The sequence below is a fragment of the Myotis myotis genome, unplaced genomic scaffold, assembly GCF_014108235.1.
Source record: "Myotis myotis isolate mMyoMyo1 unplaced genomic scaffold, mMyoMyo1.p scaffold_m19_p_18, whole genome shotgun sequence".
In the NCBI taxonomy this organism is placed as follows: Eukaryota; Metazoa; Chordata; class Mammalia; order Chiroptera; family Vespertilionidae; genus Myotis; species Myotis myotis.
The window spans coordinates 1385594-1457395 of NW_023416322.1; positions in this window are offsets into that span (position 1 = coordinate 1385594).

Genomic DNA, 71802 nt, shown 5'->3' on the forward strand with positions numbered 1-71802 from the left:
ACCCTCTCTAATCTGGGACCCCTCGGGAGATGTCCAACTGTCGGTCCCACATGGGATCGGGCCTAAACCGTCAGTTGGACATCCCTCTCTCACAATCCGGGACCACTGGCTCCTAACCACTCACCTGCCTGCCTGCCTGATCGCCCCCAACTGCTCTCCCCTGCTGGCCTGATCGCCCCCTAACTGCTTGCTCTCCTGTTGGCCTGATCACCCCCTAATTGCTTGCTTCCCTGCCTGCCTGATCACCCCTAACCACCTCTGCCTTGGCCCCCGCCACTGTGGCTTTATCCAGAAGGAATTCGGACGTCCAGAAGATGGTCTAACTAGCATATTACCCTTTTATTAGTATAGATGTCACCCCAATAAATTTAATAAAAAAGGGCATAAAGTAGTGCATTGTGTCTCTCACTCTTCCATCATTTAACATTCCATTACTTCTTAGCACTTATGACCTTCTGACAAACTGTGTGTGTGTGTGGGAGAGAGAGAGAGGGAGAGAGAGGGACATTGATGTTACTCCACTTATTTATGCATTGATTGATTGATTGCTGTATGTGCCCAGATGGGAGATTGATCCACAACCTTGGTGTATTGGACAGTACTCTAATCCACTGAGCCACTTGGCCAGGGTGAGTTCACGCTTCTGCAAGGTTTAAGAGTGAGATTAGGGATTACCAACTGGTGACCTACAAACCAAATCGGGCTTACAGTGTTTTACTTTTTTTTCCAGGTTTCTGGATATATTATTGTAAGTTTAAGGTCTAAAGTGTGATGATTTGATACATGTAGTTATTGTGAAATAATTAACACAATAGGGTTCATTAACACTACCATCAGCTCACATAAATACCTCCTGTTTTGGTGATGAGAACATTTTAGATCAACTCTCTTAGCAAAGCTCAAGTACACACACAATGCAGCACCATTAACTAGGTCACCGAGCAGAGCGTGACATCACCTCACAGCTGAGAGCGTGCCCTTTGACCACCTTCGCTCACCCCTGCCCACAACCACCATTCTATGCTGTTTCTATGAAGAATCCACACATACATGAGATCACGTGGTGTCAGTCTTTCTCTGACTTCATATGATTCATTTCCCTTAAACATAGTGCCCTCCAGGCCCAGCCATGTGTCATAGGTAGGGTCTTCTTCTTTATCGTGGCTGAATAGCCTTCCATTATGAAGAAACGCACACACATCTTCCTCCATTCATTCACAGATGAACACTTCGGTTGCTTCCATACCTTGGCGACTATGAATAATGCTGCAATGAACATGGGGTGCGGATACCGCTTTAAGATCCTTTGGGTAAATGCCCAGAAGCAGGATTGCTGGACCCTATAGTGATTCTAGTTTTAAAAACAGGGAATGGGGGCTGGAGGCTTCCTCGCTCTCCATCACGCTCGGGGGTGGGAACCGGGGGTGTCTTCCCACCGTCCCCTGGCCCCGCTGCGATCCTGTCCCCCGCCCCCCGCAGCTCCACCGAGCACAACCTCAGCCAGGCCTCTGCCAAGCTAAAGCCCTTCCCGGCCACCCCGGCCTCGGCTTGGCCGACGGCCATTCACTCTAAGCGTCAACGCCCTTGCTCAGAGCAGCTCAGAACCTGGTGGGGAGTGAGAACAGCAGACAGTCTGGCCGGGGCCGCAGGAGAGATTAGCGTCCCTTCCTGCGCAGCCCGCTTCCCGCCTCCACGCCGGCACCCACCCGCCCCCCAGATAAATATGGTCCGAGAATCTACGACAAGAGATTTGAAACTAAATCAAACCCTGGACAGAGGGTCAACGGGAAAGGGTGAAGCTGCCACTTATGTGTGTCTGAGGCAGCCTTTAACGTTATTTACAGTCTCCATAGAGGCAGCCTCGCAGACAAGGCCTGCTCATGCGCGGTGGGCGGGAGGCAGGAGAGGGCAGCGCCCTCTCTCTTCTCTCTCTCTCTCTCTCTCTCTCTCTCTCTCTCTCTCCATTGCATCCAGGTGGCGGGACGTGTGAACAGATGAAGGGCTGAAATCACCGAGGAAATCGCTCCGTCTGCGCCGGATCACGACGCCTCCCCAGGACCCAGCGACCCCGGGGCTATCTGTCACCTTGTCCTCCTGGCAACTTTTCACCCCGTGCTCCCTGCGCTGGGGCTGCTCCAGGAAAAACAGTGGAAAAGTCCCGGGTTGGGAGGAGGGGAGCCAGGCGGCCGGTGAAATGCTGCTTTCGCCAGGGACAGCAGGCGGGGCGCTGGGGCCGCCCAGAGCCTGCAGACTTCCCTCTGCTGCCTCTCTGCCTGGAAATGTCCCAGAGTCCCAGGACCAGGTCCCCAACAAAAACCAGGCCTCAGGGTCCACTGAGGCGGAGAGTCCCCCGTTCCAGCTCTTCCCTGAGAGCTGCGGGGCCTTTGCTGAGGCGCTTGCTGGGCTTGATCGAGGGGCAGACCCCGGGCCCAGGCCTGGCCACAGCGAGGCTGCTGGTGTCGGGGTGGGTGGGCCGCCAGCTGAGAGAGGGTCTCACAGACACTGTGCAGATGCTGTCACAGCCTCGGCCCTGGGATGAGGAGCGTGGGCGGGGCAGAGCAAGGCGGCTTCAGGGGGTGCTTTTGGTGGTGACAAAAGGATCGGCCGCCCGTTCCCCAAATGCACGAGGTTAAACCTGTGAAGCTACATCCTGCTCTTTCAGGTCAAAACACACAAATATGGGCAAGTCCATATGGTTCAAACTAATGAAAACCCTAACTCGCACAGGACCGTAATAAGTCTGAGAAACAGCAAATATCCTCTCTCCCTCCCACCCCCGAGAAATGGGTCTGTGTCCTGCTCGTGCCCGGTCTGGGACTCGTCTGCCTTTGGGTAGCTCTGCTCTGGGGCCCATTTCTACATTAAAATGCTAAAACAAATTGAAGCCACTTAGCACGTTTTGTTTTTAACGGAACTCCAATTTTTTCCTGAAAGGCTTTGACATGTTATATTTCAAAAATAAGTTGTCATTGATGAAAGTTCAGGACTTTGCTGGAATTTCAGAGGCGGAGGAGTCTGCACAGAAGTGACTCGGGCTCCAGACTTGGATCTGTTCTGACGCAGGGCCTGCCCCGACCCCCTAGGTCATGGTCACCGCGTCTCCGTGCACTGCTCTGGATGCAACACTGTCTCAGACTGTTCTTGTTTCTGACGACCGTGGCAGTTTTGAGGAGTATGGATCAGATATTCTGTAGAATTGACATACTATTTTGTATATTTTTAAATTTATTTAATGTAAGAAGCATTTATTGAAGTCAGCATCTGTTTTTTTTTCCAGACACATTAGTTTTAATGCCTGCATAATATTCCACCTATAATTGTGACATTCAGTGCTTTTTCTAAAGGCAATAAAATGATCACCATGGGAAGGACAGCATTCCGGCGGCAGTGATGCTCAGGTGATCGCTGTGACACTGGCTGGCGTCTCTCCCAGGGCAGTGTGTGAGGGCAAGTATGTACATACAAAAAGGCACCATCTGGACGTATTGCCCTTGACCCAGGCCCTAGATCTCTGTCCACCCTCGGGCTCCGTCCCTGCCTGCTGACAGCACCCTGGGGCTCCGAGCAGTGCAGGGCTGTTAGAGCGAATGGCATGGCTGGAGGAGCCTTCCGGGGGGACACAGTCCTCTGCTCTGCGGGAAATGCTGCTCACTGGTCTGTTTTGTAGAATTGGTGCCTTGGGACTTGAGGTCACTCCGAGGTGTGGGTCATGTTGCTGTTAAAGGTCTGTGGAAACTGCTTTAGAACAGTCCCCCTACTGGGCTGCTCCTGTCCATTCGCCCAGTCTCCTCACGTGGCAGTGACCAGTGAGGGTTCTCGCTCTCGTCCTTTGCGTGATCAGATTCGTCAAGTTCACCCTGTCACCTCTGCTGCATCTGTTCTCGCCAGCACTCTCTCTTACCTTCACTATTGCATTTCTCACTGTTCTTCCTCCTCCCTGGGTCCAGGAGTTCTTTCTCAAGTCCACACCTTATTCATTTATGTGTATGTATGTATGTATGTATGTATGGATGTATTGTTAACGTAAAAAAATCATTGAAACCTGTAAAGAATTTTTGTGAGTTTATTTGAGCCAAACTGTCGACATATGCCGGGAAGCAGAACCTCAATGAATTGAGATAGTGCTCCGGAGAATGGCAGGGTTACATTCGTATTTATACATGAAATTCATTGGTGACAGATTTAAGGAGGTGGGATTAAGCAAAGCGGGGAAACCTCTGTGATAGGATAAAAGGTAAAATGATGGACACTTACTTAGGTGGGTGCAGGATCAATTAACATGATAATGAAGGAATTTGTAGTATCTGCCCTGGCGCCAGGAACATTTGGTTATGCCCCAGGGGCTCCAGAAAAAGGGAAGTTACAAGTTACCCAGACTCTTCAAAGGAATGTTATCTTAGAGGCAAAAAGGCAAATGGGCTCAGTAAGGATCAAAGTTGATCTTGTCAGTGAAGATACCAGCCTAGGACATAACTGCCTACCATAACTGCTTTTAGTCAAAGTTTAATTTCAGACCATCCTTTGTGGTTATTTTAGGTCTCTGAGTCTGCTAGGCTGCCACGCAGGCCTTCCCTGAGCTTGTCAGGTCAGCGTGTGGCCCCTTTCGTCCACAGTATGTATGTATGTATGTATGTATGTATGTATGTATGTATCTATCTATCTATCTATCTATCTATCTATCTATCATCTATCTATCTACCTATCCTATCTACTGAGCCCAGTAGAATTTATGCCAGAAATGCAACACAGATTAACACTAGGAAGTCCGTTCATATATGTCACCATATCATTAGATCAATGTAGAAAATCTTATGTTCATTTTCACACACGTTGAAAAGTGTGTGTACAATTTAACTCATACTCTCAATATAAACACATAATGAAAGTTGTCAATGGATATTTTCTCAAAATGATAAAATACGAATGGCTCACCCAAAAGGGGGCCTCAATTCCATGGGAAAACATACCCTCTTCTCTCTGGTGTCTGGGCCTGCACCCGACAGCACCCATTACCATCCGCAGTGGAACCAGAGCCTTCGGGTCACAGGCTGATAAAAATACAAAACCTGAGGCAAAGGAATTGGAAAGGATGAGCTAAAATTACCTCTACTTACAGATGATACAATACAACTGTGTGTCTTGAAGACCCATGGCAATTCATAGAAATATAATACAAAAATTTCAGCTTTAGTAAAGTTGCACAATATTAAACGAAAACAACAGCAACAAGCAAGTCTTCATCCAGCACATTATCTGAATGAAGGACAAAAAGGATTATTTCAATTGCTTCAGAAAAGGGGACACAATCAGTTGTGTTCAATTGATTCAACACTTTTTCATGATTTAAAAAAAGGCAGGAATAGAAGCCACTACCTCAACCTAATAAAGGCTGAACATGCAAAGGCCCAGTTAACCGCTTCCTCCGTGAGGACGAGCGCTTCTCCTCCACGGTCAGGATCAAGACAAGGATGCCCACTCTCACCACTTCCACTTGACATAGAGCATTCCAGCCTGACAATTCAGGGAGAACAATAAATAAAAGGCATTCAAGGTGAAAAAGATCTCTGCAGGTAATACAATCTTATATGGAGAAAACCCTGAAGATTCCACAAAAAACCTCAAAACTGTTAGAACTGATGAACACACTCAGCAAAATCACCACACAAAAATCAGGTGTGTTCTTGTACACAAGGAATACACAATCAGGAAAGGAAACTAAGAAGACAGTTCCATTTACAAGAACAATAAAAGGAATAAAATATGTAGAAATAAACTTAACCAAAGAGGTGAAAGATTCATACACTGAAAACTATAAAATATCGCTGAAAGAAATTAAAGAAGACACAAATAAATAGAAAGACAATATTGTTAAGATGTGAATATTATTCTGAGAGATCTACATATTTAGTACAATCCCTACCAAAATTCTAATAGTATTTTTACAGAAATAGAAAAAAAATCATCCTAAAATTCATATGAAATTTCAAAGGACCCCAAATAGTCAAAATGGTCTTGAAATAGAAGAACAAAGTTAGAATATTCAAGCTTCCTGATTTCAAAACATATTACAAAGAGGTGGTAATGGAAAGGATGTGGTGCTGTCATGAAGACACACAGGCCAGTGGAATAGAATAGAGTCTAGAAATAAACCTTCTTCAACTAGGATGCCAAAACACTTCTTTGGGAAAGGGCGGTCTCTTCCACAAACGATGCTGGGAAACTGCATATCCACATGCAAAAGAATGATCCTGCGCCCTTACATTACACATACACAAAACGAACTCGAGATGCGGGGAGATTAAACATAAGCCTCGGAACTATAAAACTCCTAAGACAAAAGAGGAGAAAAGCTTAATGACATTTGATTTGGCAAATCTTTTTTATATGACATGAAAAGTAGCGGCAACTAAAGCAAAAATAGATGAGACTACATCAACCTAAAACACTTGCTTCTTAAAAGAACACACTCAACAGAGTAAAAAGGCAACCTATGGGATGGGAGAAAATACTTGCAAATCATATATTTGATAGGGTTCATATCCAGATTGTACAGGGAACTCATAACCCAACAAGATAAACCAAATATTAAAACATAGGCAAAGGTCTTGAATAGATACTTCTCCAGTGATAACATATAAATGGCCAGGAGGCAGATGAAAAGATCAGCATTAGTGATCTTCAGAGAAATGCAAATTAAAGCCACAATGAGGTGTCACTCAGCCACATTAGGATGGCTATTCTAAACAAAACGAAACAAAAACAAGCAGAGGACATAACAAGTGCGGGCAGGGGTGTGAAGAAGTTGGAACCTTGGGCACTGTCGGTGGAATATTAAAATGGTGCAACTGCTGTGGAAAACAGAATGGCGGCTCCTCAAAAAATTAAAACCAGACTTGATATGACCTAACAATCCCACTCTGAGTCTATATCCCCCTCAAAGGTGAAAGCAGTGTCTTGAAAAGACATTTGCAGACATGTGCTCATAGGAGAACTACTTTCTCTAGAAGGTGGAGGCAGCACAGACGTCTACTGATGGATGGCAGACAAACCCAAGGTGATGCACACACAGTGGAACCCATGCCATCCTCAGAAGGAAGGAAATCTCATCACAACCACAACAAGGGTGCGCTCTGAGGACACTGTGAGGGAAATAAGCCAGTCGCAGAAAGACACGTGAGTCCGCTAGATGAGGTCTCTAACGCGGTCAGCTCCACGGAGAAGGGGGACGCTGCCCAGGGACGGGACGAGGGGCCGGGGCTGTTGTGTGTCCCGTATGGAGCTTCAGTTCTGCAAGATGCAGAGGCTCTGGACAGAGGTTTTACAACAGTGTAAACACACTAACGAAGGGGTGGAGATGGTAAGGCTTGTGCTTGCCATACTAAAAAGATCAATAGTCTTCACAGAGACATAATAACATAAGATTTAACAGAACAAGAAAAGCCCCATAAAATACCAAGAGTGAACTTAACAAGGAATGTTCCAAATCCGCACGAGGGGCATTAAAGCTGCCAGGGGACCGGAGCGGTGCGGAGCAGTGCGGACCGGAGTGGTGCTGAGTGGTGCGGGGCGGAGCGGACTGGAGCGGACTGGAGCGGACCAGAGCGGTGTGGAGAGGTGTGGAGCAGTGCGGAGCGGACTGGAGCGGACCGGAGCGGACTGGAGTGGTGCGGGGCGGAGCGGACTGGAGCGGACTGGAGCGGACCAGAGCGGTGTGGAGAGGTGTGGAGCAGTGCGGAGCGGACTGGAGTGGTGCAGAGCGGAGCGGACTGGAGCGGACTGGAGCGGACTGGAGCGGACCAGAGCGGTGTGGAGAGGTGTGGAGCAGTGCGGAGCGGACTGGAGTGGTGCAGAGCGGAGCGGACTGGAGCGGACTGGAGCGGACTGGAGCGGAGTGGACTGGAGCAGACTGGAACTGGAGCGGTGCAGACTGGAGCGGACCGGAGCAGTGCGGAGCGGTGCGGAGACCCGAGTCCCGCAGAGCGATTCACTCCCCAGAGCGGTGCCTTCTCCCCAGTTACAGAGGAAGCTGAGCCCAACAAAAACAACTACACTTTTTTTAAGCAAGACAAGTTGAATCTACATTTGATATGGAAAAATAAATAAGCAATAATAGCCAAGAATACCATACGAAGGATGACCAATGACCAAAGGCCAGCCCCAGCAGATAAAACCCCGAGCCCCAGAGAGAGACAGCGGGGCGCGTAACTGGTAGACGGAGCAAGGGAGCAATAGAGAAAGTGCAGACGCAGAGCCCCGGTGTGTGGATGTGAAGGTCGTGTGCCAGTGGCTGGGACAGTGGCGGCTGACCAACAACCTGAGACAACCAGGAGCCAGTTAGTGGAAGGTACAGCTGGCAAACCGCACACTGCTCTCAGCTAAGCTCCACATGGAGCAGAGGTCTGACTTGGAAAAGATCTAAGGGTGAGGAAATATGGCAAATTCCTTCACAAACTGGGACTCGAGGCAGCTCCTGAATGTGACTGAAATTCCAGCGACACTTCACAGCCACGACGCATGTGGGGCCAAATATCAGTGTCTGGACATGATACCCCTGGATCCCAGACCCCTGCAGAAATGGTCAATTCTAGGCCCGGGCCAAGTCCCAAATCACAGAAATCACCGGAAGCCTTCGCCCACCTTCTCCCCGCCGGGGCCAAATCCGGTGACATCTAAACATAAAGAATAAGGACTGGAATCGCCGGGAATGATTGAATCCTGGGGGCCCCCTGCTCGGCCAGCACCCCCTCTCTCCACACACAAGCCAGAAAGATTGATTTAAAGGTCTGTGCCACTCTTTTCCCTGACACTCAGTGATTTATTTCCTTTTGCTCTTGACGTAGAAACCCTTCCAGTGACCTCTGAACCTGCGTGGCCGGTCTCCTTTGCCCACCCTTCCCCTCAGAGCACCGAGCCCCTGCGGCCTGTGGGCTCCCGTCTCACCTGCGATATTTATAACTATCTTTCTCCCATAGCTCGTTTCCTGTCACCTGTCTCTCCCAGGAGAATATCAACTGAAAAAGGGCAGGAAGGTCTGCCTTTCTCACCATTGCATTCCAGTCCCCAGTTTAGGGCCTGGCCGGTGACCAGCTCCAGGTGACTGTTTCTGAATGAATGAATGGTGCATGCGGGAATGGGGCACGCGGGAATGGGGCATGCGGGAATGGGGCATGCGGGGATGGGGCATGCGGGGATGGGGCATGCGGGGATGGGGCATGCGGGGATGGGACATGCGGGAATGGGGCATGCGGGGATGGGGCATGCGGGCATGGGGCATGCGGGAATGGGGCATGCGGGAATGGGGCATGCGGGAATGGGGCATGCGGGGATGGGGCATGCGGGATGGGGCATGCGGGGATGGGGCATGCGGGGATGGGGCATGCGGGAATGGGGCATGTGGGGATGGGGCATTCGGGGATGGGGCATGCGGGGATGGGGCATGCGGGAATGGGGCATGAGGGAAGGAAGTCTTTCCATGGGGGTTTCTATGTCTCTTCCCTCGGCTTGGTTGGTCTCTACCTGCCATAAGTGCTCGTCTGTGGGCCACACGTCACAGTCTCCCACGGCGCTGCCCACGGAGTTCCCGGCTCCTGTGACTGTTTTCCTCTGAGAAGCTGAACTCCCTTCGAACCCCATGTTTCACAGAGACGGACCGAAACCAGCCCTGCCGCACAGACGCCCAAGGGCACACAGCTCCTTGCGGCCGCGCCTGGAACCACCCGCTCGCGGCCTCTCCAGAGCCTCCCCCTTTCCTCTGTGGGTTTATGTCCTAACTCTCAGCCGCAGCGGCCAACACGGCGGGGTCAGGTGATGCGGGAGTGGAAACAAGTCCTGGTGTCTGGGACCTCAGGGCCTGGGTGGGAGTCGCTGAGCTCGCTTGCGTCCCTGTGCTCCTGGCAGCGTTCTGAGCCCCTCATGTGCCCTCCAAGCGAGAGCCCTCCCTGAGCCCCGTGTCTAGAAGCCAAGCTCTCCCCAGTGGGTGCGTGTGGAGCCTACTGCTCCCCAAGAACCACTTTGCCAACTGCAGGGATGGAAGGCGACCCCCGGAAGTCCATGCGACCGTTTCCAGTGTCCCATGTTGGCTCAAATGACAGATGCAAAGCCGTCGTCTATTCTTAGCTCTCAGAGCCTATGGGCTCAGAAGGACAGGAAAGCCCTGTCAGGCGGTTCTGGCTTATGAAGAAGTAAGGGTGGGGCTTGCCTTTCCTTCAATAGTTTAAAACTTTAACTTTTTTTCTTTCTTTCTTTGTTTTTTGTTGGTTTGTTTTTTCCCACGAGAACCGTGCGGCTAAGAGGAGTTGGATGGCCTGGCCTGCCCATCAGTGAGGCCATTGCGGAGACTGAGATCTCAACCAGGAGCGTCCCCGAGGCGAGGAGGCGCCAGTCAGGCAAAGGCTCCGCAGATTCGGCTGCCCCAGGGCCGCTCGCCTGGACAGTCACAGATACCGGGGAGTCACCGGTCTGCACCCGGCCCTCCATCGCCACCCAGCCTGGCCGTGCAGCCCACTGAAGTGCCGGGTACTCACAGGGCACAGGGCTGTTGGCTACGAAGGACAAAGGCAGGCAAAACTCTGTCCCCTAAAGACACAGCGTAATCAACGTTTAACCACCGACGATCTGTGCAGCTTGTATTCCCGACTCCGGCCTCGTGGGTGTGGGGCGCGCACTGAGTGTCCACAGGGAGCCAGCTGCTGGGACAGATTCTGGGATAAAGATGACACGTGGAGGAGGAGAAAGTGCCACCAGAGCCTGGCCAGCGTGGCTCAGTGGGTGAGTGTCGACCTATGGGCCAGGAGGTCACGGTTCGATTTGCGGTCAGGGCACATGCCTGGGTTGTAGGCTCAATGCCCAGTGTGGGGCGTGCAGGAGGCAGCCGATCCATGATTCTCTCTCATCCTTGATGTTTCACTCTGTCTCCCTCTCTCTTCCTCTCTGAAATCAATGAAAACATATTTGTTTAAAAAAAGAAAGTGCCACCAGGATGCAGTGTGAGTGAGGACTAAGCCTGTGCTGTTGGGAGCTGCTGAAAGGGGGCCTGTGTCAGCCAGGGGGCCGTCTCCAGCGTCACAGCCACCCCCATGTTTAATTGAGAAGCAGGGTGCTAGCTGCCAGCCATTCTCTGCACTATCGACATGGATCATGTGGATAACTTATGAGGGAAACGAAGTGCACGCATCTGATTTGTAGGGTTTGTGGAACCTGATGCAAGACCGGAGCCCCCCAGCACTGGCGCCAGGAGTCGCACGTAACGCCGGGAAGCAGCTGTGGGACGCCCCGTGGCCCTCGGATGGCCAACACGCCCTGCTCCAGGCTGCTGGCTGTGTGGGTCATCCTAGGGCTGTTGTTGACCTCCAGATTCTTATGGTTTTATACTGGACACATTTCACCCTGAAAAGGTTAAACTTTTTCATTCACTCGGTACAGGGGCATAATCAGAATATAACCTAAAAGGAAGGGTTGTTTTTTAAAGTGGAATCAGTCATTTTCATTCTTTCAATAACAATGGAATGAGCAGCACCTGCTTCCCTCTCCGGTGGGATTCTCGGGTTAATTATATACAAGGGATGCTCAACAGGGTTCCCGTCCGAGCTCAGCCCGCTGCTGCCGGAGGCAGCCTTTCACCCAGTCAGCGTGCTCAGACTGAATGGCGTTTGGTTTCTCGGCCCTTCGGCGAGCAGGAGAGGACACTTCCTGCCCAGGGAGAGCCCGAGACACCACAGCGCTGGCGCAGGGAGAGCGCAGCACCGTCGCGCACAGCGCCTCTGGCAGCCTTTGCACACCCACGGACTCGCAGCGTGAGCTGGTTTGGTTAAAGGAGTCTCGTGCCCCTTGGAATTTGTGGGTTTGTCTTTGGTTTTCCTCTCCCTCTTCCCCCTCCCTCCCCTGTGCTTTACCATTCACAGCCCCTGAAGGCGAGATTCACACTCATCACATGAGCGCCCGGACGATGGACAGTGACAGAGGGTCCGGCACAGCCCCGCCTCAGCTGAGCGGTTCGCTCCGGCTTTGTGACGACCACCCCAACCCTTCCTCACCCCGAGAAGTCCCAAAGCCACGCTTAGGCACCTGGAACCCATCGGCGGCTCACCCCGCGGCCCCCGGAGGCGGCAGCTTCTATTGTCCAGTGCACACACCCCGCTTGCACACGAGTCCTGAGTTTGACTCTGTAGTGAGAGAACAATGAGTCAGTGACTGAGGGATGAATGGCTGATTCGGAATGAAGTGATGACAAACAGGGCACTGCTCGGGCCTGGTGCAATCCTGAGTCGGCGATGTAGGAGCCTCGGTTTTATGTTTATGCTGTTGTTTCCAACCTTCTAATCCTCTACTCGCCTCTGTTCAATGCAAGCTGCTCTGCCCACTGAGACGCTAACCCCGTGCTGGCCGCTGCTCAGCGTCCACGCCTGCGAACGCCTGGTCCTTGGCGGGGGCGCAGGCTTGAATCTGGCCATTGCCTTCTTCCGACTGGGGGGTGGGATGACGAGGATGTAAGAAGAGGCAGTGGGGAGCTCTCCGTTCACGCACATCCCGAGAGACTCCACAGTCACAGGCCGTGCCGTGCAGACCGGACCCGTTTCAGGGAAGGGCCGAGTCCAGGTGGCGAGCGTCTCAGAGAAGCCACAGGAGCCCGGTGTCCTTGGACCTCGCGGACTTGTCTGCTTTATCATGTTCTCATTTTATAAAACAGCCTTGCCTCCCACAGACCTGTTTTCCAGGTTGTTAACTTCTGGTTGGCTTTTAAACATGCTACTGCATGCATACATGTTATTTGGTATGACAGCAGGTTTGAGGGGAGCAGCAGCGGCCCCTCCTTTGAGGAGGTACCAGCAGGTTAGAGAGTCGGCACTGCGTGGTAACGCGATGGTGGAGTCGCCATGGAAGACGGCCCGGGACTCGGAGGGTCGGCGCATCGGGGCTGGGATGGCTGCAGTGCGTTTCCGGGAGAACGCGTGCGCTGGCCCCAGTGAAAAGGCAAACAACCAGATTTTAAATGTGGGCAGACGCTCTGAATAGACACCTTGTCCAGTAGACAGATGGCAGGTAAGCAAATGAAAAGATGCTCAACATCACCCGTCACTAGGGAGCGGCAAATCAAAGCAACGACGACAGCCCATGACACCTGCTGGACTGGCCAAACAGAGCATCGACGCTGGACGCTGGCGGGACGCGCAGCCCCGGGACTCTCGCTCACGCCTGTGGGAACCGACATGGTGCAGCCACATCAGAAGGCAGTTGGGAGGTTTCTGACGAAACTAAGCCTGCGGCTGGTGTGTGGTCCGGCCTGCATGCGCCCTGGCGTCTACTGCAAGGAGGGAACGTCCGCACACCCACAGTTAGAGAGACTTCACTCATCATTGACCGGACCTGGAGGCCACCGAGATGCTTTGCAGGTGCACAGATACGCGAACTGTGCTAGGACGAGACAGTGCTCAGAGCTGCAAATTAGCGAGCTGCCAGCCGCAGGGGGGAAGCTCACACCTACGCTTATCTCTGAGGGGAAGAAGCCGCCTGACAGGGCCACGCGGTGTGGCTCCCGCCATGACGGTCTGGAAAAGGCAGCTCTGCGAGGGCGCGGAGCCCAGGGTGTGGGTGGGAGGGTGAGCAGGCGCCGGGGACACAGGCAGCGTGCGGGCCTCTGTGCCGAGTCTGGACCGCAGCATCACGCGTCTGTCAAGATCTGTGGGTCCGGATCGTACCACAGCGAGCGCTGCCATGACCTGTGGCCTCGGCGCTAATGACAGCAGTGAACACTGGCTCAGCGACTGCAACCGAGGTCCTGCAGGTGATAGGTAAAGGGGGGCGCACATTCAGGGAGGAGCGAGGGGCATGGGAGCTACCTACCTCCAGGTCAATCTTTCTCAAAGGCTAAATTTCTCTAAAAACATTGTCTATTCATGTTTGAAAATCATAAATGTTCCTAAAACGTGGCTTTGGCCCAGTCAGGATTCACAGCGGCCAGAGAGGCTGGACAGGGGCTCAGGGCCCTGTCCACGTGGGGCGGAGGGTGACGAGCCAGAGTCCAAGCACCAAAGAGCTGCACTGCCCCAGCTCTGGCTTCAGGGCTGTCTGAGCGCCAGTAGCCCGTCAGCGGGCGACCTGCGGCTTCATCAGCGGCGCAGGGGGCCCACGTGCAGGCTCCTGCGAGATGACACGCGGGAACTTCCTTCGTGGAGTCTGAGGGGCTGAGACACGGGGCTGTCATCACAGAAGAGAGACCCCCGCTGCTCGTACTGCTGTAGGTGACCCCCTTGGCGCCAGCTGCCGCGTGGTGGCAGATCTGCCTGGGAGGAATGGAGTCACCCGTCTCCACCGCGTCTCCTCCTAGGCCAGTGATGGCGAACCTGGTGACACGCGAACCATTTTTTTGGTTGATGTTTCTTTGTTAAATGGCATTTAAATATATAAAATACATATCAAAATCTTTGTTTAACTATGGTTGCAAATATCAAAAAATTTCTATATATGACACGGCACCAGAGTTAAGTTAGGGTTTTTCAAAATGCTGACATGCCGAGCTCAAAAGGTTCGCCATCACTGTGACCTAGGCCGTCCCCACAGCTGCCTGTGTGTGCTTCTCTCATGGACACGTGAGCTCTGGGTGGCGTCTGACATCCTGGAGCACTGTCCTGGACACGGGGATGGATATAGCGTCTGGAGGGCCCAGGGCCGGACGAGGGCATGAACTTGACAGTTTCTCACCTGCTCCCCAGTTCCCTCTCCGTGACTCTCCTCCCCACCCCACCCACCTCCATCCAGGCTCTGCGGCAGCTTCCGCTCAGAACCTCCACGAGGGAGAAGCTCACGTTCCAGGCAGCTGGTGGCCTGGGCGCGTGTTTCAGCTCATCTGCTCTCACGATGGAGGAGGAGACTCGGGTGGAAGAGCTCAGAGCAGCCACACTCTGTGCCCAGCTGCGGCCTGTGGAGATCTGGCGGCGACTGGCCACTCGGGGCGGGGACACGGTCACGGCTCTTCTCATCGGTGTCCACACGCCTTTGGTGAAGGGCGCTTTGTTCCCAACCACGTGTTAGTGACAACAAAACCGACCCAGGCGGTGAGTGAGTCGCTCCTTCCCTCCCAGATACCAGGCACCGCGCTGCCTTGGCTGTGACAGCCACCGAAGAAGGGAGAGCCGGCCCGTCGAGGGGGATGTGCCCATGGAGGCGGGAGTCCTTGGGGGCTTTCACTCAACGCCCTGCAAACGGGTAATGAGATACAGTGTGCACGGAACTCGGGTGGGCGCTGTCATTTTAACGATAAAACTTGCTCCCTGCTGTCGAGGCTTTCTAGCTGTGGAGAGACCAGCGTGTCTCTAAGGCCGGCGTTCCTGGCGGAGGTGTCCAGAGACCAGTGAGCAAGGACACACCTTCCGGAGGCAGTGGGTGGGAGGGAGTAAGGGAGACGTGAGAGTTGTCTGAACACGTCTCAGTAGTCTTGACTTTTAAGTGACGTCCATGTGTTACAAACTACAAGCTTACCTTGAATTAAGAAAAAAGATGACTGTGGGGCATATGGGACGAGGCGTTTCCCTGGAGTTGGAGAGATCATGAGAGACTCCACAGAGGAAGTGAACTTGGACAGGTGCTTTTGTTGTTTGCCATTTTGATTGGTTTGTGTATAAGTCAGCTTAGTCTGAAAAGGCAGGCGGGAGAATGAGTGCATCATCGATGATCATCATGAATTTTTTGTCCCCAGTCACACAGTGAGCGGTCTGCACAGCCCATCCAAGCCGGGGCTGCGCGGGAAGGTATGTGTGGGGATTGCTTTGGTGGGATTAATGGTGTGGCCACTGGCGATTTCACTTCTCTGGGCTTCCCTGATCAATGAGGAGGACTTCGTTTTCCATCCTCGTCCCACACACCCGCCCAGGCCTGCGGTCGTGCTGCGGCTGTTTTCCCGGGTGATCGTTGTGAAGAGCCACTCTCCGGCCAGCAAAGGTTACCCTGCACGATTCACACGCAAGCCTGGATGCTGGGGTTCACCGACTGTTCTTCACCCGGTGGGTGGTCACTGACCCACATGACCCACAGCCACACTTGTACCGGCCTTCCTCCCTCCTGGGAAGGGGCTGACCTTCCCCCCCTGGGCCAACAGGAGATGAGCTGGTCTAAGGAGGGGCCTCCGAGCTGTCACATCGACCTGGGCTGTCACGCGCAAAGCACTGTCGCCGCGTCCTGCTCGGAACAGCCCCTTAGCTGGCCGAGCCAAGCTGTGCTGACGCTGGTGATCGAATTTTAACGTGCGGATGACAGAGGCGTTGGAGTTAATGTGTGCGTGGAGGTGACAGTTTTGAATGTCAGCCAAAGCACAAAGGCCTGTCTGAAATTAATTTTGGGGGGTGGCAGGAAGTCACGGGAAGACGGAGAGAAGTCATGTGCTGAGAACTGAGGCTGGCTGAGTGGAATGTGCTGCCATCTGCCCTAATCACAGCCCCGTCTGGGCAGACACAGGCCCCCGAGCCGGGCGGGAGGAGCCCGGGTGTCAGCTACTCCTGTCGGCTCAATTTCTGACCAGCCTCGTGTGCCACCTGCCACCTTTACATCTCCAGGGCCATGTCCCCTCATCAAAGCAGAGTTACCAAAAGTGGACATGGACCAAAAGTGGACATGGTGTGAGCTGGGATTTCATCGTTGAAAGGGGAAATACTTGGTTTTCTGGTAATGAAAGAGCCACACTGTATTTTATGCATCTTTAACATTTTTTTCTTTATTGTTGAAAGTATTGCAGATACCCCCTTTCTCCCATTGACCCCTGCCCCCTAGCACCCGCCCTATTTATGCATCTTAATCTTCCTTTTACATTGTCACTTACTGGAAACTCTCAAAGTTTCCCCATCGCCTAGCGGACAATTCAAACCTTTCCCTGTGGCGGGCAGAACCAGTCGGGCGTGTGAGGTGCGGCAGGCCCACGGGCGTCACGGCGTGGGCGATGGGAGGGGCCACGTGCCGAGGCCTGCGGGCGCCGCTGGGGCTGAGGCTAGGACACAGCTGTTTTGCTTCCACCCCAGAGGGAGCAGGCGACACGGAGTCCTGGACTTTAGCCCCGTGTCAGACTCTGACGCCCGGGGCAGGAGTGAGGATGGTGTTTTGAGCTGTTACGTTTGTGCCATTTGTCCCAGCAGCGATCAGAAAGTCGCACACCGGTAAGGTCTTCGCGGGTTATTCTGTTTCGTCTTCCATTGCCCTAGATGAACCTGCTCTGAACTCTGACCTGTGACCCCTACACATACTCTGCACATCACAAACTTTGTTGTTCCACATCCTGGTCTAGAGTTAAGGACAGTTTCCTTGGGTCCATGGTGGCCAGGCACCCCCAGTGCCACATGGTGGGGTCCTGGGCTGGTGTGGTGAGGTCTGATGCTCAGAGTGGGTTGAAGGAGAAACAAGGAGCAGGGATCCAGGTTGGTGTCCAGGAGAAAGGGCAGAGGACAAAGAGGGGAAGCCAAGTTCAAGGCCAAGTGTGGGACGAGACCCGGCCTTGGGAGCAGGGGGCAGGAGAAGGAGCGGGAAACGGTAGGTTTGGGAGAGTCGGTGTCCTCGGTCCCGGGCCCAGCGTTCCGTCCGAAGTGGTGGGGGTGCTTCCTGTCGACGCAGAGCCTCTGCAGGCGGGAAGGTGTGTGTGGGGGCCTCTGCAGCCTCTGCCCAGCACCCAGCCTGGCTCCCCAGCCTCTGCGTGGCTTCACCTGCAGAGCCTAGCCTTAGCCTTGCCCTTCATGTGCCTCCCCTGCTGGGTAGCTGCAGTCACGGCCTCACAGTTTAAAGTAAACAGCCACTGGCTGTGCAGGTGTGAGATTCCCCTATGCAGGAAGGTGCGAAGCTGGCATCAGAACCACTCAGAACCTTGCCGCCTAAAGCCCCCCACTGGCATGCTGGGCTTTACCTTGAAGACTGAAATTCTTAGTCCTCTGCAATACTTTTCACACACACGCATATGTACACAGAAATATATTTCATAGCTATTCTCTAAAATAAAACATATTATAGGAAATGATTCATAATAGAAATTATTTTATCAAGTGTATTATACATTAAGCTAGAGGCCCTATGAGTGAAATTCATGCAAGGGGCTCGGCCCTCGCAGCCCCTCATAGCCCTGGCCAGCCCTCACAGACCTGGCTTCGTCTGGAAGGTCATCCAGACGGTTGTCTGGAAGGTTGTCTGGATGGTCGTTCTGCTATTCAGTCTAATTAGCATATTAGCTCTTTATTATATAGGACTAGAGGCCCAGTGCATGAAATTCGTGCACGGGGTGGGAGGAGGGAGTCCCTCAGCCTGGCCTGCACCCTCTCCAATCTGGGACACCTCGGGGGATGTCCAACTGCTGGTTTAGGCCCAATCCTGCAGGGATCACCTGCCTGCCTCCCTGATTGCCCCTAACCCCTCTGCCTGCCTGCTTGATCACCCCTAACCCCTCTGCCTACCTGCCTGATTGCCCCTAACCACTCTGCCTGGCTGATCACCGCTAACTGCCTCTGCCTGCCTGCTGGCCTGATTGCCCCTAACTGCCCCCTGCTGGCCCGTTTGCCCCTAAACCCCTCTGCCTCGGCCCCCAGCCTAAAGCCGCAGTCTGACCTCCCTCTGCTGGAGGGAACCTGGCTGATTAGGGGAAGGCGCCACCCCCATCACCCCACTGCTGTTGCCACTGGCGGCCATCATGGCTACCTGAGCCTCAGGTGGCCCTGGGCAGTGGCAGTAGCCATCCGTGGCTTGCCTGAGCCTCAGGCAGCTGCTGTGGCTTTGTCAGGAAGGATGTCTGGATGGTCGCCTGGAAGATGTCCGCCCTAATTAGCATATTACCCTTTTATTAGTATAGACTAGAGGCCCGGTGCACAAACATTTGTGCACTCAGGGGGAAGGGGGGGTCCCTCAGCCTGGCCTGTGCCCCCTTGCAGTCTGGGACCCCTCAGGAGATAACGCCCTGCTGGCTTAGGCCTGCTCCTGGGTGGCAGAGGGCAGGCCCAATCCCTAGGTGCAGCCCCTGGTCGGGCTCAGAGCAGGGCTGATTGGGGTGTTGGGGCACCGCCCCCTGTCATGCACAGAGCAGGGCGGATTGGGAGGTTGCAATGCCACCCTCAGTCACACTCAGGGTAGGGCAGATTGGGGGGTTGGGGCACCGGCCCCTGTCACACTCAAGGCAGGGTCGATGGGGAGGTTGCGGCGCCACCCCCTGTCACGCACAGAGCAGGGCCCATCAGGGGGTTGGGGAGCTCCCCCCGTCACACACATAGCAGGGTCAATCAGGGGGTTGAGGAGCTCCCCTCTGTCACTCACAGAGCAGGGCCAATAGGGAAGTTGGGGCACTGCCCCGTCACACACAGAGCAGGGCGGATCAGGGGGTTGGGGTGCCGCCACTGTCACACTCAGGGCAGGGCCGATGGGGAGGTTATGGCTCTACCCCATCAAACACAGAGCAGGGCCTGTGGGGGGGGGGTTGGGGTGCCACACCCTGTCACACACAGAGCCGCAGGGCAATCAGGGGGTTTGGGCACTGCCCCTGTCACACTGATCCCGGTGCCGGGAGGCCTCTCAGCTCCGCTGATTCCGGTGCTGGGAGGCATATTACCCTTTTACTATATAGGATAGAGGCCTGGTGCATGGGTGGGTTGAACCCATGGTTTCAACCCATGGTTTGCCCTGAAGGGTGTCCTGGATCAGGGTGGGGGTCCCCACTGGGGTGCCTGGCCAGTCTGGGTGAGGGGCTGAGGGCTGAAGCTCCCAACTGCTCCTTTTTTCTTTTCTTTTTTTTTTATTCTGGGCCAGCTTTAGCTCTGGCTCCAGCTCTGAGGCCTCCACTGCTGAAAGAAGGTATCTGGTTTGTTTAGGTTCTATAATCAAAACTCTGTATCAACTCCAGCTCTGAGATCCCAGCCAGCTGAAAGCTGGTTTCTGGGGTTTTGTTTAGCATCTATATTTGTTACTATGTTTCAAACTGCAGGCTCAGAGGCCGGCAAGGCAGATGGGGAACGTTGCAGTCCTCCGTCACTGAAGCAAGCAAGCCTCGTGTTCAGTTTAAGCTGCCTGGCTGCCGGCCGCCATCTTGGCTGGCAGTGAATTTGCATATCGCCCTGATTAGCCAATCGTACGCCAATTACCATGTTTCTCTTTTATTAGATAGGATTACATCTAGGCTATTTGACATTCACAATACCTGTAGAAACTTCCCACCTGTACACATCTTTTCAACAAACCAAGTTGGCACTCCTTTACGGCAGGAAATGACATTTTAGACATTGTTCTGGTCCTACTGATGCCTCACAGAGGGCATTGTACATTGTAGAGGCTAGATAAATATGTATCTAGTGATTGATTAAAAAGTTCTGACCTGGCCCTAGGTGGTTGACTCAGTGGTTAGAGCATCATCCCATGCACAGAAGGGCCTCGTGTTCAATTCCCAGTCAAGGGCATGTGCCTGGGTTGCAGGTTTGATCCCCAGCCCCGACGGGGGCATGTGCAGGAGGCAACACATTGATGTCTCTCTCAAATACTCTTGGGTGAGGATTAGAAAAAAAAGTGGTGAGCTAGAGACCCTGGAAAGACTTCCTCCTGACAGTAAGGTAGTCCCTGTGACTAATACGCTTTCAGATATAACCCAGGAGTCCTACGCCCGAGCTCCGTGCAGGGAATTCTCTAGAGCTGCATGGTGGCTGTTCTCACCATGGTCTGGCTGCTTTAAACCCACAGCTTTGTCCATTAGCATCAGAACTGCCTGTTAAAATGGGAGAGGAGACGCACAGAGATAGGGTCCTTGTTAACTCATTAATATTTCCTGTAATGAACAATGTTGCGGGAGACAGAGCCGGGTAGCACACGTCATCAATCCAGCCGGACGCCTGCCATTTGTTATCTTTACGGAGCTGCTCTGCACGCTGTGGGCGGTTCGGTGTATTTATCAAATGCCCTATTGATGGGAACGCATGCACGCTGTCTCTGGACTGCCTGTTCCTTGGGCTTCACTCATTCATTCGCTCACTCAGTCACTCGTTCTCTAGCTGTTTGTTAGCGTGGATTTCTGACATCCCTACTATGTGCCAGTCACTGTGCCAGGTGCGGGGAAGAGAAAGTTGAGCAGGACGTGGTCCGCGGATGGGACAGACAACTGGACCGTGGGTTTGCGGAGATGAGTGGGAGCAGGAGACCTCAGGGCTGCCCTCGGTGAGTTCACCTGAGCAGCAGAGAGAACACTACCAATGATGGTAGCTTTTCCCTGACTGCGTGTGTGCCCAGGAATGACGGGGTTTGGGCAGAACCAGAATCCTGAGGTCAGCTCAGCCTATAGCAAGACTGGACGTGAGGGGCAGGCCCTGTCCGCGACTCGGGGTATCGGCCAGGCAGCAAGGAAAGTTGCTGACATTCCTGCGCACAAGGCCCTCGGATGAGTTCGCTGGGGCTGCCACACGGTGGAAGCTTAGTTCCGGCAGCTGGAGACGAGAAGCCCAAGATCGAGGTCAGCAGTACTGGTTCTCCTGAGGTTTCTCAGTGACCAAAGGCGTGTCCGCCCCATGCACGAGCCCTCAGCATGATCGCTGCCAGGGCACCGCTGCTTCCAGGGGAATAGATACCCACCTGGGGAGGCCAGGCTGCTTCACAAGGCAGGTGCTCCACGCCGTGCGCACAGCGACTTCTTGCATTTGGAAAAAGGCTGCCTTTGCTCATGTGTCCGTTCCTTTTTACAACAGGAAGGACACTGGCTGCTGTTGGCTAGTGCTTCTGTGAGGACCAGCCCTGTGGGGAACCGGCCCGTGCGGGGCAGGCTTACTGGGCTTCTCCTTCCGTGGGAACCGCAACCAGCCCAGCAGCCCAGCTCTCCTCTTCAATAAAGTGTAAATGCCAGCTTCCTAACGGCAACCCCAAACACACAACTCGACACAAAATGGAAACAACAGGAAATGAAATATACACTAAGTTGTTCAGAAACAATATTCAGATGCCGGTGGCCCGAGGCTCGGGGGTAAGTGCCCAGGGCCTCGCAGTGGGTTCTGGTCAGTGTGTGCTGCACAGGGTCTGGCCCGATCACCTTTTGTGTCACCGGGTTCCTAGCATCACCTGGAGTTGTCAGTATTAGGCGGTTCATGTCCTACTTCAGAGACCCCAATACGACACATACTCGGCGTCTCTGTCAGCAGCGGCTCCGTGTCTGTCCTTGCAGACCATCTGCCCTTGACAAAGAACCCACCCCAGCATCCAGGGATCCCATCTTCCTCTCCGCGTCACCGCGGGCACACAGCCCCTCCCAGCGCTCTGGGCCGTGGAGACATGGCTGCAATGAGGAATGACTTGGAACTCCCTGGCTTCATGCGGCAAAATGAAATATTTCCGCTGAAACTGCCGGAAGACTTCCCTATTCATCAGAAGGGCTTTCCTCACGGTTTCTTTTCTCTTAGTGAAAATGACCCTCCTAAAAAACTACCTGTCTGCCCTGACCGGTGTGGCTCAGTGGATAGAGCGTCGGCCTGCGGACTGAAGGGTCTCAGGTTCGATTCCAGTCAAGGGCATGTACCTTGGTTGCGGGCACATCCCCAGTGGGAAGTGTGCAGGAGGCAGCTGATCGATGTTTCTCTCTCATCAATGTTTCTGACTCTCTATCCCTCTCCCTTCCTGTCAGTAAAAAATCAATAAAATATATTTTTTAAAAAAATTTAAAAAATAAATAAATAAAAAACTACCTGTCTGTGGAAAAGGAGAACAGGTAGAGCTGGGCTGTAGTTTTTAGCTGTTTCTGCCTCTGTGAGTAGGTTACGCATTCTCCCTTCAGTCACAGTGGTTTTTTTTATTATTTAAAAAAAATTTAAAATATATTTTTATTGATTTCAGAGAGGAAGGGAGAGGGAGAGAGAGATGAGAAACATCAATGATGAGAGAGTATTATTGATTAGCTGCCTCCTGCTCGCCCCCGACGCGGGATCAAGCCCACAACCCCGGGCATGTGCCCTTGAGCGGAATCGAACCTGGGACCTTTTGGTCCACAGGCCGAAGCTCTAACCCAGGGGTGGGCAAACTTTTTGACTCGAGGGCCACAATGGGTTCTTAAACTGGACCGGAGGGCCAGAACAAAAGCATGGATGGAGTATTTGTGTGAACTCATATAAATTCAAAGTAAACATCATTACATAAAAGGGTACGGTCTTTTTTTTCAATAGTTTTATTCATTTCAAAGGGGCCGGATCCGGCCCGCGGGCCGTAGTTTGCCCACGGTTGCTCTAACCACTGAACAAAACCAGCCAGGGCCAGTCACAGTGTGTTATGGACCTTACCCTCTTGGCCTAGGGGACTGTGCCAATGGAGATGGAGATGGAGGGGGTGGGGTCTTGGCGTGCATTCGCTGTTAGTGAATGGAAATAAAACATAGGCTTTCAGGCCTTGATCTTGCACCTGAAGCCACGCTAACTCGTGCATTACTTCTAGTAATTTTTATGTGCTCCTTGGTATTCCCTACTGCTACGTCATGCTGTGTGCAGACAGAGGTAGCTCTGCGTTGTCCTTTCCTACCTGGGTGGTTTTTATTTACTTATTTATTTGACAACGGCCCTGATTAGAACCTGTAACCCAGACAGTGCTGACTGGCAGCGAGGAGTGTGCGCCTCCCTGTCAGGGTCCTGTCCTCGGGAGAGTGGAGGTCAGTCTCTGACAGGTCAGCGTGATGCCAGCGGTTTCTATAGAATCTATAGAATATATAGTATAGATGCTCTTTATCTGGTTCAGAAAGTTCTCTTCTGCTACCAGTTTGCTGAGTGTTTTGTCTCAAATCATGAAAGGGTGTTGCATTTTGTCAAATGCTTTATTTCTGCAACTTTTGAAGTGATCATGTGGTTTAATTTTTTTATTCTATTGATATGGTATATTCATTGATTTTCAGATATTAAATTGACCTTATATTTATGGAATAAATACCGGTTGGTCATGGTATATAATCCTTTTTTAAAATGAGTTGCTGGACTCAGTTTGTTACTATATCATTGAAGATATTTTTATCTATGTTCATAAGAGATATTGATCTTTTGTTTTATCTTCTTGTGATGTTTTTGTTTGTTTTGGCATCAGGGTAATAATACTGACCACATAGAATGTTTTAGAAACTGTTATCTCCTCTTACACATTTTTTGAAAAGTATGCAAAGAATTTGTACTAATTCTTCTTTAAATGTTTGTATAATTCACCAGTTAAGTCATCTGGCTCTGCAATTTTCTTCATGAGGATTTATATTTATATTTATATTTATATTTATATTTATATTTATATTTATATTTACATTTACATTTACATTTACATTTATATTTATATTTATATTTATATTTATATTTATATTTATATTTATATTTATATTTATATTTATATTTATATTTATATTTATATTTATATTTATATTTATATTTATATTTATTTATATTAGAGGCCCAGTGCATGGATTTGTGCACCGGTGAGGTCCCTCGGCTAGGCCTGTGCCCTCTCACAGTCCAGGACCCCTCGGGGGATGTCAGAGAGCTAGTTTTGGCCTGATCCCCACAGGCGAGGCTGAGGGACCCCACCAGTGCACAAATCCATGCACCAAACCTCTAGTATGCATATAAGATCTTTGGTTAATCTCTTCCTGCCCTCCCCTCTTCCCTCTGAGATTCATCAGTCTGTCCCATGTTTCCGTGCCTGTGGTTTCCACTCCTGCATTGAGTGTCTGCCCCCTGGTGGTCAGTGTGTGCCATAGCTACTGGCCAGTCAGTGGGTCGCTTAGACTTTTATATATGTAGACTAGAGGCCCAGTGCACAAATTTTTGTGCACTCGGGGGGGATGGGGAGCCCCTCAGCCTGGCCTGTGCCCTCTCAGTCTGGGACCCCTCAGGGGATGACCACCTGCTGGCTTAGGCCCACTCCCCGGGGGATTGGGCCTAATATGGCAATCAGACATCCCTCTGGCAGCCCGGCAGCCCTCGGGGGATGTCCACTTGCCAGCGGGGAGCAGGCCTAAACTGCAGTTGGACATCCTTAGCGCTGCTGAGGAGGCAGGAGAGGCTCCCACCACCACCGCTGTACTGGCAGCCATCAGCCTGGCTTGTGGCTGAGCAGAGCTCCTCCCATGTGAGAGTGCCCTGACCACCAGAGGGCAGCTTCTGCATTGAGCGTCTGCCCCCTGGTGGTCAGTGTGTGTCATAGTGACCAGTCATTCCCAGTCCTTCTGCTGTTAGGGTCAGTTTCCACATTACCCATTTACTATATAGGATAGAGGCCTGGTGCATGGGTGGGGGCCGGCTGGTTTGCCCTGAAGGGTGTCCCGGATCAGGTTGGGGGTCCTGCTTAGGTGCCTGGCCAGCCTGGATGAGGGGATGATGGCTTTTTGCAGCTGGTCACACCCCCTTCAGGTTGGGGGTCCTGCTTGGGTGCCTAGCCAGCCTGGATGAGGGGATGCTGGCTGTTTGCAGCTGGTCACACACCCTTCAGGGTGGGGGTCCTGCTTGGGTGCCTGGCCAGCCTGGATGATGGGATGATGGCTGTTTGCAGCTGGTCACACCCCCTTCAGGGTGGGGGTCCCCACTGGGGTGCCTGGCTAATCTGGGTGAGGGGCTGAGGGCTGTTTTCAGGCTGGTGGGCGACTGAAGCTCCCAGCCTCTCCTTTTTTCTTTTTTTGTTTTTATTCTGGGATTAATTTACCTTGTATAGCTGTCACTGGAGCTGAGAGCAGGCTCCAGCTCTGAGGCCATTGCTGGCTGAAAGCAGGTACCTGGGTTTGTTTAGATTCTATAACTGAAACTCTGTTGCCATCACTGGCCGCTCTAAGCTCTGAGGCCCCGCTGGCTGAAAGCAGGTTTCTGGGGTTTGTTTAGGTTCTATAATTGCAACATTGTTTCATCCGGAGCTCAGAGCTGAGCTGTGGCAGGCGGGGAATGTTGACTTCCTCCATCACTGGAGTAAGCAAGCCTCATGTTCATGTTCACTTCAGCTGCCTGGCTGCCAGCCGCCATCTTGGCTGGCAGTTAATTTGCATATCTCGCTGATTAGCCAATGGGAAGGGTAGCGAAGTTATGGTTAATTGCCATGTTTCTCTATTATTAGATAGGATTATATTTATATTTATATTTATATTTATATTTATATTTATATTTATATTTATATTTAGTGGTATAATCACCTGAGGATATTTTTCCACTAATTTTTTTAGAGAGAGTGGGAGAGGAAAGACAAAGAGAAATATTGATTTATGAGAAACAAATTGATTGGTTGCCTCTTGCATGCATCCCGACCAGGGCCCGGGCTGGGGAGGACCCTAAAACCGAGGTACATGCCCTTGACTGGAGTGGAACCTGGGACCCTTCTGTCAGCAGGCTGATGCTCTATCCACTGAGCCAACCAGCTAGGGCTTCATGAGGATTTTTAAAAATTATGAATTTAACCTTTTTATCTGTTATATCTATATTCAGACTTCCTATTTTTTCTTGACTCAGTTTTGGTAGTTTGTGTCTTTCTAAGAATTGGTCCATTTATGTAAAGTTAACTAATTCTTGGTATACTATTGATTGTGGTAGCAATGTCTCTTATTTCATTGCTGATTTATTGGTTTGAATGTTTTCTTTGGGGGTGGTCAGTAACTAAAGATTTATCAATTTTTTGATCTTTTCAAAGACCCACTATTATTTTTTGTTGATTTTAGCTATTGTATTTATCTTCTCTACTTCACTTATTTCCACTCTGTTCTTTATTATTTCCTTCCTTCTGAAAACATTGGGTTTAGTTGGTTTTATTTTTTCTGATTTCTTAAGGTAGGAAGCTAGGTTATTAATTAGAAAGATTTCTTATTATTTAATTAGACATTGTGGCTACAAATTTCCCTCTAAGCACTGCTTTTTTGCATCTTATACATTTCAGTAAGTTTGTTTTCATTTGTCGCCAGGTATTTTCTAATTTCCTTTGTGATTTCTTTTATGATCCTTTAGTGATTTAGGACTATGCTGTTCAATTTCCATGTGTTTGAATTTCCAAAATTTCCATATGCCATTGTTTTCAAATACTTTCTGTTTTAATCCGAGGATATACTTTGTATGATTTTAATACTTTTAAGTTTATTGAGGTTGTTTGATGGCCTGATGGTATGAAGAATACTCAAAGGGATTTTAGATGAGCGTGCGCTCTGCTGCTGTTGGCTGGAGTGTTCTTCTGATGTCCACCAGGGCCAGTTGATTTGTAATATTAAGTCTTCTATTACTTTGTTTAGCTTCTGCCCATTATTCTTTCCACTGCTGAAAGTGAGTTCCTGACGTCTCCAACTACTATTGTTGAATTTACTTTTCCTTATCTTCATGTAGATTTACTTTGTCTGGAATAAATACATATTGAGAATCAGTAGGTTGCATGAAGCTTTAAAATAAGAATGAGTAGAGAGATAGGAGGCTCCTAAGTTAAGGGAAATTAGGAAATTTCTGGGCATTTTGTTCTTGTACATATAATTTTCAATGTTAGTGTTACAAACATGTAGTTTTTCTCCATGTGCTCTCTGGCCCTTGATCTTCATAATAACCCAGATTGTAAAAATATAATGCTCCATTACAGACATGGAGGCTCCGGTTACCTTCAAAGGACTCTTCCAAGATCTATTATAAAATAATGAAAAGGTCTAGTCTGGTGCCTGACACATCCCAGATGTTAAGTCATAAATAACAGAAAAGATGAACGAATGACAGGGTTAAGTGAAAACTCACTTCTTTTGCCTCACAATCTGAAGGAAATTTTTCCCTAGTAAGTCTCACACATCTATAAGACTTTTAATAGAAAATCAGTACTAGATGATCCCTAGTTTCTGTGAAGTGTCTTTTTAATCAGGTGAAAAAAATATTACTTATATTAAAAGGTATTTACACTTATACTTTTTAAAATTAGATTTTTTTTTTTCTTCTAACAGGCACCCAATTTGCCACAATTTTCAGTGGCAATGTGTGTGACTGTCAGTTACAGGGAATGCCTATTTACCGGGCCAGCTCACCAAATGGATTCTGCCGGAGGAGAGAAGCCTGTTTAATTTGTCTTTGTAGCACCAGCTTCTCGAATGTGCGTGATGCAGAGTAGATGCTCAGTGAGTGTGGTTGGCATAAGCTACAATCCATGCCCTGACCGACATGTGCTTCCTGCCCAGAGGCTCCTCCCTGGGCTGAAGGGAGGCGCACACTGACGGCAGCTTCCTGCTGGAGGGAGACCCGAGCTGGCCAGAGGAGGCACCGAGGAGGGACGTCTTGGGGGGTATTGGCTTCCTAGAACCTTCCTCAGACCCCCTTTATTTTTAAAATATGAAATAATGGTATTTTCTCCGTCTCAGATAACATGCTCCTTTACACTTCCTGTCAGCAAGTCCCTCTCCTTCCCTCTCCACCTTTAAGAGTGTCCTATAGGATAACCCACCGGCTGGACAGCATCCGTTCCTCCACTGAACAAATTACTCCGCTGCCTGCTGGGCTGCGGGGGGAACGGGGAGTGACCCGATCGTATTCCTCGGTCTTTGCTTCTTGATTCACGCGGAGGTGCGTTGGTCCCTTCCTGTCTCATAAAGGGTCTGACCTCCAACATCTGGCTGAATGGTGACCTTTTCAAATGCAGTTAATGATTGGAACACGGTTTCCCTTGTATTTTCAGCAGGATCCTGGGTCTCCCCTGCACTGCCACCTCATCCTGTTTGGGCATTTGCAGTCACTGAGCAGTGGCCTGGAGCTTCCATTTTCACTGCGGGGCTCAGCAGTGGCATCTGCGTGACAGTGTAGGTTCAGCTGGCAGGTGAGGGGACCGGATCACTGGAACACTCAATGACGTCAAACCTCCACGCAGCGTGGGGGGCAGAGGGCCCCGGAGAACGTGCGGAGCGGAGCGCTTTGCTAGTGACTAGAGACGCTGCCCGAGTGAGCGTTCTGTCCGTGACCCAGGAGAGCCCCAGACCCGACATAGATTCCCAAGGCGTCCGAGCTCAAGCTGGAGCTCGGGGCTTGGTGGGCACCGGGGCACTGATACTGGGGTCTCTCTACTCATGACTTCCCGGGTGCCGCCCCATTCCCCCCGGAGTGTGTGTGCTGGGGGACGGGAACCAGAGATCCGAGCTGTCACCACGGTGTGGAACCCTCAGCCTCAGTGGCAGGACTGTGGGTAGCCTGCTGACTGAGTGCACAGGGGAAGGGAATCTTTCTGATCTCATTTACCTTAGACCCAGGAGCCCGAGTGCTTTGCCAACTTTCCGCAAAGAATCCCACTCTGTTACGAGCCCAGCTGCATGGACTTGGTGTCCTATAATCACATCTTCGCAGGCGGCCCCGGAGCCATGATTAGCCTGCAGGGATTATTGGTGGCTCTGTCAGTCATGTCCTAACACGCGGTCTTCCTGGCCCTGCCCCGCCCGCCCGCTGCTCTGTGAGTTGCAGCTGAGAGAAGAGCTTCTCTCGCCTCCAACAGCTACTGTGCTTAGATGAGGGCAGCGCTGATTCCCATCCTTTGCTCAGAGGACAGTTACAGCACTGGGCTACAATCGGATGCAATGTGAAGGGGCTAAATGCCTACGGAAAAGGTTAAACATAAATGCAAGCTCTGGTGAAGATCTCATCACCCTGGCCGCCTGCAAGTCCTGCTTTTGCTTGTTGTGCTTTTTAAAAGTTGTCCCGGGGAGACGGACGATGAGGCCTGAGACAGGTCAGCACAGCCAGTGAGAAAGGCCGGAACCAGAGAGCTGGCTACACGGCGCTGCTGACAGTTACCTTCTATTTATCGAGCAACAGTTGGGATGAGGCAGGACTGACTGGATGGGACAGGAAACACAGATCTGTGGTCCAGAGGGAGCGTTCTGGTGATCAGGCTAAGGCAGGGAGTGTACACCAGGCACTGACTAGGAGAGGTCGATGCAGGGTGTCAGAGAAGGGCAAGAACCACAGCAGCAGTGGAGGCCACAGAGCTGAATTCTGATGCAAAGGTAATGTTGACCCTCCCCCATCCTTCCTTCCTTCCTTCCTTCCTTCCTTCCTTCCTTCCTTCCTTCCTTCCTCCCTCCCTCCCTCCCTCCCTTCCTCCCTCCCTCCCTCTCTCCCTCCCTCCCTCCCTTCCTTCCTTCCCTTCTTCCTTCCTTCCTTCCTTCCTTCCTTCCTTCCTTCCTTCCTTCCTTCCTCCCTCCCTCCCTCCCTCCCTCCCTCCTTTCTTCCTTCCTTCCTTCCCTTCTTCCTTCCTTCCTTCCTTCCTTCCTCCCTCCCTCCCTCCCTCCCTCCCTCCCTCCCTCCCTCCCTCCCTTTCTTCCTTCCTTCCTTCCCTTCTTCCTTCCTTCCTTCCTTCCTTCCTTCCTCCCTCCCTCCCTCCCTCCCTCCCTCCCTCCCTCCCTCCCTCCCTTCCTTCCTTCCTTCCTTCCTCCCTCCCTCCCTCCCTCCCTCCCTCCCTTCCTTCCTTCCTTCCTTCCTTCCTTCCTTCCTTCCTTCCTTCCTTCCCTTCTTCCATCCTTCCTTCCTTCACTCAGTGAGTCATTTTATAAATATTGATTGGCACCCATTATTTGTTGAGTCTCGTGAGAAGCACTGTGTATACAGGGTGGGCAAGACAGACAACGCTCCCTTCATAGACTCCGCAGGGAGGCCTGGAGGAGGGAGAATTAGAAAGGCCACTTGGAATGAAGTGTGAGAATAAAGGAAACCAGTACCTCATTTATCCATTTAATAAATACAAAATTCACAACATGGAGCCCTAATTTAATTCAGGGTTTTGGGAAAGTGCACTCAAAAGTAAAGTTTAATAAGCAGAGGGATACATAGGAGTTTCTGAATTGCAAGGCTCAGATGGAGGAGACAAAGGCAGGACTGGGAAAGGAAGGGGAGGGAGGAGACTGGGCTCCGGGCTCAGGGAACAGCCCCGCCCAGCGAGAGAGCTGGGCGAGCTGGGCGATCAGCATGCTTGAGACGCAGAGTGTATCTAAGACGGGTGGGAAGGATGAGATCAGAGAGTCAAAATTCAACTCGTAGACTTAATTCCAACCCATTCAACGAAACTCTTTTCACTCATAAATACCTCGTGTTAGAAAAAGCTATCAGACATAATAGGATGACACATTTTATTTAAATACCACTTTGAGGTAAGGTGGATATTATTGTGCTCTCTTTTCCCAAACATACGGAAGAAAGGAAAAGCACAGTGAGCACCGGTGTGGCAGGCAGAGCAATGGCCGGTGGAGGGTGCCCATGCTCACCTCGGACCCACAACAGAGCCACCCTCCTTTGGAATAGGGCCATCGCAGACGCAGTGACTCAAGCTGAGGTCACACCGGTGTCATGACGAAGGCAGCGTGAGGGACAGACATGCACACAGGAGGAATGCCGCATGGAGATTAGAGTTGTCCAGGAAGCCAAGAAACTTCCAGAAGCCAAGAAACAGGTCAAAAAACGTCTGGAAGATGGGAGAGAGGCCCAGAACAGGCCCTTCTCTCTCCCTGCAGAGGGAGCACGGCCCGCCAACACCTGACTTTCGACTTCTGATCTCCAGAACAGCAAGACAGTACATTTCTGTTGTTCTAGTCCAGTGATCGCGACCCTATGACACGCATATCAGAGGTGACACGCAAACTTATTTTTTTGGTTGATTTTTCTTTGTTAAATGGCATTTAAATATATAAAATAAATATCAAAAATATAAGTCTTTGTTTTACTATGGTTGCAAATATCAAAAAATTTCTATATGTGACACGGCACCAAAGTTAGAATTTTTCAAAATGCTGACACGCCAAGCTCAAAAGGTTCGCCACTGGTTTGTGTTTTTGTTTGTTTGGTTTTAAGCAGCCCTAGAAAACTAATACAGGGGCCATGAGCCACGCCAAGTGGTTGGTCCCTAGAAGCTGTTGATGGTCCTCGGTGGACGGCCAGCATAGCCGCTGGGACCACAGTCCTACAACCTCAAGGAACTGACTTCTGCCAACAAACCAGGTGACTGGACTCTTCCACAGCCTCCAGAAGGGATGCAGTGCTGCTGACTAGATTGTAGTTTATTCACCTAAATCACTGTCCGATAACAAATTTGTATTGTCTTTTTTGAAATATATTTTTATTGATTTCAGAGAGGGTAGGAGAGGAAGACAGAGAGATAGAAACATCAATGATGAGAGAGAATCATCAATTGGCTGCCTCCTGCATGCCCCTGACTGGGGGTGGAGCCCATAACCCGGGATGTGCCCTGACTGGGAATTGAACCATGACCTCCTGGTTCATAGGTCAATGCTCAACCACTAAGCTATGCTGGCTGGGATAAATTTGAATTGTTTGAAGCTGTCAAATTCATGTCAATTTTTATGGTACCCAGAGGAAACTAAGTATGATTGTATCAGAATTTCTTTTTTTTGTATTGCTGACTAGTATTCGATTGTATTCCTATTTCAGTTAATTGGTCAGCTCCCCTGGTTTTGAGCAGTGAGTGTCAGGTTAGCTCTTATTCATTAAGGTGTGATTAACATTCATCTATAAGGTCTTTGTCACCATATGATTTCATTTTTATTGTGAAATATCTAGGAGTAGATTACTGGGTCATAATGTAGGACACATCTAATCAGTTTTATAAGAAATTGTCAGAAATATTTTCAAAGTATTGGAAGCCTTCTCACCTCACCAACAACCTGTGATGTCCCAGGGGCTCCACATCTTCGCCAACATTCGTTTTTTTCCTTTCTTTTGATTCTTGACATTCAAGTGAGAATGAGATTTTATATATTCTGGATACAATACTTTGTCAGGTATATGTATTATGAATATTTGCCCCAGTCTGTTGTTGCCTGTTCTTTTTTCCTTGATGGTATTTTTTTAGATGTCAGAAAATTTTAGCTTTTAAGTCTAATTATCCATTAGGTTTCCGTGGCCTGGCTAACAAACCTTAAATTTGTTAATGAATAATTGAGAGAAGCTTAACATTTTTTTTTTTTAAGTTTTAAGCTTAACTCTTGGGCTTTAGTAAAATGAGGCTCTATAACTTATCCTAAATAAATCTGTGGAATTATAAATACACTTGTCTTTATAGTGGTTCTCATCATGGCCTTTTTAGTATTTCATATTCTCTAATATTTAATAGAGACTTAGTTCATTAAGTTCTGGTGCGAAACACCAAATAGCCAAGCAAAATGATGCTACAGGAGAACATTTATCAACTTGGAAAGTTTCTTCATCAAAACAAAGTTACAATCGTTATGAATAGTATGCCTAGTGCTTTTAACTACAATTACAGACATGAGTGGGAGGAGGCCCTAGTGCAGGGGTGGGCAAACTTTTTGACTCAAGGGCCACAATGGGTTCTTAAACTGGACCGGAGGGCCGGAACAAAAGCATGGATGGAGTGTTTGTGTGAACTAATATAAATTCAAAGTAAACATCATTACATAAAAGGGTACAGTCTTTTTTTTTTAGTTTTATTCATTTCAAATGGGCCGGATCCGGCCCGCGGGCCGTAGTTTGCCCACGGCTGCCCTAGCGTCTCTCAGAGCATGCCCAGTGGCGAGCTGGTGAGCATGCTTTGCTTGTGTCTTCTAAGAGCTCTATATTAAGCTGCAATTGGCTAAATTAAAATCTTTAAAATCCATGGGCGTCTCTGGCACAGACTGGGTCCACGTTGCTAGCGAGACTTCTGTCTGGTGCCCACTCCTGTGCTATCTGGCATCAGTAGGTTCTGACTGATAACAAGTAGCTACCTGGTTTGAAGTGTTTAAAACCAGATTTCTGCAGGAAAAACAAATCTAATTTGCAGTGCTGGATGGTTTCAATGGTGAAAATACTCTGGCCATGGCTCATTCCCAGCTGCCAGCAAGACATTCCTGGACACAACAGGTGGGAGGTGGCGGGCCGGCTCTCAGGACGAGTGGTTAGGGCGAGCCACGGCTTCCTCCAGAGCCAGCCAGAGCGCTGCCTCCACAGGCATGGGGACCAGCACGGGGCACCTCTGCAGAGGAGGCCCAGTGGTCGTGTGGGGGCTCTGCCGGGCATGTGGCCTGAAGACACGAACGTGTACAGATGCGCTTCGGTAAGACGTTGTTCAACAGACAGATGGCGGGCGGGTTCGGCCACCGAGCCACAGTTGGCTCAGCCGGTGTGGAGGTGAAACTCATGTCAAGCCAGGAGTGAATTGAGCACAAGCTGGCCTGCCCTGAGCGTCGGGAGGCCCTCTGAGACACGCTGGGCCTCGAGGGCGGGCTATGAGCAGTGCTGTCACTGTGTGGGAGCTGGGAGTGTGGGGTGGGGGCGCCACGCCAGGAAAATGCAGCTAATAGAGCGTTTATGGATCATATTGTTTCGGGAACTCAAGGGTGTTTTCGTCAGATATATCGATTCTCTCAGACCTCAGATGTGAGAAGATCGGGTTCATGAGGAAGGCCGGGCAGTCACCCCAGGCCTGGCTCACGTCACACCTCGGGCAAGCTCACTCACAGGACGCGCCCGGGAAAAACAAAGTGATTCCTAGGAGTGGGGGCCCGGCCCTGTGGAAGCCGACCTCAGCTGGTGACCGGGCACGCACAGGGCCACTGCACGGTCCGCGGGCACAGGCCGCACTGAGCCCAGGAGCCGGGTTCCAGCAAAGCAAGCGGCTCTGAAGAGCCGGGCACACGGGCGCTGAATGCCACTCACCTTCCTCCCCGAAGCATTGGTCTCGTGGTTCGGCCTGGAACTCCTGGGTGGAGAGAAGTTTGAGTCAATAGCTCCCCATGAACTCCAGGCCATTCTCTCACCAGGGACTTGGTCACAGACCAAAGGACCATGACATCAATGCTCTTGTGTGCTGAGCAACTGTTAAAAAGCACTTAGCATTCCACTGTCACCGCTAAGCAGTGGACACACAATGTGGTCACCCATCTGGGGGGGCCCCGCCCCCCATTCTGCCCAGTGTTGCCCTGGTAACAGTGAAACCCTGCCTCACAGCGACAGGGCTGGGCCCTGCCCTCCCAGGTCACAGCTGAGCCTCCCCCAACCCCCCAAACCTCTGTCTGCAGCAAACTCCTCTGGGAGTCATAAGAGGACCCGCTGCTCCTGGACACCCCTCTATAGGGAACTTGCACCACGTCTAGCCCGTAATCTCTGGGGCGCCCAGTGCAGTCTGTAGGGACGCGCTGACCTCCCTCAACTGTGGGATCCTGCTCTGTGCGTTAGTAGGAGAGTGAGGCTGGTGTTCACTGCTGAGGCAGAGTCAGTGAGGGGCATGCCACAGCACAGCAGGCACGCTTATCCTGAAAAACACCTGGCATCAAAGGCATCTAACCGCATCCCACTGTGCACTAAATTGTTAGCAAGTCCCCCAGGGGACCCTCTTTCCCATTGTGCAGGCCTGAGGGGTGGAGCCTGGACCTGAGGCCTGAGGGGTGGTCCCAATTGGGAGGAAAAGTTTACCCAGCGGAGGGGAGCCTTCTTCCTGGAGACAGGAGAGTGGTGGGGTCTGCCTGCTGCAGGCAGAGCATGAGCACGCCCTGGGGCCAGCGTGTGGCTTTTGGAAATCTCGCAGAGCTGGCGTTGGAATGGGCACCACGTTTTGACTTGTGGGGAAACAATCAGGAGGCAGAGCTGAATTCGGGCGCGTCTTGTTTTACACACCACAACTATGGCGTCCCAAGCTGTCTCCGCGCTGCTGCCATGGGAACCAGCCATGCTGCTGCCTAAGGAACACAGGGCGGTGGCCCTGGCTTTCCTGGCTTTACCGCTTATGGACTGTCAGCAGAGGCGTCACTTCCCCCCCCTGACACTCTGAGTTCTCCTCTAGAAAGCTGGGGAGGGGAGGGCTGGGCAGGGTCATCCTTAAGTGTCTCCAGATCTAAAGTTCCAGCGCCACAGGGGCAATGCCCCCACCTGGGTCCTTGGACCTGCCGGGAGGGCGCTGGGAGACCGCACAGGTGGGGCCACAGTGTCATGGGGGCTCGTGGGCAAGTCCACTGCCCAGCGAGCATCCCTCGTGAAGCCAGAATGACACTCTGAAGTCCAGCTCCTCTCCCTGGAAGGCAGTCCCTTCCGCCTGGACAACCAGGAGGACAGCTGGGAAGGCCCAGCCAGCGGCAGGCGCGCAGTGATTGCAGTGGTGAGAGCACCTTCTCAAACACAGGTGGGCCCCGAGGTAAGGGCACTGCCACCTCCTGGGGTTGGTTGTAAGGGTTGGGAGAGCACCCTCAGCCCTCGCGGAGCAGCCCTCCCCGTCGCCGCTCTCCTGATGAAGTGGTCTGACCCTCTGACAAGGGTCCCCTCAGCCATCTCTCTTCACGCCTTGTTGGCTTCGTCTCGCATGATGGATGACACGACACGCCGGCGGCTGCTGGGACCCGCTCCGTAAACGGCTCTGCATCGTGCCGCCGAAGGAGGGGGCATCTCTCAATCCCGGCTGAGCATTCTGGCTTCGGGTCTCAAGTATGGAAGCGAGTGATTTATGAGATACGCAAAAGCACAAATGGCCTTCCAGTCTTTCTGACAAGGATAGACTCCTGCCCGACCGCCACTTCCTCTGCGCTGCCCTGGAAGGAAGGGCGGCCACCCTCCCCACCACGAAGCCACATCAGGCGTGTGTGCTTTAGGCGTGGCCAGCAGGTCAGGGCCACTGGAGGGCTGGTACGCCACATGCTGACCCAAGCTCATTGATCTCAGCTTCCCCGAGGGGCTGCAGGTCACACTCATCTCCCTGAGAACAGGTTTTGAGGCAGAGAGGGCCTGTGCCGCAGCTTAGGTAAGACAGAGCTACGATCCTGTGTCCAGGGGCGGGGGTGTGACACGCAGCCCATTGGTGGCCGGGGACGTGAGCACCTGAGCCCCACGTTCCCTTGCTTGGGCCCCCAAACGAGGTGCTGCTCAGAGATAAGACGAGACCAGGGAGGTGCTGGGCTGCGATGACAAGCCATTCTGCTTTGTCCAGGACGGAGGGCGTCAGGGACGTAACCCTTTTAACAACACAACACGAGTCACCCAGGGTGACAAGTCCTTCTCACACGGGAAGCTGGGTAGTCCGACACCAGCGGACCAGCTCTTCGGAGGGGAGGAGTGAAGGGAGGCTGGACGGAGCGGAGAGGCCACTCCATCTTTCTTAATTGAACCGAGTTAGCAAGCGGCACGCTGACCACAGGGACACTGCCCGCTGGTCCAGGAGGCTTTGCGGGAACCTGCCTGGGATGGACGCCCTGCCGAGGGGACCGTGAGGGACCCGGCAGGTCACAGCCCCAGGAACTGTGTCCTGTGGGTGACTCCTGGGACTGGGCCGGGGCTCGCTGAGCCTGGGTCACCCTCGGCCGTGGAAGGCGCGGCCCGGGAGAAGCCGTTCCTCCCTGCAATGCTCACACTCAGGGATGACGGTTCGTCTTTCCTCGAGTGACATTGTCTTGTGGGGCGGTGGTGGTGGTGGGGGGAAGTGACAACATTTTTTACAGCCACTCATTGTTGTTCTAGTGAATGAGGAGCAGAAAACCACTTAGGGCTGGAAAACGATTTCAGACACCGTTTCGGACAGTCAAGCTTGCAAAGCGGGCCCCTCCTGGGGACAGCCCGGTCCCCCTTGCGGGCAGACACTCCTCTGAAGGTCACAGGTTGGTGCTGTTCTGATCGATTTGGCCTGGACTCGCCTCGGTGGGACTGTAGAACACGCTGACTGCGTGAGAAGCAGCCTGAGATGGAAATCAGCGTGTGAAAGTTCTGGCCGTAAGAGCAGGGAGTGACACATCACCGAAACCCGTCTGCTTTGACCCACAAGTTTGCTTTTTGTTGAAAGAAAGAAAGAAAGAAAGGAAGAGGTTCAGGCTGCATACTCCTATGTAGGCTCTGGAGATTCTAGTCCCTAAAGTCCCTTCTCTGAGCCGAGACTGACAGGCAGGGGCTGTGGGTCAGTTCTAACCATTTCCCCCGATCTGTTTTGTACTCAAATCACCAGAAATGGCCCCTGGGCAGAAACATAGAGACTCAAGGAGCAGGCGTCTCACGCTCGGAGAGGCTCTGAGATTGGATTTGCACGGGGCCTGGCCTCATGGAGGCACCACGGGTGCGACTTAGAGCAAGTCTGGCCCCTGCGTTCGCGTCCCGGTGGGGACACTGACCAGTGTCTGTGTCCCTGTCTGTAAAGCGGGGACAATGGAAACACCATCTCGCAGGGTCGGAGTGAGGAGCCACGGAGTCCACGCCTGCAAAGCGCCGCGGGCAGCGCCTGGCGGGCACGGCCAGAGGGTCAGCATCACCTCGAAGGGGCCTGAGCGCGTTGTTCCCAGCGCCGGGTGCGCGTGCACATCAGCAGCCACACCTCTCCCATCTGCTGCCCGACGGCACCCGGCAAAACGAATGACGTCTCAGGCCGGGGCCCAGAAACCTGTATTTAAGATTTCTGACGTGCAGTCCCAAAGCACGCAGCTGAGAACGGGGCTAAGTCGTGAGACCCGGTGCCGTGGGGGCTCTGCGTGTCGTGCCCGTGGGTTTAGTTCCCGACCCAAGACCTCTCAGGCTCCCTCACTGCCAGGGGTTCTGAGGGGCCTGTGGCGTTCTGCCTGAGGCGATACTCCCTGAGGCAGCGCCTCCACCGCCACGGCCACGCAAGCCCCTGAGGCCGGCGGGGGTGTCGGGGGGTGGGGGAGGGAGGTCACAGTCACATCTCAGAGTGCGGATGGTGGGTTGGGGTGTAGTGGCCTGGACGGCTCTGCCCGGGGCTCCCCTCTCCCCACCGTGCCATCGCGGAGGCACTGTGCTCGCCCTGTTCTCTCTGCCCACCTCCCAGCCAGGGCCCCACGTCAACGGTGTGTTGAGTCCTTCCAAACAAATCCCCCTTCACCCGGCTCCGGGCCCCTCAGCTGGCTTCTGCCTGCATGTCCCTCATCCCACACGGACGTAACAAGCTCTCTCACACGGAGCTACAGTACCGCTCCACTGACATCACACACATGAGAGTCCACATAACATGTTCAAGGTTATACATGTGAGCGTCACATAATATATACAAGACTATGCATGAGAATGTCACTAACATGTATAAGATCATGCATGTGACTGTCACATATGTACAAAATCATACACCCGAGTGTCACATAATGTGTACAAGATCATAAATTTGAGTGTCACATAATATGTACAGGATCATACATGTGTGTGTCACACAATATATAAAATATCACATGTGGAATGGTAATATAATCTGTGTAGTATCATGTGTGTGGGAATTCCATGTAGCATGTATAGGATCACACATGTGAGGGTGTTACATTTATATGCACAATGCCATATAAGTGAGTGTCACATGATATGTACAGGATCACACATGTGAGGATGTCTCATAACATGTACCAGCCACACTGAGCACTCCCACGTGCTGCCTTCCAGAGTGTGCGAACAGAGAATGCAGCTGTTTTCTGATGAGCAAAGATTTTACTTACAGAGGAAACAAGTAGCCAGGTGACTGCAATGACCTGGTGGCCTGGGCCGCAGACATGCTCCATGGAAATGGTGGGACCCTGAGAGGCCGGCTGCGCCCCAGGCAGTGTGTCCATAGCACGGCGTGTCCACAGGAAGGCGTGTCCACAGGGCGGCGTGTCCACAGGGCGGCGTGTCCACAGGACGGCGTGTCCACAGGGCGGCGTGTCCACAGGACGGCGTGCCCACAGGAGTGCTGAGGCAGAGGAGGCCACACAGCCCAGCGTGGCTGCTCCTCCTACTGTTCCTGGGAAGCCTGGCACTATTGCACCCGGTCCTCAGGGGAAGTGACCTGGAGAGCGAGAGCCAGAATGAGAGCGGAAGAGAGAGAGAAAGGGAAAAAGAAAGCCCTGAGGCTGAAGGTCCGGGCACCAGGGCTGTGGTCACCTGGCAATCGAGGCATCAGTGGCCAGCAGGCTCTCTCCTGGAGGGAGGTAATGGATTGACTGGGTTTGTGGTCACCTGGATTTCAGATCAACACCAGTATTCAAGCTCTGGACTCAGCCGGAAGCAGCCGCTGGCTTTCCCGTGACCTCGCCGGAACCTCCCATCGGCGCTCTCACTGACTCTCCGGGGAATGGCGCGCTCCGTGTCCCGCAACAGCGTCTCTGCGTGTCTCACTGCCTCCGGAGCGCGGCTCGGCGTGGCTGAGTACAGTCTGCCTTTAATGCGGGTCCGGGATGACAGCTAAACCACAACACTCCTCGCCCCAGACGGAGGTTCAGGGCCATCCCCCATGGCGCTCATGAACCCGCACCTGGGACACCGCCGCACGCTGTTCACGCCGACATGACCCACCACCTCTGGGCCGGCCGCCCCCTCCTGCTGTCAGCCACTAGTAACAGAGGTGGCGCATCACCGTCACTCAGGCTCCGTCCTGCTTCAGGAAAGGGGGTCCGGGCAGCACTCAGTGATCCCTGGGCAAGTCCAGCTTCCCTGCCAGGCAGGATGCGCGGCCAGGAGCCTGCAGGCAGGGCCGCTCCGCCTTCCCAGCCAGGCTGGGAGGTGTCCCCACGGGAGCCCGTTACCTGGGACAGCGAGAGGCAGGGTGGTCAGGACCAGGGCTTCCGAGGATCCCTTCCCCGTCCGGAAACCCCAGGTGCATCTCCTGCATTTGACCCAGGCTATGGTCTAAAGCAGGGGTGGGCAAACTTTTTGACTCGAGGGCCACAATGGGTTCTTAAACTGGACCCGAGGGCCGGAACAAAAGCATGGATGGAGTGTTTGTGTGAACTAGTATAAATTCAAAGTAAACATCATTACATAAAAGGGTACGGTCTTTTGTTTTTTTAGTTTTATTCATTTCAAACGGGCAGGATCCGGCCCGCAGGCCGTAGTTTGCCCACGGCTGGTCTAAAGCCTCCCTTTGGAGACTTGGTTATAATGCGGGAAAAAGAGAGGGGTCAGCCGGTGAACTCCACGCGAGGAGGACTGGGGGTTGACCCCACAGAGGGCTGTGGACTCCCTGACGGAGAAGCCTGGCGCTCCCTCTGTCGCCCTACACCTCCTGGTGCAGAGGCGAACAATTGTTTGCATGAACATGTGGGGGCTGTGGCTCCGCAATCACACAGCAGGAGTGTGGGGTGCAGCTGGGCCTCGGGGACCCAACGCTGGCTGCGAATTCCATGAACGCCTGGGGGTCTCGGCTCGGGTCTGCCTGTCTGTGCCTCTTTGTTCTCTCAGATGGGCTTCTCGGGGGCTGGAACAGTCTCGGGGGGCCACGCACAGGGACTGTTTATCTCCCCCCTCACTCGGAGAGCCTGGGGCTCGGCTTCTGATTGACGGCCGGGTGGGTCACATTTGAAGAAAGGGGAACAGTATTTCCCTTCAGGGGCGCTGCTCTCAGGAGAAAGGAGGCCCCTTTCCGGACCAGCCGTGGGTGCTTGCTGGGCCTCTGTCAGGAAAAACGATGCGAAGGGTGCCCACAGGCTGCCCCTGGTTTTGCATAAGGGCGGGAGGCTGCTGGCCAGCACCGAGGAGAGCTCCGCCTCCCTCAGAGGAGAGGACACTGGGCAGGGCCCAGCATGCCTTCCTGCTGACTCCCTCCCTGCGCTCCCACCGTGGGGTGTGGCTGGGACCCCCTCCGCCTCCAGCCCTGCAGCGTTATTTATGCGCCTGTTTCCGTGGCTGGGCGCCTCCCAGGGGTCAGCGCAGGGTGCGCCGGCTCCTGGCACTGAGCTTGGCATTCTCTCTCCTGCCATAAAGAAAAATGATTGTTTCTTGGTTTAAAACTGTTCCCAAGTCTTGGAAGCAACAAGTCTTTCACACAACAATGTGGGGAGGAAAAAGCTTTCCGTGGCATTTCCCATAAATACCGCTCCAGAAGAGGAGGGCTCCTCCCGCAGCCCAGGCCGGGCCCGCCTCCCGCAGCCCAGAGGTGCTGGTCAAAAGCCGTGGTGGTCGTCTTGCGGCTTTACACACGGATGGTAACAATGTCCGTATCTCTAAAGACGACGTTAATAAATGCTGATCAACACGCTTCCTAAACAGCGTGAAGTGGTGAGCATGTTGGCAGTGTTGAGGGCACAGTGGAGAGTTTTCCGTGTTTGTGGACTTTACTGAAACGCGAGGAACCCATGATTCGGTCTCACCAGCCAAGGCTCGCAAAGCACACAGCGGGCGCCTGGGCAGCCGCAGGGAGGGACTCCAGGCCCAGCCACGTCCCTGACTTGACGGGCTTGTCCCGCCCCGCACACTTCGCACACCTCGCTAGAGCGAGGGGCTGTTCTTGCAGCCACTGCCCCCTGGTCCTGTTAAGGGGACCACATACCTCTTTCCTTCCACCGTCAAAGCTGCCGACTCCAGGGAGTTCATGTGACTTGATTGATGGACGGGCTCCCACCCTCCGAGGGGGCTTGTCACAGGCGAGAGCAGCATTCAGGATGAAGAGTCTCGCCATATGCAGATTTCTAGTTTTGTTCCCAAAATAACTCCTGGTGTTGCTGGCTCCTGTTCCTCCCGAGCTGCCATCTGGTGTGTGTGTGTGTGTGAGTGAGTGTGAGTGTGAGTGTGCGCCCACACCCGTGCAGGGCGATGCCACCTCCCCACAATCTGCCTGCACAGCTCTCCACCCAAAGCCGCCCCCACAGTCCCTGGGCCCGGGCACAGAAGACCCTCAGAGCCAGGAATGCAAGGCCCCACTCTGGCCTCCCTGCCCCATCCCACACGCCCTCATGCTTGCCCGGAACGTGCTGGCCTTGGAGCAGGGGCCGGGAGACTGGTGGCACAGGGCTTCCTCATGGGGCCAAGCTCGTGGCTCCGGGGCCTGGCCAGAGCGCGGCAGTGGCTCCTGGGCCAGCACACGGCAGCACTTAAGGACCCGGGGTTGCAGACGTTTTTTGCACAAACTGAACAAGTAACTCAAACCGTGACCGGTCCCCATCCACTTCAGGAATGTATTTATTTCACATGTCTTCGGTTTAGAAATGACTGGGGCATTGAACTAATTAAAAATAATTTAATATGTAGGAATAAATCCTTCCCAAGCTGAGACCCTGTCAGCCAATTTCAACCTGGAGCGCCAGCTCAGAGCCGAGCAGCAAATCTCCGGGAACAGGGCGCCTGCCTGGCCAGGGAGGCAACCCCCTCGCCCAGGTCCTGCCAGGCGGCTCCCTGTGCTGTGGGGCCCCAGGGGCTGGGAGTGCAGCTGCATCCAGGAACTGACAGCGGAGGAGGGAGGCCCAGGGAGCCACGTTCTCTGTGGAAGTGACAGAGGGAGGGGGAGGAAACCAGAGACCCCCCGACCCCTCCCCCCCCCTGCTCTGGGGCTCAGAGGAACTCACACAGGAAGCACTTATCCCAGAGAGCAGGTCAAGGAAAGGACAGGGAGCCATGTGCACAGGGACCTGGGGGAGACGCAGGGGCTGGAGATGGAAGGCTGTTCTGCAGGGGGGGGCTGCTCCGGGAGTGAAGGGCTGGGCTGGCGGGGACCCCCAGCCCTGCTGCGCCAGGGGACCCCCTTCACCTTTGCCGGGGTCCCGACCCGCAGAGGGCGGGGGCTGGGGCGGGGGCGGGGGGCTGGGGCGAGGGGGGCAGCGTCTGCAGTGACTGCGGATGAGGAAGCAGGAGGAGGCTCTGGGACCCGGATTTCTTTGTGAAGTTGAAATGCACCTTCGAGACAGCTCTTCGGATAAAGCCGTGCCCGTGTAAAGAAGAGAAAAGGAGGAGAGTTGGGTCATCTAAACACTTTGCCTGATTTAGACAGCGAGGCACGGAGACTGGGAAGCCGTGTCGGTGCTGAGTCTCTGAGGCAGACGAGGGACAGCTGGCCAGGCCGGTGACGCACAGACATCAGTGTTCCATCCTAGCTCTCTGCACAAAAGCCAGTGGACACGAGGCCAGGGGCCGGGGCAGACATCTCCTGGTCCACGCGCCTCGTACCAGCGCCCGTGATGGGCCACGTTCTCCAGGCCGCAGGCTGAGGGCGAGTCTCACGCTTACTCACCGCCAAGGAGGTGACGCACCAGCTGCAGAGTTTAGGAAAATTGATCCACAAATCTCCTACGTACGTGGAACCCGATGACAAGCAGATGTGCCTGGACCCTGTGCCAGGGCCATGGGATGCGGGCCTTCCTCCGAGAGGAGCGCATGGTTCCGGGCCCAGCAGACATCCGTGACGAGCAAACAGGCGCTGTCTGAGGAAGTCGCTGAGATGAAGTAGGTTCCCAAACCCACATCATCACTCATGCCGTGTCATCCTCCCGGAAGCTCCCCGTCCCGGGAGAGTGATGCATGGCCGCCGGCGGGAAGCCAGGCCGCGCTGGCGCCCCGGGGAGTGCGGAGCTGACTGGCCGCGTGCTCGGCGTCATGAGGAGCTCTGGCTCATGGGGCAAGCAGGCTCTTTTGGGGGAAATCTCTTTTAATATTAACAGTTGCACAATGAATCCTGCAGCTCACAGGGGGCACGTGACTTAGCTTTTCCATCACCAGGAAATCAGGACACAGAGCTCCGTCTCCCTGACGTTTTGAGCCCTTGGTCAGAGTGTGTGATGTTGGCTGGACGGAGAGGCTCTTCAGTCACGAGGACCTGCTGGTCCCCTCAGTGGCATCACGTTCCCCATGTGCCCTTTCCCTGGTCCTATGGGCCTTTCCTTCCTCACTCATTTCTCTGAGGAAAATGCTCAGACGTGCATTGTTTAGGGTGACTTGAAGGGGGAGGGTGATTCCCATGAGCTCCATGTAAATTTCATACAATGAACATGATGCCTTTTTAGGAAAAACTTTCAAGTCCTTGAGGCTGATGTACAGGAAATGTAAAAGGGAGTGAGGAAGACACGGAAAAATGCTGGCTCCCTGGCAGGTGCGGCTCAGTCGCTGGGTGTCATCCCCGACTCCAAAAGGAGGCCAGTTCGATTCCCAGTTGGGGCACATGCCCAGGTTTTGGGCTCAATCCCCAGTAGGAGACAGGCAGGAGGCAGCCAATAGATGTCACACTCTCACATCGATGTTTCTCCCTCTCCTCACCTCTCTCTCTAAAAAAATCAATAAACTATTAAAAATAAACAATGCTAGCTACTTTGACCACAAATTATTAAAACTAAATCAATAATTTTTTCCCCCTTACCCCCACGTGCTGGGCACTGATTTGGGATATGAATACATGTATTATGAGTTACCAGCCCACCCAGAGACCTACAAGCATTAGATAATATCCAACAAGAAAGGATTTAAGAAGCATTCCTAGACAACAGTAGCTATGCCATTAGAGGGCACCTGTGATTAATTACAGATCAAATTGTACAGACAATAATTGCTAAAATATCTCAGAGAAAAAAGAGATCCCTTTAGGCTTGGCCTGGCAGGTACACTGTTAAGGGAAAAAAGCTCCAATGGACTCCTGTTGCCAGGAGGGGAGTGACTGGCAAGCAGAGAGAGCGCCAGGCCTCTCAGTGACCAGCGGACAGGGGGAGCAATGACCACTTGTCGCACAGCCCGCAGATGCAGCTCCGCGCCGGTCCTCTCGCCACAATACCCTTGTGAAATAGGTGCTACTGTTCCCCGCTGATGAGCGAGGAGACTGAGGCTCGCGGTGAATGCCTTTGCCAGAGCAGCTGCTGAAACAAGGGCCCGGTGTTGCACACGCAGCCATGAGGTCGTCAGGAAGGACAGGCGCACCTCTCCAGCTTAAAGAAGCAGAAGACTAGGCAAGTGTCTGGAACAGCGTTTTTGGTCACTGGACTGCAGACACTGTGGACGGTGACCCCCGTGAAGCGGGAACAAAGCCCTGTGCCGCCTGGGCCCTGGCCCTCGGCTGGAGTGGGGACCCCAGCCTGGAGCTCTTGCTTAATCAGGAAGACAAAGACGGATTCCTGGGAAGCTCAGGTGGCTGACGGTGCGGACCAGCGAAGAAGACCTTGCAGTGAGAGCTCTGGACATCTCGGGGGGTCACTCTGAGTCATGGGGTGACCTGTGGACACGTGAGGAAAAGCTGCGGCGAGCCAGAAAAGCACCACGGCGAATACTCCACCGAGAAGCTCCCGGAGCCCGGAGAGCAGGGAATGGTTTATATTTTAAGAGCCAGCCTGGAAAGGCCTCATAAAACATGGGTCATTTGGCAGAGTGCTCACAGAGGCATTGCCTTGTTAGTGGGAATAAATTAGCTCCAGACCGGAGAATGCCCTTGGCCTGCCCTCACAAAGAGCAAGCACAAGGGACCAAACTAGTAAGTCACTTAATTGCCTTCGCGGACAAAGTCTAGAACTCTTTAAAGGAACGACGAGTGACAAAATCCAGCTCCAACATCATAAAACCCCAAATGCCTGGCATCGGAGCAAGAGTGCCCAGGCACGCACAGAAGGGGACAAGGAGGTCACCAAGCGACAGAAACAGGCTCAGTAGTTAAGAGCGAAGGGACGGAGCCACGGGAGATGCCAGAAGAGCCATTGTAAGCCTGCTTTATTGTTAAAGAAGGTAATGTGGGCAGGAAAACGACAAGAAGAAAATGGAAAAGCATGAAAGTGGCCCAAATGGAAGTCCTGGGGACAAAAAACACAACGTTGAAAAAAGGAGTACACTGGGAGTAAGGAATTGCCATCACAGCAAGCCAGTGGAGGCCGGAAGGCCGGAGCACAGCCGAGGAACTGCCTGATATGGAGGCCAGAGAGGAAGAGGCTAAGACACAGCAGGGCCCAGTGATCATGTGACAATATCAAATAATGAAATGAAATGTAATTGGAGCCCTAAAAAGAAAAGAGAAAGGAGACAGAAAAAATATGTGAAAAAACAATAGCCAACAAATTTACAAATGTGTTGAAAACTATAAACCCAGCATATCCAAATGCTCGACAAAACCCAGACAGTATTAACTTTTTAAAGTCACACCTGTCTTTGTATTTTTTTAATTAAATTTTATTGGGGTGACATTGGTCAACATGAACATAGAAGGTTTCATGGATTTCTAAGTTATAAAACCTGTGCATTGCACCGTGTGCCCACCACCCGAAGTCACATGTTCTCCTGTCACCTCATATCAGGACCCTCCTGCCCCCACCCCCGCCTCTGGCAGCCGCCTCACGCTGTGGCGTTCACGAGTTTGTTTCACGGTGTGTCCCGCATCGGAGTGACACCGCACGGTCCTCACTTCCTCTGCCTCCTTCCACTGCGCATGATGCTCGCAAGGCCCGCCGTGCCGCTGTGAGTGCGCCGTTTCCGCCTTTCTCAGGCTGAGTGGTATTCCCTGCGCATGCGGCCCACAGCCCCTTCGTCCAGTCCTCTGTCGCAGGCACTGTGGCTGGTTTCACGTCTTGGCCCCTGTGAATAATGCTGCAATGAACATAGGGGTGCATAGATCTTTGCATATAAATGATTTCGAGTTCTTTTGGTCTATAGCCAAGAAAGGGATCACTGGGTCGTGTGGTAACTCTAGTAATTTTTTGAGGAATCGCCAGACTGCTTTCCATAGTGGTTGTACCGTCTGCATTCCCGCCAGCAGTGAGTGAGGGTTCCCTCTTCTCACAGCCTCCAGCACTTGTTGTTGCTTGTCTTGTTGGTAATGGGCGCTCTAAAAGGTGTGAGGTGCATCTCATTGTGGTTGTGATTTGCATTTCCCTGAGTGCCAGTGAGGCCGAACATCTTTCCATCTATCTATTGGCTGTCCGTACGTCTTCTTGGGAGAGGTGCATTTTCAGGTCCTCTGCCCACTTTTTGATTGGGTTGCTTACCTATTTGGTGTTGAGTTTTACGAGTTCTTTATATATTTTGGAAATTAAACCTTGGTGTGCAAACAGAGCTACTGTGGCAGTTATCAGCTCCCATCTGCTTGGCTGCCTGTTTGTTTTGTTGTCTGTTTCTTTTGCTGTGCAGAAGCTCCTCATCTGATATAGCCCCATTCGTTTATTATGGCCTTTACCCCCCTTGCCTTTGGGGTCAAGTCCATAACATATTCAATAGTGAAAAATTGAAAGCTTTTCCCTTAAGATCAGGAATAAGACAAGGATGTCCACTCTCACTGCTCTTATTCAGCATAGTGCTGGAAGTCCCAGCCAGAGCAATAAGGCAAGAGAAAGAAAGAAGAGGCATCCAGATAGGGAAGGAAGAAGTCAAACTGTCATTTTTTTGTGGACGACATGATGCTGTAGATAGAAAACCCTAAAGACTCCACCAAAAAACTACTAGAAACAATAAACAAATACAGCCAAATTGCAGGGTACAAATTCAGTGTGCAAAAATCCATTGCCTTCCTGTATACCAACAACATCAGAAAAAGAAATGGGAAAAACAATTCCTTTTGCAATAGCAATCAAAGAATAAAATACCTAGGTTGTCACACCTGTTAACATAAAAACCATTCGAACCTGTGAAGAATTTCTGTGAGCTTCTTTGAGGCAAACTGTTGACAATTGCTAGGAAGCAGAATCTCAACATATTAGGATTATGCTCCAGAAAATGGCATTTTCCACCTTGTTTATACATTATAATCAAAGGAGGAGGCAGAAGTGGGTTACATGAAATTCACTGGTGATGGATTAGGGAGCCAGGAGAAAGCAAAGTGGCGGGGGTTCTGGGATTAATTAAAAGTAAAATGATAGCACGTACTTCTTTTTTAAAAATATATTTTTATTGATTTCAGAGAGGAAGGGAGAGGGAGAGATAGAAATATAAATGATGGCAGAGAATCATTGATCGGCTGCCTCCTGCAAGCCCCCCACTGGGGATCGAGCCCACAACCTGGGCATGTGCCCTTGACCAGAATTGAACCTGGGACCTTTCAGTTCGCAGGCCAATGCTTTATCCACTGAGCCAAACCAGCTAGGGTGACAATGACTTCTTTTTACTTAGGTGGGTGCAGGATAGTTAATGTGGTAACAGTGAAGGGATTTGTGGTCTCTGTCCTGGCACCCAGGGCATTTGGTTGTGCCCTGAGGAGTCTGGGAAAAGGGAAATTACCCTGATATTTCAAGATAAGGTAAAGATTGACCTTTGTCAGGGAAGATATGGCCTAGGATGTGACTAACCACCATGACTTTTAGTTAAAGTTTTAATTTCAGACCATCCTCTGTGGTGACTTTAGGTCTCTGAGTTTGCAAGGCTGCCTAGCAGGCCTTCCCTGAGCTTGTCAGGTTAGCATGTGGCCCCTTTCATCCACATACCAAACAATGAAGTGGTTAAAAACCCAGGATAAACAAGTAATAATTTAAATATTAAAATAATAATAAAGAACAAAGTTGGAAAAGTCACACTTTCTGATTTGAAAATGCAGCACAAAGCCACAGTAATCAAAATGGCATGGTACTGGTATGTGGGTAGACATGTAGATCAATGGGGTAGAATTTTGAGATCAGAAATAAACTCTTATATTATGGCCAATTGATTTTCTACAAAGATGTTGAGACAACAGGGAAACAGTCTTTTATACAAATGTTACTGGAATAGCTGGTTATCCACATTCAAAAGAAGAAAGTTGGACCCCTTCTTTGTATAATACACCAAAACTAACTCAAAGTGGGTCTCCCACCTAAAGGTAAGAGCTAAAACTTTTTAACTTTTAGGCAAAAATGTAAGTGTAAGTCTTTGCCATCTTCGTTTAGGCAAATATTTATTTCATTTGATAGTAAAGCATTAACAACAACATAAAAAATAGATAATTTGAACTTGATAAAAAGTTAAAATTTTGTCTTGCAATGATTGTATCAAGGAAGTGAAAAGACAAGACACAGAATAGGAGAGAATATTTACAAATCTTGTATCAGATAAGGGGCTCATAACCAGAATACATAACGCTCACTCCAGCTCCATATTAAAAGACTCATTCGGAAGCAGGCAAAGGATCTGAACAGACATTTCTCCAAAGGTGACAGTCAAAGAGCCTAAGCACGGAAGACACTGACCGCACCAGCTTCAGGAAACTGCAAATCAAAGCAAGTGAGCACCGCTTCCCGCCCATGAACGCCATGATCCGAACGCAAAACAACACAATAGGCAACACTGTGTGTCGTCACAGATGTGGAGAAAGAGGTATCCTCACAGTTTGCTGGTGGGAATGCACAATGGTGCCGCTGCTTTGGAAAACTGGCAGTTCCTCAACAAATTAAACATAGCCTGGCAGGCGTGGCTCAGTGGTTGAACATTGACCTATGAACCAGAAGGTCATGGTTTGATCCTCGGTCAGGGCACATGCCTGAGTTTTGGGCTCAGTCCCCAGTAAGGGGTGTGCAGGAGGCAGTAGATAGATCAATGATTCTCTTTCATCATTGAAGTTTCTGTCTCTCTCTCCCTCTCCCTTCCTCTCGGAAATAATAAAAAAATATATTTTAAAAAAACCTAAACATAGATTTATCATATGACCCAACAATTTCACTCCTAGGTAAGTTCTCAGATAAATGAAAACACATCCCCACAAATTATTGGTCACAGGTGTTCATGGAAGCATTGTTTATACTAGCCAAAAGTGAAAGCAACTCAAGTGTCCATCAAGTGAAAACAGGGGTAAATCCACCCAGCAGAATACGATGACCCCATCCAAAGCAGCGAGGTACCGACACATGCCACCACAGGGATGAGCAAAGGCCCCACATTGAAGGATTCCATTTATAAAAAATGCCCGGGACAGGCAAATCCCTAGAGACACAATGAAGATAATTTTGTTCCAGGGCCTAGGGGAGAGGATGAGGGGGAAGGGAGGCTAATGTGTCAGGGCTTCTTGTTCCAGCGAAGAAACTTTTCTAAAATCAGATGACGATGATGGTCGCCCAAGGATATGAATATGCTAAACCCCTTGGATTGTAATCACTGAACAGGTGAATTGCATAGCATGATAATTATATCTTAACTAGAGGCCTGGTGCACAAAATTCGTGCGGGGGGCGGGGGGGTCCCTCAGCCCGGCCTGGACTTCTCACAATCTGAGGCCCCTTGGGGGATGTCTGGCTGCCGGTTTAGGCCCCAGATTGGGCCTAAATTGGCAGTCAGACATCCCTCTCACAATCCAGGACCTCTGGCTCCTAACCACTGGTCTGACTGCCTGATCACCCCTGACGACTCTGTCTGCCTGCCTGATCGCCCCTGACCACTCTGCCTGCATGCCTCATTGCCCTTAACCACTCACCTGCCTGCCTGATCACCCCTAACCACTTGCCTGCTTGTCTGATCACCCCTAACTGCCTATGCCTCAGTCCCTGCCACTGTGGCTTTGTCTGGAAGGACGTCCAGAAGGTCGTTTGGCTGTCCAGTCTAATTAGCATACTATACTTTTATTATTGTGGATTAAGCTGTTAAATACAGAGATATGATCCCAACACAAGGGGGGTGGGAAGCTCATCTGCACTGATTGCCTCCTTTTTGACTTTTGTGCCATTGGATGGATTCACTAGTAGAAATAATTGAGTAACTGAAAATAAATAGCCTGGTGCAGGTGCCTGTACCTCTGTGTGGAGAGCTGGAGTGCATAGGACCATGCCCTGGATGTACCTTTGATGACTCTCCTGTTGTGAAGAATTGGGGCCGAGCATTGGTTTATACAGGGCTGTGTCTGGGAAGGTGTGACTGCGCTTCTTAGGACGTTAGAGATCTTTCCCTTTAATTGTACGAACCCCATGAGGGGATGTTTTGTGATCAGCTCACCCGTCCCTCACATGGTACCTTAGGGAGCAGCATCCCCTGAGCGGCAGGCGCTGGCCCCCAGCTGGAAAGCGGGTGCTCTGGTCTCCACTTTCACCTCCAGCAATTTGTTCTGGGCCCCTGGGTTACTCTAGCCTCTGATCCCCAGTTTCCTCAACCACATAACAGAAAAACAATGTTTTTCTTTCTAATCTTACAATTTTTGAGTATTAACCTAAATCAATAATGCCTGTGAAAATAATTTATGAGTAAATGTAGAAAGCCCTTTACACATGTGAGATATTACTGTTATTCATCCTATATAATAAAAGCCTAATATGCTAAGTGTCCAGTCCACCGGTTGACCTTTCAGCCAATCAAAGCATAATATGCTAATGATATGCTAAGGTCGCTCAACTGCTCACTATGACGTGCACTGACCACCAGGGGGCTGATGCTCCGATGAGTAGATTAGCTTGCTGCTGAAATCAGGCCAATTGGGGCTGAATGAGATGGGCTGGACCTGCCCTGGAGCCCTCCAGCGTCCCTCCCCAGCTGCCCAACCTCCCATATCCCTCCCTGGCCCCAACTGTGCACCAGTGGGGTCCCTCGGCCTGGCCTGTGCCCTCTCACAATCTGGGACCTCTCGGGGGATGTCAAAGAGCCGGTTTTGGCCTGATTCCCGCAGGCCAGGCTGAAGGACCCCCACTGGTGCACAAATTCTTGCATTGGGCCTCTAGTTATAATATAAAATCCATGATATAATAAAATGCTAAAGAGGAGGGTTATGAAAATAAATTTGTTAGTAGTTTCTGCTCTTTAGAGCTGGCCCATGTGCGCATCACAACGGGGGATATGGAGTCCAGGTCTCATGTGAGAATACAGAGAATTCTGTTTTCTTAGAGAAGAGTCTGGACATAAAATGGATCCTATTGCTGCCAGCTTAGTGACTTGCTGAAAATATGAAATATGATAACTTATTGGAAAATAAAGGAGAAAATCATAGCTCCCACCCATACTTTGCACTTGGCATGCCTGCTTCTGCGATGTGTGTGTGAAGTAAAACACGAGTTCAGAATTTATGATGGAGTCAGGTTCTCTTCACACACCACTTCACTTGAATTCTTTAGGTTGAGCCTTCAACCTCTGTATTTTCTTGATCAATAGTGATTTTCTCATAACATGCCCTGTGCCCCACATGCCATGCCTCTCATGTACCTGGCAAACTCCTATGCATCCTTCAAAACCCTGCCGTGCACAGGGCAGGAAGATGCTCTGATCATTCCACCTTCGTCTCCTTTGCTGTGGAGCATGCTGCTCAGAACCTCCTCTGTCTAGACCATAAGCTCATGTGCACGGGATGGAGAATGGAATTGCCTACCTCACAGACACATCAGTGCTATGATGATACAAACCGTCCATGTTTCAGTAACGCGCTCTTATGAAAAATGGCCAAGGGCATTAATGAGCAGATAGTGCAGCTGCTGTGCATGATGATCTGGGAGAAGGGCTGAGTCTCCAACCACGTGAGCACAGAGCCACCAGCCCCAGCCCCCGGAGGGGCAGCACTCAGCGGGTTGTTCAACAGCAGACCATGCTGGGAAGCTACAAAGCAGGAGCTTCCTCGGACAGACCGCCATAGGAATTCCATCTCCGTTCCAAGCAGGCATGGGCTGCGGCCCTGCCAAGGTGGCAGGCTGTGACCCCACCCTGTCCCAGGCTCACCCGTTCCCTCCTCCCCCGCCCCTGCTCTACCAGCTGGCTCTGCTCCCTGCTATAGGGTGTGGCTTGCCCACCTCTCCTCTTCGTTCTGCTCTCCAGGGCCTGTTCGGCATCTCGTTATGGTGCTCATTGAGCTTTGCTACTGGGCATCGCTTCCCTCTGTCTTCCCTCTGTCTTCTCTCTGTCCGGGCCCCTCCGGCCCTCATGGAGCTGCAGCAGATCCTGGACGCGTCCACACGGCCTCTGCTCCAAGCGCGTCCCCTGCGTCTCCTTCATCACAGCAGCAGCACGGCCGCGCCTCTCTAGGGCTGAGTGTAAAACAGAGGTGCAGGGAGCCTTGCTCAGACGATAAAGAACTTGAAGACAGTGGCAGCGCGTGCGGCAGATGCGGGCTCTGCGTGGCCACAGGGATGAAGGCCCAGGAGGCCGGTCCTGCCCCCGACCAGAGCCCACGCAGGCGGGGATGCTGTCCTCGCTCACCGCTGTGTCGCAGCGCTGCTCAGGGTGTTCCTGTCAATGCATAAAGAACCTTCTAGATCTCCGTGTCCACACAGCTCTCCACACACATATCTCTCTGCTCATTTCGAGCCTCTCCATCATTCCGAGAGGTGAGCTTGGTGATCAGGAGTTTCCTCGCTCTCTCGCCGCCTTAACTGTCATCGCAGGGACTCGGAGGAGAGGGAGAGGCCGCAGCCTGACTCTCTCACAGCCCTGCTGGCCCAGAATCTCAGGCGCCGCGGAGGAGAGAAGCCATTCCTTTTCTCTCTCGGCAACACAATAGTAAGGCTCATGCTCAACTGCATCACATTCTCTGTGTTTGCAAAGCTCACTCACCTCCGACCCCCCACAGCTGAGCGGAGAGACGGGCACTGACAGCCGCGCTGAGGCGGAGGACGCCGCGGGCCTGGGCGGGCTGACCGCTGGCTGTCCCCACACAATTTCAAGCAAATAACCCAAACCGCCAAGAAAGTCAGAGCTGCCACGGCTCCTCAGAAGCCTGCGGAGCTGGAGGCCGTGGGAGCCCAGCGCGGGGCTTCCTGGAGGAGGCGGCACAGGCAGAGCCGCTGAGATCTCGCTTTGTTACTCTTTTTTAAAAAGTGCTGCTTCTTCGTTGGGGTAAATATACATTGCATGCAATTTACCGCTTCAGCCCTCTTTAAGGGTACGGTTCTTGGGATAAGTAACCATCAGCACCAGCACCCACATCTTTCTCATCTGCCCGCACTGAAATCCCACCCTCATTAGCGCCAGCACCCACACTCCCGTCCCCGGTCCGCGGCCACCTTCTCCTTCCCGTCCCTTAACCGTGACTCCTCTGGGCACTTTCTGTGAGTTTGATGGGACAGGATTTGTCCGTAGTGTCTGGCTTTTAAACGTAACATAAGAGCTTCGAGGTCTCTGTGGTGTAGCCTGTGCCGTGATTCCATTCCTCTCTCAGGCTGAGCGATCGTCCATGTGCATGGTCTGCTCGCCTCCTGTGGGCGCTGGGGCTCCTTCCACCGCCGACTGCGATGCGGCCGTAGGGGGTGGCGGACACCGGCGGAGCTGCTCCGACTGCGCTGGGGGAGCTGCTGCATCTGGGGGTGGTTGTCTCCTCTTGTAGCGGGAGGTAGGCGGGTTGCATGTGTAGCCTCCATTGCTGCCTCTCGTTAACTAACCCGCTGCTCTCCATCTGCAGCCCCGTCTGAGCTGACTTCCAGGGGGGCCGAGAGGCTGGGGTGAGTCTAAAGGATCCCATGGAAATCGGCACAGGGCACATGGTGGGGCGCGGGCCGCGCTTGGGCCTGCACCCGCCCCACTGCCGGGTGGCACTGTTTCGTGCCCGGCGCTGGCCTGCGTGGACGCCAAGCTCCCAGCATCCTGGCCAGGTCCTTCCTCTTTGTGCCCAAGCGCCCGGTAAGGAGCCCGCACCGAGGAAGGCTGGTGAGGAGTAAGAGCCTTTCCTGGGACAGGTCACCTCTGGACCCAGCCTAGGCGGCGGAACTCTCATTCCGTGGCCGCCCCTTGGTGTACCCGGTGCTTACGAGGCCTTGCTCAGGGGCCTCCCCCTCCACACCCCAAAGTCTCCGTGGGCCTGCGGGCGCCTCAGCCTCTGCTCTGTGCTTGCCTCGCGCTCAGGCCTGGCTCCGGGACCCTGTGAGCCCGTGACGGCGCCAGGCCTCCCCGGCTGGATTAGGAAATCAAACCCTAGGCCTCGTGGTTCAATGTCCCGCACGAAGCTCTGAAGGCCAGGATTAATTCAATATGTAAAACAGCAGATCCCGCAAATTCACGTGAAACATTGCAGCGCAGATGACTTATTCAGACGCGAACACGGCACACAGAGGCTGTAAGTAAATTAGTATATTGATCTGCATTCATGGAATTATTTAAATGTGCCCTCTGGTCCTGGGCGCCGGGCTCTCTGATGCTGTTAATGCATTTTTCATTAGGGCTAGTGCTGGGAAGCCCAAATTTCATTTGGCTGCAAAAGATTAATTTCCTCTTGACAACCATGGCCAGATTTTTAAAAAGGGGGGAGTGGAAACAGTGACCTCCAGGACAGCTCTCAGGACCGGGACTTAGAGGACCAGGAAAACACTTAAAAAATAACATATGTGTACTTTTCCTCTTGACTGCTTGTCTACTAGGAAGGAAATAGCATTTTGAAGAGAAATAAATCAGAATCGAGGCTCCTGGCCCTGTCTCAGCCAATGGCTGAGTCCCAGTCTCAGAGATATGAGCAGACAGCACACAGGCAATTAATTTCAAAATATTTTGGACCAATCGTTTCCCTCATCGGCCTGTTGGCTTGTTCCTCTCTAAGTATTTCCTCAACAACCTCACAAAAGGAGCAGATACTAATAGGACTAGTCCATTAAGGCTAATGAAAGCCATTAAAATTAATTCCGTTTGGAGATTTATTGGGAAATTTTGGTCTCCCATTGAGACCATTGATGCACGCCGGGGAGTCACCCAGCAGAGCCCCTGAAGCGACTGCGGCTGGGGCTGTGACACCCTGGCTGCCCCCGCCCCCCGCCCTGCAGGCCTGGCACCGGCTCCGAGGGGCTCCAGTGCTCTCACTGCTCAGCTCATCATGGCAGCTGCACCTCCAGCCCCTTCAGGCTGTGAGAGGAGAAGAGGGTGTGAACCATGAAGGCCAAACTGGGAGACGTTTTCACAAGAAGGCGGACCCGCTGACATTTTATGATGTGGTTTGTGAACCATTGAATGTCCCCCCTTAAAATGTATCCCCAGGGTGTGCCCAGTGCCGGGGAGCCTGCGGGGAACAGAGTCCTTAGATGTGAGCATTCTGTGCGATTCGGGATCTCCTGAGGGTGTACATCCCCTGGAGGGTGAACCCCAGGCTTCAGGGAGGCCTAGACCGTTGTTTGACCTTATAGCTCTCACAACGTGTGAAGGCGGGAAAACCGGCCGTGACATTTGCATCCCGTCCCCACGTGTTACAGGGCGACACGCAAAGCTAACCGGGTGGAATTGCAATGGCGCCTCAGGAGGGTGCCCTGAACCCCTGGGCCTCTGTGATCACAGTAGCCCTCGCCCGGGCTGATGGAGGCAGAGGGAGACCTGAGAAAATGAGAGGGGCTTGGCTGCTCTTGCTAAAGGAAGAGGCTGGACGCAGAGACAGTGGTTCTCCCAAGCCCCTGGGCAGAGACGTGCTGCCGCTGTGTCCCCACCGAAAGAACTGCAAGTCCATCAGCGTGTGCTGCCGTCAGCCCTGTGTGTGGGCCTTTGTTACAGGAGGATGGAAACTGGCCCCCAGGGGGATGGGCCAGAGGCTCTGCGGCCAATGAACGAGCACGTGGAGAGGAAGTGGCGGGGAGGGTGAGGCCAGCACTTCAGAAAATGAGGTGCACTTGGGATACACATGGGGACACTGAGCGGGGCAGGAACACGGGGGCTGGGCAGGTGGACAGGGTGCTGCACGAGAGGGGAGGTGGGCGGAGGGCAGCGGGGGCAGTAAACCCCCCCTGGAATCAGCCAGCAGCAGGCCTGGGTCTCCCAGGTCCTGTGGTCAGAGTGGGGCAGCTTAGCGGACCCTCTGCTCCAGCTCTCACACACTGTGCAAGGCCGCGGCGAGCGGGGAGCCTTCTGGCCCACGCTCCTCAGGACGCTGGCAGGACCCGTCCTGGGGACGGTCTGACTAGAGGCCTGACTGTGGACAGAGACCCCCCTGAGGTCCTAGAGGCCACCCCGGCTCCTTGCCATGGCTTCTCCAGTCCCCAAGGGGGCCTCCTGCCACAGCTGCCACAACCAAGCAGGTCAGGCCCCAGGGAGCCACGAAAGCCATGTCCCAGCTCCCTGGCTGGGCTATTAGGAGCAGCCACGGCCTCTCCCACACTCGAGAGGAAACGTTCACATGAGGCAGGACACCAGGAGGTGGAGCCACTGGGGTCTTCCCACCACGGACACCAGTCACCCTGGACCCCATCCCAGTGCTGCCTGGATCCTAAATGTTGGGAAATATGTGACTCCTGCCAACTGTTTGTCCAAGGAGACGAAGCGTCCATTCTCCATGGTCCCCATGGGCAGTTGTCAGATCTTCCAGGAGGCCATGCAGAGGCCGTCTTGCTGGGGGGCCTAGAGACGCAGATCTTTTTGTCAATGTGAAACGGTCCAAGCCTAGCATGCCAGACACAGGTTCCACTGTAAGAAATGTACAAATGAACAAAACAAAACCAATCTGAGAGTCAGATAAGCCAGTGCGGTGTCTGTCAGCAGTGTCTCCTTGAAGGGGCCCTCAGGGGTCATTGGCAGAAATTCCATCACCTGGGAACCCACAGGAAGACTGCTCAGGGCCAGAGAAAGTGCGGGAGATGTTGGCTGAATGAGTGTGTGGTAATATGGTCCCTGATTCCTTTAATAGAGGGGACATCTTAGGCCCTGCCATGCAGCCTCTGTATGATGCATTTACATCATCCTATCTAATAATAAACAAACATGGTAATTGACTATACCTTTGCTATTCCCCCATTGGCTAATCAACATGATATGCAAATTAACCACCAACAAAGATGGCGGCTAATTTGCATATTGCAGGCAGGGTGGGACAGAGCAGCCGCCATCCCGGGCCGCAGGCCAGACCCAGAAGCACCAGAAGCTGCCCAGAAGCTGGCGATCAGAGGGAGATGGGGAGATGGGGTTCCCCTGCCAGGCCTGACACCTCTGGCCTGGGCAAGGGGCTGATCCTGCGATCGGAGGGTGATGGGGGTCGACGCCTCTGGCCGAGGCATCAGGCCTGGACGGGGGGCGGAGCTGGCAATCGGAGGGATCTGGGGGTCCCCTGCCCAGGCCTGAAGCCTGGGCCAGAGGCTTCAGGCCTGGGCAGGGGGGAGGGAGTGTGGGGGTGGGCGAGCTAAGCCGGTGATTGGTGTGAACTATACAGGGAATCACCTTTTCTGACTGCTCATTAGTTAAGCTCCCTGTATGCCACTGGTAATATTCTTAGTAACTTGGGTAATAAGAATCCAAAAAGGTGATCTAGGGTTTTTCACCACACTCCTGGTGAAAAAAACAAAGGTCTGCTGCTGGAGGGCTAAGAAATGTCATATCCTGCCCTAGCCGGTTTGGCTCAGTGGATAATGCCTCGGCCTGCCGATGGCAGGGTCTGGGTTCAATTCTGACCAAGGGCATGTACCTAGGTTTCAGGCTCCTCCCTGGCCAGGGCCCAGGTCAGGGCTCATGCAGGAGGCAACCAATCAAAGTGTTCCTCTCACTTTGATGTTGCTCTCTGTCTTTCCCTTTCTCTTCCACATTCTCTAAAAATCAATGGAAACATATCCTCAGGTGAGGATAAAAAAAAAATAAAGAAATTATTTTTATATGAAAGACACATCTTGAAAATGCCTAAAGAAAGTTGTCATTTTTTCATGGTGACGGGACTGGAGTCCGTGTTGATGAAAACACATTGGTGGCTGCGGTGACTGGCAGTGGCTGCAGCAGTGGGGTGATGGGGCTGGTGCCTTCCCCTGAACAGCCCAGTCACCTCCCACAAAGGGAGGCCAGACTGCGGCTTAGGCCCTATCCCCAAGGGGAGCAGGGAGCGGGCCTAAGCCATCACTAGGACATCCCCTGAGGGCTCCCAGGATGTGAGAGGGGACAGGCTGGGCTGAGGGACACCCCCCCCCAAGTGCACAAATTTCATGCACTGGGCCCCTAGTCCTATATAATAAAAGGCTAATATGCAAATCTACTGAACGGCAGAACAACCAGTCACTATGACGTGCACTGACCACTAGGGGGCAGAAGCTCAAGACAGGAGCTGCCCCCTAGTGGTCAGTGCATTCCCATAGGGGGAGTGCTGCTCAGCCAGAAGCCCAGCTCATGGCTGGTGAGTGCAGCCACGGTGGAGGGAGCCTCTCCCACATTCGAGGCAGCACTAAGGATGTCCGACTGATAGCTTAGGCCCGCTAAGCCGTCAGTTGGACATCCCCCAAGGGCTCCTGGACTGCGAGAGGGTGCAGGTTGGGCTGAGGGATCCCCCTGAGTGTACGAATTTCATGCACCAGGCCTCTATTTTTAGATAAGACTCCAGTCACCTGCAGAAACTGGAGTAATTACAGGGAAGATGCTGGAGAGATGGAAAATGTGGCGTTGTTCAAATCCTGGCTGAGTCGGCCTCATGTGCTGGCTGATGGTGGCTGCACAGCTCCTTTGCTGGGAGCTGAGGCGTGGCTCTCGACACCCATTCTACGTTCTGATGGTGCCATTTCTGCTGTGCCCCCTTCTGGGCATAAAAGGAGAAAACTCACTCTCACAGGAGCTCGAATCACCCTGGACCACTTCAGAGGCGCCTTGGAAAACAGTAAGCGGACAAGTCTAGTCCCAGCTATTCTGCACATACATGAGACTGCGTGTGTGTGCATGTGTTTGACGTGGCAAAGAACCCAGGAAGCCGTCAGTGACCAGGAGAGCAGGGCGGAAGGTTCCCGAGGTGGGGAGAGTCCAGGCTTCTCTGGCTCCTGGAGTGGTGGCCAGGGAGCAGCAGTTGTTGGGTGGGCGGCAACGGGGCTTAAGGTTGAAGCAGGAGGAGCTGAGAAAATAATGCCAGAATCATCCTAGGGCAGTGATGGCGAACCTTTTGAGCTCGGCGTGTCAGCATTTTGAAAAACCCTAACTTAACTCTGGTGCCATGTCACATATAGAAATTTTTTGATATTTGCAACCATAGTAAAACAAAGACTTATATTTTTGATATTTATTTTATATATTTAAATGCCATTTAACAAAGAAAAAATCAACCAAAAAAAATGAGTTTGCTTGTCACCTCTGACACGCATGTCATAGGTTCGCCATCACTGTCCTAGGATGACAGGCTCCTCCGTGATATTTGTGAACATGTCTGCACCCTTTGCTGAAAGGAGACTCGACAACAGAAGCCTTTCCAAGGTGCCAGCAGCCTCGGAAAAAGAACAACTTGAAGATGTACCGGTTTCCTGCTACGACCTGAGTAGTTTTTATTTATAATAAATTGGGCGCCGTTGCTGCAGAGCGGGGAGAGCTGACACCCTGCTCATCGGGGTCCTAGGAATGGTCTGTGAGAGCCTGGGGGGAAGCAGGGAGCGGTCCAGTCCCTGGGCCCCTCCCCAGCTGACCTACAGCTCTGCAGCGAAGGCAGCACCAGGCCCACGGGCAGGATGATGGAATGGATCTTTGTCACCGGCTTTCATGGGCCCAGTGCCTCTTGTGACCATCGATTACTTTAAAGAAATAATGTCTAGCCGGGTCATGCTCTCCAGCGTCCACCCGCGCCTGGTGCCACCCAGAGCACCCGAATCTGGCCAGTCCTCAAGGCCTCACCTCCCACTGCTTTCCCAGATGAGGAATTCAGTATAGAGCCCTCCCAGGCCGGGTGAAGTCATTAGCCTCGAGGCCACAATAGGCGGTAAAGTCGGTTTGCCCTCCACCCCCAGAGCAGGAGTCTCGTCAGCAGTCTTTTCTGAGCATCTCCCTCTGCAGTGGTTTGCTCTCTACTGACCACGTGTGTCTCCTTCAGCGGTTCTCAACCTGAGGGTCGCGACCCTGAAAATACATCCTGCATATCAGATGTTTACATTATGATTCATAACAGTAGCAACATTACAGTCATGAAGTAGCAACGGAAATAATTTTATGGTTGGGGGTCACCACAACATGAGGAACTGTATTGAAGGGTCGCGGCATTAGGAAGGTTGAGAACCACTGCGGCTTATGTTAACAGTGGTGTTTGTGCTTTTTCTCTTTTTTTTCTTTAATTTAAATTCTTTATTGTTTAAAGGATTATGTATGTCTCCTTTTTCCACCATTGACCTCTCCCTGGCTGCCCCCACCCCCTAAGTCAGGCCTTCCCCCCTCCCCCGCCGTGTATGTCCATTGGTTATGCGCATATGCATGCATGCAAGTCCTTTGGTTGGTCTCTTACCCCCACCTCCCACCCTTCCCTGCCTTCCCTCTGAGGTGTGACGGTCTGTTTGATGCTTCTCTGTCTCTGGATCTGTTTTTGTTCATCAGTTTTTGTTGTTCACTATATTCCACATCTGAGTGAGATCATGTGATATCTTTCTCTGACTGGCTTATTTCACTTAGCATAATGCTCTCCAGGTCCATCCATGCTGTTGCAAATGGTAAAAGTTCCTTCCTTTTAATAGCAGTGTAGTATTCCATTGTGTAGATGTACCACAGTTTTCTAACCCACTCATCTGCTGATGGCACTTAGGCTGTTTCCAGATCTTAGCTGTGGTAAATTGTGCTCCTTTGAACATAGGGTGCATATGTCCTTTCTGATCGGTGTTTCTGATTTCTTAGGGCTTTTTCCCTTTTGACTCTAAGCCAGTGTTTCTCAACCTTGGCTGCACATTAGAATCACCTGGGAATCTTTTTAAAATCCTGATTTCTGGGCCTCATCCTCCGGAAATTCTGTTTCTTTGTTACTAATGTTGTGGCCCCACCCCATAACAAAGAAACAGAATTTCCAGAGGATGAGGCCCAGAAATCAGGATTTTAAAAAGATTCCCAGGTGATTCGAATGTGCAGCCAAGGTTGAGAACCACTGCTCTAAGCAATCTGAGAGCAGAGCTTGCCTAGCAGTGGAGTATTATGGTAGTTCATTAAATATTTCTTCAAGGAATTGAAGAACCATAAATGGAGGGCTCATTTGTCCTTATAGACATGAAAAGATAAAGACACGGACAGATTAAACGTTTGGTCCGGTTTTGTGTGTGTTTTACATGAGAGGAACTGAAGAGCTCTGCCCCGTGTCCGGAGGACCACACTGAGGTCCCCTAGTCCTGTGACACCTGTTCCTGGCCGGCCATGGGGCCGCTCATCCCGGGACCGGGGAGACCACGGCGACTGCCACAGGTGCAGGGCTGCGTTCACGAAGCTTCACTGAAACAGCAGCTGTGTGCGTGCGGTGGGTTTCCAATCGGCCTTAAAGAGAATCTGTCTGCGTGACATCACCAGGCCTGCCTGTGCTTCATGTGTTTACAAACCACTTTTCTGAGTGACATTCCGCCCTGGGCACTTTATACGCTCTGTCTCCTGTAAGACCTGACAGCCGTTCCAGGAGGTGGGGAATAAATGTCACCCACAGCCAGCACGAGTCACGCCACAAGGGGGGGCATCCTGGGATATGGGGAGGGAGGAGGAGGGAGGGGAGCCCACACACATACGAACTGCCTGGAGTTGCCACCCTTAGAGACCCAGATGAGCCCATGGAGGGTTCCACACGGACCGAGGACATGCCACGCTCTGCATTCTGAGTTTTCTGATTTGTTCTTCCCGACGTACAGTCCAGGCTCTGTCTGCATTATGGGGGCAGGGTTTGATACCAGAAGCCGTCTGTGTGTCCGTGCATTCGCAGAGTTTCCTGCATAGAAACAGGCGGAGTGGACGAATCCGATCCTGAGTAAACACACTTGGTCTCTGGTTATTCACAGCCAACGTGGGTCAAGCCTTTCTGTGAAAAAGCCCATGGAGCTGAGTCCGCGGAGGACTCCCTCACCTCCTTGTCCAGCACCTCAGCTTTCTTAACATAAAAAACATTGAAACCTGTAAAGATTTTTTGTGAGTTTATTTGAGCCAAACTGTCGACATATGCAGGGAAGCAGAACCTCAACGGATTGAGATAATGCTCTGGAGAATGGCAGGTTACATCTGTATTTATACATTGCAGTCAAAGGAGGGACATAGGTGGGCTACATGAAATCCATTGGTGATAGACTAGAGAGGCGGGAGAAAGCAAAGTGGGGAAACCCCTGGGATTGGATAAAAATTAAAATAATGGACACATACTTAGGTGGGTGCAGGAACAATTAACATGATAATGAAGGAATCAGTGGTCTCTGTCCTGGCGTCCAGCACATTAGGTTGTGCCCCAGGGGCTCCAGAAAAAGGGAAGTTACAAGTTACCCAGACACTTTAAGGGTATGTTATCCCAGATGCAAAAAGACACATAGGCTCAGGTAAGGTACAGGTTGACCTTGTCAGGGAAGATACCGGCCTAGGATGTGACTGCCCACCATCACCGCTTTTAGTTAAAGTTTAATTTCAGACCATCCTTGGTGGTGACTCTAGGTCTCTGAGTTTGCAAGACCGCCACGCAGGCCTCCCTGAGCTGTCCGGTCAGCATGGGCCCCTTCCGTCCACGGCTTCTTGCTGTTAGAAACTCTCCCCCACATTGCTGGTTCTGCAACAAAGAAGCCACGCTCACCATTTCCCCAGGATGTGCCAGCCTGAGCCCTGTGCCTGCGACATGGAGGCTCCCGAACATAAATGACCAAATGGAGCACATCCGCCTGGCTTCCCGGTGGCCGGGTGGAGAGAGGCCGACTGATGTGGCAGTTCGCTGGCGGCCTGGGCCTGGGCTGCCATGTGCCCAAGGGACCAGGCCGTGGGTCTACGACTGCGTTTGGTGGACTTTAGGGTCAACGTTAGCCACTCCTAAGTTTTCAAAGAAGTAGAAACTCCTTACCCCATTCTCTCAGATGAACCACAGAGAGATTTCTGTGGACACGAGCACCAGCAGAGAGAGAGTTTCCTGCCTGCCCACAAAGCAGAGCGGTCTCTCAAACCCTCGACACAGAGAGAAGCAATTCGTGTCTCCTGGCCGACAGCCCGCGTTTCCAACGGCCCTCAGCCAAGTGGGCAGCCGGCAGGAGAGCCAGCTGAATGGCCTGGCTATGCCTGTGAGATACAATCATCTGGTGAGAAAAATATGTGTTCAAACTGGCACCAGCTGGGCAGGGGCTGGCCAGGCGCGTCCATGGCCCATGGCTGCTCAGATGCCCCCACGCTTGTCCCAGCTGCTCCCCTGGTGGTCAGAGAGGGGGCTGCTCCCACCGCTGCTGTGAGGGTAACACTCTCATTTCCTACTAATCTGCTGTTTAAAGCTCATTATGCTTACATTTTTAAAAAAATATTCATACCTAAACTGGTGCAAGTGAATTATATCTTTTTATTAGGAGAGGTTAAGAGTCAGATGGCCCGGCTAGAGGGAGGGATAGGAATCAAATCAGACTTGCGATTGCTCCTGGAAGTCCTCCTGTGGGAAGTCCACCTGCTTCCCACCCAATGTGTTTTCCTTACTCTCAGCATCTCATCACCAGCAGGCTCTCCTGGCACCTTATGAAGGGGGCTGGGGGTTGGCACCATCACCACTGGTGACTCAGAGGGCCCCAACATGTGTTTAGTGCTAATCATTCTGCTAAGTGTCATGGATCCGAAATATAAAATCCTCAGGGTTAGGTTTCCTTTTGCCACTCTGATTTCTAAACATGTTTTATTATAAAACTAGAGACCCTGTGCACGAATTCATGCACCAGTGGAGTCCCTAGTCCTGGCCCATGGGATCAGGCCAAAACTGGCTTTCTGACATCCCCCAAAGGGTCCCAGATTGGGAGAGGGTGAAGGCCAGGCTGAGGGACCCCATTGGTGCACAGTTGGGGCTGGGAATGGATGTGGGAGGTTGACCAGCCAGGGAGGGACAGCAGGAGGGCTCCAGGGCATGTCCAGCCCATCTTGCTCAATCCTGATTGGCCAGACTCCAGCAGCAAGCTAACCTACCAGTTGGAGCATCTGCCCCCTGGTGGTTAGTGTACATCATAGCGACTGGTCAACTGGTCAACTGTCTACCCCCTGGTGGTCAGTGGCCTTAGCATGTCATTAGCATATTACACTTTGATTGGTTGAACAGACGACTGGACGACCGGACGACTAGACACTTAGCATATTAGGCTTTTATTATATAGGACTAGAGACCCGGTGCATGAAATTCATGCACTGGGGGGGGGGGGTGTCCCTCAGCCAAGCCTGCACTCTCTCCAATCTGGGAACCCTTGGGGGATGTCTGACTGCCGGTTTAAGCCCGATGGGATCAGGCCTAAACCGGCAGTCAGACATCAATCTCACAATCTGGGACTGCTGGCTCCCAACCGCTCGCCTGCCTGCCTGCCTGATTGCCCCTAACTGCTTCTGCCTGACAGTCTGATCACCCCCTAACCACTCCCCTGCCAGTCTGATCAACACCTAACTGCTCCCCTGTCAGCCCAATTGCCCCCAACTGCCCTCCCCTGCTGGCTTCCCCTGCAGGCCTGGTCCCTCCCAATTGCTCTCCCCTGCAGGCCTGGTCACCCCCAACTGCCCTCCCCTGCAGGCCATCTTGTGGTGGCCATTTTTTTGACCACATGGGGGCAGCCATTTTGTACAAGGGCGTGATGGTCAATTTGCATATTAGCTCTTTATTATATACTAGAGGCCCGGTGCACAAAAATTTGTGCACTCGGCGGGAAGGGGGGGGGGGTCCCTCAGCCTGGCCTGTGCCCTCTCGCAATCTGGGACCCCTCGGGAGATAACGCCCTGCAGGCCTAGGCCTGCTCCCAGGTGGCAGAGGGCAGGCCCAATCTCTAGGTGCAGCCCCTGGTCGGGCTCAGAACAGGGCCAGTTGGGGAGTTGGGGCACTGCCCCCTGTCATGCACAGAGCAGGGTGGATTGGGAGGTTGCGATGCCACCCTCAGTCACCCTCAGGGTAGGGCTGATTGGGGGGTTGGGGAACTGCCCCCTGTCACACTCAAGGCAGGGTCGATGGGGAGGTTGCGGCGCCACCCCCTGTCATGCACAGAGCAGGGCCCATCAGGGGGGTTGGGACTCCGTACCCTGTCATGCACAGAGCAGGGTCGATCAGGGGGTTGGGGAGCTCCTCCCTGTCACGCACAGAGCAGGGTCGATCAGGGGGTGGGGGAGCTCCCCCCTGTCACGCACAGAGCAGGGCCGATCAGGGAGTTGAGGAGCTCCCCCCGTCACTCACAGAGTAGGGCTGATAGGGGAGTTGGGGTACTGGCCCCTGTCACACACAGAGCAGGGTGGATCAGGGGGGTGGGGCACCACCTTCTATCACCCACAGAGCAGGGCCGATCAGGGGGTTGGGGCGCTGCCACTCTCACACTCAGGGCAGGGCCGATGGGGAGGTTATGGCTCTACCCTGTCACACACAGAGCAGGGCCTGTGGCGGGAGGGGTGGGTTGGGGTGCCGCACCCTGTCACACACAGAGCCGCAGGGTGATCAGGGGGTTGGGGAGCTCCCCTGTATCAGGCACAGAGCATGGCTGATCAGGAGGTTGGGGCGCCTTCCCCTGTCATGAACAGAGCAGGGCGGATAGGGAGGTTGTGGCCCTGCCCCCTGTCACACACAGAGCCGCAGGGCGATCAAGGGGTTTGGGCACTGCCCCCTGTCATGCTGATCCCGGTGCCGGGAGGCCTCCCAGCTCCACTGATCCCGGTGCTGGGAGGCATATTACCCTTTTACTATGTAGGATAGAGGCCTGGTGCATGGGTGGGGCTGGCTGGTCTGCCCTGAAGGGTGTCCTGGATCAGGGTGGGGGTCCCCACTGGGGTGCCTGGCCAGCCTGGGTGAGGGGATGATGGCTGTTTGCAGCTGGTCACACACCCTTCAGGGTGGGGGTCCCCACTGGGGTGCCTGGCCAGCCTGGGTTAGGGGCTGAGGGCTGAAGCTCCCAACTGCTCCTTTTTTTCTTTTCTTTTTTTTAATTCTGGGCCAGCTTTAGCTCTGGCTCCAGCTCTGAGGCCTCTGCTGCTGAAAGCAGGTATCTGGTTTGTTTGGGTTCTATAATCGAAACAATGTATAACTCCAGCTCTGAGATCCTGACTCGCTGAAAGCAGGTTTCTGGGGTTTTGTTTAGCTTCTATATTTGTTACAATGTTTCAAACTGCAGGCTCAGAGGCCGGCAAGGCAGGTGGGGAACGTTGGTTTCCTCCGTCACTGAAGCAAGCAAGCCTCATGTTAGTTTCAAGCCACCTGGTTGCCGGCTGCCATCTTGGCTGGCAGTTAATTTGCATATTGCCCTGATTAGCCAATGGGAAGGGTAGCGGTCAGACGCTAATTACCATGTTTCTCTTTTATTAGATAGAATGATATGAAAAATGTTCATCTTCAGCTGCACCGCCAGTTGTCCCAGGGCCCTTCCACTCCCGCCTGTTCCTGAGCTTTTCTCCAAGTTATCTGAATCAAACACTATCCTCCATTTTCTTCCAAATGCTTTAGTTTGCATTTCAAGGTAATAGTGTTTTACATATTATTATAATCCATCATTATAACCTAAAAGTAACAATAATTTCTAAATACCATCCAAAATGCATTACATATTTAAATGCTCCAACTGTCTAAAAAAATTTTTTTTACTGTTGACTTATTCAATCAGAATATAACAGTTTACTTATTTTGTTTGATTATTATATAACTAGAGGCCTGGTGCACAAAATTTCTGCACTGGGGGGAGGGCAGTCCCTTAGCCCGGCCTGCGCTCTCTTGCAGTCCAGGAGCCCCTTGATCAATCGCCCCACAGAGGGAGGCCCCGCCCACTTGTCACAGCGCCACTGGCCAGGTAGCCTGGGCCTCCCTCTGTGGGGTAATTGATTGCCCCAAAGAGGTAAGCCCTGCCCACCCAGTCAGGGCTCTGTGATGGATTGCTCCTGGAGAGGGAGGCCCAGGCTACCTACCAAAGCACCGCCACTGGGTAGCTTCAGCCTCCCTCTTTGGGGCGATGGCGGGACCTCCCTGACCAACTGCATCGCACCCGCCTTGGCTGGCCTGGCGCCAGCGGGTGTCATGGCATGGTTGTCCAGAAGGTCACTCCGTGGTTCGGCTGTTGGGTCGATTTGCATATTATGCTTTTGTTATTATAGATACCTATTTTTAAAATTTCTCTTAATCCAGAACTATCATGTGTCCTTCCCTTTTCAATGTATTTTTTCCTGTTATTAGCTTCCTGGTTGACTTACTGAAACAATTAGGTTGGAATGTCCCAGGTTCCTGGAATCATTCAGCTTCTCTCTTCCTCGTATTTATTGTGGACAGAAAGTTAGATTCTAAACTTTAATTGGATTCTGTCTCAATTTATTTTTGGAATACTTTCTAGCTGGGACTGTGTTCCCCTAATACTTCACATTAGGAAGCAAACACTGGTTGTCTAACTTTTAGTGAGGATGGAATTGATTGGTGGTCAGTCACTCTGGCATTTTGACTCAGCAACTCCTTTCAACCCGGGAGGCCTTCCCCCGCCCCCCTGCGCCCCCCCCCCCCCCCCCGCCCTCGCCCAGACTCCTGCTGACTCAGCCTGGCTGGGACTCCATAAGGGCTTCCTAAAAGCAATTTCAAAATCACTGCCATGGCCCTGCAGCTCACACAGCGATCTCCTGCTGCACGTCACGAGCCTATGAATGGGCCTCTAGGGGGTTTTATAACACAAAACGCTGCAGTCTGAGAATTGAGCCAAACCTTAGGAGGTATTGGAGAAATCGACAGGATGGATAAAGCCGCAGGGGGCAGGCTCTCTGCAGGCTCTGGGGGGACACACGGGGTGTCTCAGTCGCCATGTCTATGAATAAGGGTGAAGGTTAAACCAGGAGTCCTGAGGCTTCTTCAGGGATCAGGGTCCGTGCACGCTGGCCTCGCCCACACCCCGTGCACGTGACCCTGCACCGGCTGTGTCTGCTCCAGACCAGCCAGTATCAGCCTCTCATCAGGAGTCGAAGGTGTGTTTGTGTGTCAAGGAGTAGATTCCACGTGAGGAGCAGGAGGACCGGCTCTGGACGCCCAGCTCAGTGCTGTTTGCTCAGGCGGAGATTTTCAACTTATCAGCAGAGAATGGAGGAGCCCAGCAAAGGGCAGGGGACGGCCACCACCACCCACCCAGACAACCCTGGTCTGTGGACAGAAGGGGCCACATGCTGACCTGACAGCTCAGGGGAGGCCTGCATGGCGGTCTTGCAAACTCAGAGACCTAAAGTCACCACAAAGGATGGCCTGAAATTAAACTTTAACTAAAAGCGGTGATGGTGGGCAGTTACATCCTAGGCTGGTATCTTCCCTGACAAGGTCAACCTTTACCTTAACTGAGCCTATTGTCTTTTTGCATCTATGATAACATCCCTGTGAAGTGTCTGGGTAACTTGTAACTTCCCTTTTCCCAGACCCCTCAGGGCACAGCCTAATATGCTGGGTGCCAGGACAGAGACCACAGGTTCCTTCATTGTTGTTGTCATGTTAATTGTTGGCTGTTAACTATCCTGCACCCACCTAAGTATGTGTCTGTCATTTTACTTTTTATCCAATCCCAGGGGCTCCCACTCACCCCCCGAACCCCGCCCCCCCCCCCCCGGGTCCACTTTGCTTTCTCCCGCCTCTCTAGTCTATCACCAGTGGATTTCATGTCACCCACCTACGTCCCTCCTTTGACTGCAATGTGTAAATACAGATGTAACCCGCCATTCTCCGGAGCATTATCTCAATCTGTTGAGGTTCTGCCTCCTGGCAATTGTCAACAGTTTGGCTCAAATAAACTCACAGAAATTCTTTGCAGGTTTGGATGTGTTTGTGTTAACAGGTCTTACAAAGGCAGCAAACTGAAAGGAGAGACGCATCTCCACCCTCATGGGCCTTCAGGGTAGCCCTCATTACGCCCATCCTAAGACCCCCCTCCCCAGGGACGGCCCCCGCTGACCACAGAGGCCGTATCTCTCCGCTCTGTCTTCTCCAACCCACTTCCAAGATTTCGGACTGCGGCTGGCAGACAAGGTTGGGATGTTCAGACTGGAAAGAAGACCTGGGAGGCACCTGGAGAGTTACCTGTGGAGGACGAACTCCGGCATTGGGAGGTTCCAGTTAGGCCTGAGGACCAGGGAGGAGGCCGAGGCCCTGGGGACACAGGGAGGTGCCCTCCAGAGTGAGTCCCTGTGGCCCTCCCAGGACCAGCGAGGTCTCTCTGCAGCACTGGCCCTGGGCACCCTCATCTCTCCTATCCCTGAAACCCAGGATCCCCACGCTGGTGGCAGGCGGGACTGCGCGCCGTGTGACTGGCCAGTTCTAACTCCCCGATTCAATACTTTCTCACCCATCTTCAGCCCCAGGCTCTCCACGATGCTCTCGCTCCAGCTTCAGGAGCACGGAGGCCTCCCTTACCGGATCTCCCATGTATCTGGGTGATGCGCGCTTTGCTTTCTATTTTACTCAGATTCTGCTCCTGCGTGTGCAGAGGGCTCCCTCCCCTCCTCTCCGCAGGCCCGCGCGCCTGTGTGCTGTGGGACGGGATGCCCCCTCATGTCCCCTGGCGCCACCTTTGTGACTGAGCACGTGGTTTATGTTCCGTAAATGCGTGTGGAAATGGAATGAATGGATGTCAGGGATCTCACCCAGGAGCATGGAGCTCACTGCAAAGCCTTCACTGCCAAGGGGAGAGCCTGGCCCCGCCCAGCCTGGCTTGGGCCCCACAGGCACCGGCACCAGCACCTCCTGTGCCCCCCAGCTCCGCCCCACCCCGGCAGCCTGGCTCAGCAGCTGTCTCTGGCCTGCACTTCCTCTGGCACGTTCATCATTTGTTCAGAGGGCAAAGGAAGGAGTTTTCTCTCAGCTTTCCTCTCATTTCCTATTGCAACAGGCGGGTGAGGTGGAGCCCAGCACAGCACATGGACAAGGATATGCACACACACGCACACATGCACACCTGCACACACACGCACACACGCACACCTGCACACACACGCACACACGCGGGGCCCCGGCGCTCCATCCTGTGGCACCTACACGCTGGCTGTGCAGCTGTGCCCCGTCCCTTACCTCCCTCCCGCGTCTCCGTCGGGGCAGCTGCGCCACAGAGGGTCACTCTGGCCCTGCTAACCCCATGGGGACTCGCGGGTCGTGAATGCCACGGGGATGTGCGAGCACCCTGTGCGCTAGCCCGACTGCGTGGACGCCCAGCGTGGTCCTTGTTGGTATTGATGTGCCGGAAGCAAACCAGCCTCCGTCTCTGGAAGACGTGTCACCTGCCTGCAGGAAGTGGGTCCTCGCCGATGGGGAAGTTTCTCTCCAGGGCCTCGAGGGAAGAGGAATCCCACAGCGAAACTCAAATCAAATATCTTCTCGTGTATTCTGACTCTACCGGCGGCAGAAGCGCGAGGCCTCGGACCCGGAACCTGCGGGAGATCGCCGGCACCTGCGCGCTGCTCTGAAGAGCAGGGCTCTCCTTCCGGGCTGGAGGCACCTGCTTCTCCCAATGCTCTCAGATTCTAATGCAAAGCCCAGAGCCGATCACGTGAATTTTAAAAGTGCTCTTTCCCCCACAACAATAAGAGCTGTGTGTGAAAGAGGAGGCGTGGGGCGGGGGGGGGGGGGGGGGGCGTGCTAGGTGCCTCTGAGTAATTCG